Raw genomic sequence first — 72,089 nt, 5'->3', positions numbered from 1 at the left:
GACTTGACTAACCGAGTGTCAGGGACGTGGTCGCTGCCAACCACGTCGCTCGGTAGTAGGAATGCTTTGGACAGATCAAAGGTGAGCAGATGCTCTTTGTCAGCCTTGATCGAAGCCGTTGCCGGGATGTCCTGACCCCGGTGCTTCAGATGTGGACGCCAGGCTGGCACTGGGGCGGGGGCGTCCGTGGGGTGCTCGGTGGCGAGCTCGGTGACTAGCTCGGCGGACGGATCTGCCCGAGCTCTTTTCCCGGCCCGCCGCGCAGAAGGTTCTCGGCTGGATTGCCCGGCGGATTGAGTGGCCAGGGCGACCACGGCGCCACTGGATTGACCGGTGGTTGGCGACCGGGTTACCACGCTCGGCACCTCGGCAGATGTGGCGGTGAGTAGGTTCTTGATTCGACTTCTCTTGGCCATTTCTTGCTCGTCTGTTAACCGGATTAACGGGACGTCGGGAAGGGTTGGATCTGGCAGTGGCGAAGGAGCTCTGAGGAAGTCGGTTACTTTACTCCGGCGGGGAGCGGAATATCTATATGTAGGAATGTAGCCGAGTAGTTGGTTACAGTCACGATCCCGGTAGCGAAGCGCGGTCCTGATCGCCTCTACGTTGGGGAAATTGTAGTTGGCTTGCAAGGCTTGGATGGCTGCAAAAGAAACAAGAGAATGATTAAACTGCGGAAAACATAAGTGTGTAAACCGAGATTATTTGCGCAGCTTACATGTGCTCCCAAAATTTTTGCTAATCATCCAGCCCGGTGTCTCGGCTGTTTCATAGTTACCAGACACCCAGAAGAAATCATCATCATGAAGATCCTTGTCTGGTGTGCCGGTTACGATTTTCTCTCGGCCCGGTCGAATCTTCAGGTAATAGGCGAGACCGTCGCCGGTGTGACCAAGTGTGTATTGGCGTAGGATCTCGGCTAAACCTAGGCTTATGCCTAACCGGTTATTTAGCTCATGCACGCCATTTATTATCCTGTACGTGTTGGTGGACACTTGGGTTGGCGCTAGCCCGGTTCGGCGTAAGAGCTCGGTAATCAGCGGGTTAAGAGGGAAACGAAGGCCCCCTTCGACAATGGACAGCACGGTGAAGGGGCATTCCTCCCTACCCCAAGGCGTGGTTTCTTCGTCGGCCAGCTCGAGATGGACGTCGGCCGGGACGCCGTACTCCTCTCTGAAAGCGGCTAGCGCGGCCGGAGTGTCCACTAGGAAGCGGAATTTCCCCATTTGTGGCCGACTTACTATAGCCCGGATGATGGGTTGGGCACGGTGGTAATTGGCTGCAGCTCGGTCCTGAGAGGTTCAGGAATGGCAGTGGTCCCCTTGGACTCTGCAGGAAAAGGATGGCAAGTGTAAGTGAGCGCGGTTTCGCATTAGGAGCTAGACTTCAGCTCGGTCGGTAAGGGTGCCAAACCACCTCGGTTGACTAATTAAGGAGCTCGCTCGCCCAAGCAGACCTGATTTTAGCCCGGTTAAGCGACCAAGTAATTAGGTTATCTCGGTTTTTGCCGTGGTTATTACAAACATGTTGTTTGCCCGGTTTGGTTGGTTTTTTGGATCAAAAGAAGGCCCAGAGCCCGGTTGACCCCAGTTCTTCAGCGTTCTTTAGGAAGACGAAGAACACCAAGAACAGTGGGAGGTTTGTGACGTTTTCAATGGTCAATGCCCTAAAAGCTACGTTTTTGTGCCCTAATGTGTGTAAAATAAAAGAAAATAGCAACGTAAGAGGGATTGAGTATCTTACCTGTGAAGGGCTGAAGGTGTTCTTCCGAAACACGAAGGATGGCAGAATGGCAGAAGATTTGAGGACGAGAGTGTTGGGGCTCTGAGGTTGAATATCGAAGTGGCAGTAGGAATTGGAGTTTGGGGGAGGTCTCGTATGTATAAGCAAGGGGGAGTCCGCCCAAATTCAAATTCTGACAAAAACGGCGGGTTGGCTGCCCGATGCCCAATGGCAGGCCGCCACGTGTCCCCATTTATGGCTACGTCGGGGCTGAAGCGACGGGTTGAAAAGACGAAGAGCCAACCGAGCTACTTTCGACGAGAACAGGTCGGCCGAGGAATATAACCGGTCAAATCTATAGACAATGACGTCAACTAGCTCGGTCGAGGCTTGGCGTCTTGAAGACCGGAGAAATGTTATCTCGGTCGAAGTGAGTAATCCCTGTCACGCTTCCGCGGACGGAATTAAGGGGCAATTGAGAGGGTGAATTGTGATCTGGAGTTGGGCCGAGGTAACAGCCGAGCAAGTTGAGAGCCCAACGGTGCATAGGTGCGAGACGATCGACTTTTTGCCCAAAGTGGGCTGCCAGAATTTGGGCCGGGCAGAGTACGGGCTGAGTGTCACCCCGGACCAGACAGAAACTGCTCGGTAAGGCAGTGCTCGGTCGGACCAGGGTGCCCGGTCCGAAGATGGCCAAAGCCGGATTGACCGAGTGACCGGCGGCCAGGAAGGCATGGACAACCGAGGAAGTTGAGTGGCCGGTGCCCGGAAAGGCGTGGTCAGCCGAGGAGACTGTATGGTCGGCAGGAAGGCCGATCAAAGTAAGTATCCGGGCTAGGCTCGGCCGGGATGCCGCTTAGCCCGGTCCTCCGTTTGTTTATCCGGTTAGGCGCTTAAGGTATGAAGCATGGTACGACCGAGGTAGGGCAGCTCGGCTGCCGAGCTCCAGCTGTGCTGACAGGCAGTTGAGAGCAGGTGATGAATGGCATGGTTTATGCTGACAGATGGGATAGCAGAGCCACGTGTCAGGAGATGACAGGGAGTGGATATGGGGCTCAGAAGGTATATAAGCATGTCTGCGCCCCCCATACGCGACACTCGAACACTCTGTAAGGAATTTCTTACACTCAAACACCCTCTCCCTTCTCTCTATTCCCTCTAAGGTGTGTGCTAACTTGACCGTCGGAGGGTTTTTCCGGCCACACACCGCCGGGTAGCTCACCGTTATTTGCCCGCAGGTGATCGAATATCGACGGAGCTCGGAAGAAAGGAATACGGGCACGCCTGAATATTTGCTCCCCGTACAGTGCCGGAGCCCTCAAACCACAATTCTCTTAGTGGAATAGACATGTGCACATGCAGAACTATGTGTTTCGCAGAAAGAATACAAGTAATTGGGTGGGATGATATAAGTAAGGAATGATCTGCTATGAAAAGATCGTGATCCTAAATGTTGAATGCAACAAAACAAAGTACGATGCAATGAATGCAATGGATGCAGTGAATAAGGCGCAAGCCGAACCACGTCTTACCTAGAAAAGGCATGGACACAAAACAAACCACGTCTAACACAGAAAAGGTGCCGAAGCCCTCAGACCACAATTCTCTCAGTGGAATAGGCGCGTACACATTATCACAGAACCATGCTTCAATGAAGGAAATATATGAGCACATGCCAGACTAAGCTTAATATGGAAAGGATACAGGCGATAAAACAGATATGATGCAATAGATGCATGCGATAAATGCTATATGCAACACGATAGACGTAATAGATGATGAAATGCGATGTAGCTGGGAAGTGAAAGTACCTTACAGAGGCAATCGGCGATGACTCTGCTCATGCTGATAGGGATCTTCCTCTTCTACATCCTGCACTTTCGAACCACATGTACTACTTTCTCCCTGGCTATGGTCACAGCTTTCCCTATTCTCCAATAGGGTGACCGACTAGGTTGGTTTAGTATCCAGAATTAAGGCGCATGCACGCTACCTCAACCTATGGGGCTGCTATATAGATTTCAAGCCGAGGATACACCCCTGGGTATTTAAACCAGACTTCAGTCTCGGAAATAGCTAAGATCCCTCAGCATTTTTTGAAATAATGGCTAAGGTCCTAAAAATAAATTTTGAAACCTGTAACCCAAACAAAACCTTAATTAATGGCTACATAGGAATGCGAGCACTAGAAAAAGAGAAAATATTTACTAACGGTGGTGCTACATGTACCAATCAGTGTACTAACTAATGTATCAAAACTAGTTATGACATTATTATTGACCCACTCATTATACAAATTACAAATATCAAAAACATCTTAAATTAAGCCACGTCATCAATTGGTACACTAGTTAATACACTAATTAGTGCATATAACATTATTCATTTATTAATTGGCAAACATGCTATTTAAGAATGTTTTTGGGCTTAAATTAAAAATAAAAGGTAAGTTGTGTATAGGAAATGAAATGTATTAAATTCTGAATTATTGGTGATAATTTGGGGAACGAATTGTATTTTGTGTCTAATTGACATTAATTACAGTAATGTCTTAAATTCTTAAACAAAAAATGTATCTTCAAACAAAGTTTGTTTATTGGCTTTTTAGTTTTTTTTTTTGGTCATATCACCTCTTTATTTTTTTGTACGTTTTCTCAAAAAAAATTAAACTGCTTTTTAACCTACTTAAAATAGACCAAATAAATTACATTTCACATTCTTCCGAATACTCACAAGGCACTCATGTGAGTCCCATTTGATGTAGGTCAACACCCATATGAATATTGTGTAGAATATTTAATAATTTATTTTTAAATTTAAAATTGTTGTTATCCTTTTTTAGAGAGCAATGCTCATAAATTAAATGAAATTAATTATAAAATTAAATTATAATTGTCACACAAAACCACATAAAATAAGATATTTAACTTTTGCCTATAAAAAGCCTATGTCCCAACTAAAAATATCATTCAAAATTCAATCGATGGAAACTATTGGCTTAAGTCGTTTGGCTTTATTTTGCTTGGTTTTCCTAACTTTGTTAGTTAGTTATGAATGTAAGTGTGCTTGAGTTTCTTATAACATAAAAGCTTATGAAAGATTTTCAACCAAATTTACTATTATCATGAGTATTTATTTATTTTTCTTGTTACGTATTTACAGGAAGTAAAGATCGCATCATCAAAGGCATGTATCAACACACTGAGGGTGTTAGGATTACAAAGTTGAGAAACGATTTACGTAAAACCACAAAACTTGTTATAAGCTTTTAGTTATTTAATATCTAGATTTTTGATAGGTTTGATAAATGAGGAAGATGGGTTCAATTTAACACCATTTAGTAGCTTTATAAGAATAATGTTATAGACTTTAAAAGTTTTATACATATTTTTACCAAATATATGACATTGGCGTGGAATCCACATATCCAAATCTTTACCTGTGAAATTAAATTACCAAAGCCAGCAAGAGACTCGTCCGAGGACAAGATTGCTCGAATGACCATTAGCGAATCACCTTCAAGATGTACATGAGAGAGCCCCAACTCTCTAGTAAATTTTGCTACCATTACCACAGCTAACGCCTCCATGCTATCTACATCAATCAAACTATTCATCTAATAATTCCTGGAGTTGAATCTTCAATTCAGTTAACTCGGCAAGTGCAAATCTATAAGGTGCCATAGAAATCAATGTCATGCCAGGTACTAAATAAATAGAGAACTCGATCTCTCGGTGAGATGGTAAACTAGTAAGATCCTCTAGAAAAACAGCCGAGTATTTACAAACCACCATGGGCAACTCAACTTGGACCTTATCGCATTCAATACTCAAAAAGACCGCCCTTAAGACTTGGGTACCACTGCTTGATCATTCGATGGTGCAAGCTATGCTATGCAAAGGTTCGATTTCTTCGGCAAAGGGGGCTTCAAATCCCAATCTTACATCCCATTTTGGGCCAAAACTATTTTGACCAAAATGTTTTTTTTAGACCATAAAACCCTCTCTTTCAAAATATTTTTGAAAAAGTTTCTATGATGTTCCGAGGCTCGCATTTCGTTAAATGTTGTGCTTTTCGGTAAATCGAGCATGGACAAAGTGGGAATAAATGAAAGAGAGGTGAACACTTTTAAAAAAATCTTTAAAACATCTTATTTAGAGGTTTGGAGTTGAAGAACAAAGGAGAGGTGGGAAGAAACCAAGTTGGGGAAGAAGTTGGGCACGAATTATTAAGAGATAGTCGAGCAGCCCTCGCTGAATCAGGCCTATCCTTTTTTATACATGGATTTCAGCTATGAGACCACCACCGTTGGAAAGAAGACTTCCGGGGCTTCATTTTTCACTCAAACCTCTCCTAAAGTCGAGCCCAGATGTGGGAGATATGGCTGGTGAAGTTAGGCATCAATCCGGTTGGACCGAAACTGAGCAGTTTTCCCGAAAAGAGAGATATCTCTTAGAATACTTGGAATTTTTATGTGAGGATTACACCATTGGAAACAAGACTTCCGGTGGTTCAATTTAGGCACAAGAATGACCTGAAAAGGAGTCCCGATGAAGGAGACATGTCTATTTGAAGTAGTGTCAGAACTAGTTTTTGCTGTCGGCCACTGGGGGAGGGTGCCAGCCACAAATGGAGTTTTTCGGCCATAGGTCGGCCAGAAGTGACCCTTGTCGGCCACGAATGGTGGCCGGTCGGCCACAATTGTCAAGAAAGCTTAGAATTTGCAGATATTTTTGCTCCAGCTGTCTTCCAAATGCTCCAACTGTCTCTAAATCAGATATTTTGACTTAAAGCTCATATATTGCTACATATGGAGGCCATATCTCTCATATTGCACGGTTAGAAAATTTTGGGAGCCTCTCTCTGTAAAAATTCTCTCTCTACAATTCTCTCTCTCTAGATTTCTCTCTCTCTTGCCCTTTTGTGCATAGAAGTAGAGATATACTTCTCCTTTGCCTAGAGATGCTTGATCAAAGTTGCTTATCTTTGGTCTGAGATTCCTTGGGACCTTATTTGAGATTTAGAAGGTAATTTTAGCTCAGATTTGTGCCTAAAATTGTGTTGTGCTTCAAGAGGTATAACTCTCTCCCTTTAAGCTTGTTTTTCATACTTGCTTTGCCATCTTTTTCCACCATTTCAAGGCTGGTTTTGGCATGTAAATAGTTCTGTTTTTTAGTCCTAAAAGTGGTTGTTTGAGCCTTTGTGAGTTAGGGGTTTGTCCCTCTTTTTTTTTCTCTTTAGCTTGTTAAGCTTTTTGCACCATTTCTCATCACCTTCAAATCAAACTTTTTGGGCCTTTTTACCACTGAAACTCAGAGATTTTTTAGTGACAAAAACCTTGTTTTGATATCCAAAATAGGAGGGGTTGGCCTCCCCTCCTTGTGTCTTGTTTGCATGAGTAGATAGTTTAACATGTGAGCATGTTTTTCTACTATTTTATGACCTGATCTTAGCATGTTTTTGCTATTATTTTGACTTGCTTTAGCTTTGTTTTGAGTTGGTTTAGCCACTTGAGGCTTACTTTGTATGCTTGTAGTGCAATGGTGCTTAATAGTCTAGTTTGTACTATGTGTTAGCCTTTCATTCTAGCCTTTTTTAGCTTACTTCAAGCACGTTTTAGGACTCCTTCAAAACTTTTTTAGGACTATTTTGAAGTGTTTGTCCTTTGTGAGCTTTATATTGCATAGTTATAGTGCAAATGCCTTCACTAGCTGTAGACACCCCATTTTTGACCGTCCTCAAGACTTGGACGTCACCGTTTGAACACTCGGTGATTATCCATGTTTGTGTTTGTTTGGAGTTCCCGGAGGTCTCGGCTCGCGCGCCTTGCCTCAGGATCTCCGAACTTGACTGTTTAGTGTCTGGTTTTACACCAAACACTTGTGTTTTGCCTTTGAGAGGCAGGGTAGGGCTTGTAGAGCATCCCCACCCACCACCGGCAGTGGCTAGAGGCCACCGGCCGGTTTTTGCTGCCACCGGCAATGTTTATTGCCGGCCGGCACTATTTGTTGCCGGTCAGCACTTTTTAGTGCCGGCCGGCACTCCTTTTGGCCAAGATGGCATTTTTGGCCGGCCGATTACTGTGCATCTGCTTTTGCAGATATTTTAAGACAGCCGTCTTGCTTTTTCTCCCCTCCATACACGTGTATGGAGGGATCTCCCTCTTATGAAGCTTGTCTTGTAAGCTTTACAAGACAAGAAGTGCCATATAGAGAGAGGAGTGGTCTCTTGGCTTAAGGGTTAGAGACTTAGGATATTTTGAGAGCTTAAACAGCCATTGTTAAGCTCTGGTTTTAGGGTTTGAGTTAGATACACATCCTATATCTCTTTCCCTCTCTTTTGTGCTCTAGGTGTTTTGTGTCTTACTATTGCACACAAACACCTAGTGTTTCACCTTCCTCTTGGAACTGAGGTTCTAAGGGACTAGTTTTGAAGTTTTGGTGTTGGATTCAAGCTAAGGAAGGCCATTGGAGCACCATTTGTGAAGGGGTCATCAAGGGTAAGAAACTAACACCTTTATTCCCAATTTTTGCACCTTGTTTATACCTATCTTAAATTTGTTTTTGAGCTTAGTGTATAATACAAAAAAGTTCTGTTTTTTAGTCCTCTTGATTGTTTGTTAAGAGTGTTTTGTGGTTTGGGTAAGTTTGAACACCCTTAGGCCTTAAAAGGCCTCATTTTGTGCCCTTTTGTGCTAGCTCCGGGATTTTGGTGTTGGGGTCTCTTCACCACTGAAATCTTGAGGGATTTCAGTGGTGAAGATGATGCCTTGAAGTTCCAAGAAGGAGAGGGCCACCCCCTCTCCTTGTTGTCCTTGAAAAGGACATATTTTGGTCTCTAAAGAGAGCCTATGCTTGAGTGTGTGTTGAGCATGTTTAGATTGTTTTTCATGCTTATATATCCATAATATAACATGATTTTAAGTTGGTTTTGATACTCCATACATGCTTAGCATAGTTGCCTTGTAATGCCTTGTTATGCCTTAACATGTCTTAGGTTGTTAGCCTTTGTTGGAGCATGTTTTAGGCTTAGTCTTATGAAGATTTTGTGCATGTTTTTCCATGTTCTAGGTCTGTCCTAGGTTGTTTGGGTCGAATTTGGCATGCGTCATATAGCTCCTTTGTATTTAGGCTTGTTGGCCTTGAGCATATGAATGTATAGCATGGCATCTTTGCATTGTTTTGGTGATTTGAGGCCACCCTATAAGCTATTTCAGTCCCATTTTCATGCTTGCTTGATTGCCTTGCATGCCCCTTTGATGCTTTGGAAGCATGTGTTGCATGCTCCTTGTTTTGACCATTTGTGCATGCCTTTGTTTTTGAGCCATTTAGATGCCATCTAAGTGGTCTTTTGGGCCTTATGTTATGTGCTAAAACTCTGTTTTTAGTCATTTAGTCCATGCCATGTTTGGTCTTACTAAGTGTGGTTCAATGCCCCATTGGTTTGCTTTGAACACTTGGACTATTTGTTGCATGTTTGGCTTGATTTTGTTGCTTGGTTTGGCACCATCCTAACATGACTTCCAATGCTTATGTTGCATGCTAATTAGTCCATGATTCCTCCTTTCAAATGTGTTTGAGGGTTGTCCAATTTGTGCCTAAGTGTTGGCCTTTCAACATGTGTATGTGTGCATGTGTATTTGGTCCTTCATTATAGCATTATGGCTACTGTTTTAGGCCTATTTAGAGCTGCCTAATTCATGTTTAAGTCCATCTTTCCATCTATTTGCATTGCCATATGTATGCTTGTATGCTTGCATAAGCTTGTCCCCATGGCATGTTGCATCCTTAGCTTGTATGCTTAGGTTGCATTGCATCTTGCATGCATGCCTTGTTCCTTGACTTGATGATAGGAATTGGGCCTTGTTTGGTTTGATTGGTTTGCATTGCATTTGAAATCAAAGTTGCATACTTGGTTCTTTGGGCCATCATGCATGGAAATGCGTGATTGGTGGTCCGAGAATCGAGGCACATGCCCCTTTGAGTCATTATCATGATAAGGGACATGGTTGGTGCATATATGCCTTGAATTGTGCTGCCATGCTTTGCCTTGCCCTCTGTTGCTGTCATTTGCAGATTCTGCAGGAACACTCTGCCGACCGGCAGTGTAAGGTGCCGACCGGCAACAATTCCTCTGCCGACAGCTTCATTTCGTGCCGATGGCCACACACCACTGCCGGTGGTAATTCCACTCAGCCGGTGACACTCCCCAGTGTCCAGGGATGCAGTCCTGAGGTTTTGACAGCCTCTAGAGGAGTGAAGGAAGGAAAACAGAGGCAGCCTATGCATGGCGGCGCGTTCCCCGAGGCGATTTTCCTGTTTTTCTTAGTTTAAGTTATTTTTCTTAGTTGATTAGGCAATTTGTAACATTAATTAGCTTGCGTAGTTAATTAGTTTGTAATATTTATTTGGTCCCTCCGAGTCAGGGCAAATCTGTAATAAGTGTGCGTGAGTGTGTTACGATGGTAGATTAGGGCACGTTTAATTTAGCATACCTTATGCTATGCATGTGTGCATCTATTTGTATTGCATGCATTAGGCTCGGTACATCACGCTAACTGCATTTGTACTTCAATTCAAAAATTGAATATGTGATAGTTGATCGCATTTCATATGCCACGCTTAGATTAGCCGAGCCTATCTAATTGCATCCTGTATGTGTTGCATCAGGCAATCTAACATGAACTAGGACACGCATGTTTGCTAACTAATTTATGCTTTAGCATCCCACATGTGTGTGAGTGTTGCCATGACAGTATGCCTGCCATGCGGCTAAATGCTTATGTGTTAAACTGTTTGAATGCCTGTGGGTGAAGGTTGGATTGTTTGAGTTGAAAAAACTCATTGAAATCCGTGTTTTAGCCTACTTGCGAGTAGCAAAGTCCAAAGCATTTTCAAAACAAACGGATATGCAATGTTTCTTTCCAAATTAGGCAATCTAGTCTATACTTGTTTGCTGTGCGCATAACATAGTAATTCTAGGCTAATAAATGGAATAAGAACACATAACGTTTTCAAAATCGGATATCATGGTTAGTAGAGGCCGGTTTTTAAACCGAGCGAAAGGGGGTGCTCATAGCTGACCTCCCCCGATCGTACCCAAGCTCCCGAGCCAAGACAACTCTGGTGATGACGGACGTGTGGCCTTCGGCACCGAGTCAGGGTTTCCTAAATTTCCCCATTTTAAAAAATATTTAGGTGGCGACTCTGTATCTTGCAAAGCAGTCCATGTTTAGCACTACTTTTTCAAAAATCTGTTTCTCAAAACGATTTGCCAGATTTGGACTCTTTGGTTCAGATTAAGAACCGCGACAACGAAAATCGCGAGTCCGAACTGTAGTAGCAGCGAGGTCCCCTTCCGCGGGCGCGTCTACACTAGCTTAGTGTTTTAAGGCCTCTAACATGTTTTGCATGAGATGGTTGCATGTTGTAGCATTATTTAACATGTGATTTCAGTGCATATATCTCTGTTACACTCTCACTTATTTCACTATTTCATTGCTTTTGAGAGTTGTGTTTTGAGTCTTGCTTGTGAGCTAACAAATGAGCATGTTTTTCTTGCCTTTTATGCTTTAATCTCAGTACATTTTAGCCACTATTTTGGCATGTTTTAGCTATGTCCAGAGCTGGTTTGGTCATTTGAGCTTGATATTGCATGCCTCTAGTGTAGTGCTATTCACTAGTTTAGTGTTTATGGCTTTTGAACATGTCTTGCATGCATTGCTTGCATGGTTTAGTGTCTTCAGCATGACATTTCAGCACTAAAAGTCTGCAACCTCCCTCTATTCTTCACTTTTTTAATTTGCTTTGAAAGTGGTCTTAAGCCCCTTGTTGGCTTGAATGTGAAATTGAGGCTCTCATGCCTAATGGTTTTAACTCTCTTGAGGGTTCCTCCTAACCAATAGCATGAGACCTCTTTCATGCTCAAGGCACTTGTGGCTTAGGCCGTCATTCCAATTAGAGGACTTTCACATTGGACTTAATCGGTTAAAGGATTAATCGGTAATGTAAAATGTGTAAACAAAATAAGCAAAGTGAAACTTGACAAGATAAGCATTTGTGTTGCATTGCATGTGTTTGGATCGGATGTTAATCCAAACACAAGAAAAATGGGACGTTTCATACTCAAAGTGATGAAACGTGCCACTTTTCTTAGTCACCAACACCCTTGATCATGCATGATAGGGTGGAGGTCCTTCGAGTCTTATTTTCATTAAGCTTTGTACAAGCTTAGTTTTCTAGCCATCATGCAATGAAAATGCTTGGTTGATGGCTTGAGAGCTAAGAGCTACACTTCTTTGAGCTTGAGAAATGATAAGGAGTGTAGCAACACATACATTCCTCGAAAATGCTTTGTTTTGCCTCTGTTGCTCTCTGTTGCAGCAAAAGCAGAACTCCAGAAAATGGGGTGGCCGACCGACCACTTAAACTAGCCGACCGACCAATTGAGGTGGCCGACAACCACTTTTTGTAGCTGACCGGCCACCAGTGATGTTTTGTGAAAATGTGTTCTTGTGTTGGAGCAGAGGCAATCTGGAAGTTGGTGCAATTTTCCAAGTTCAAATGAGTGCAAACAGAGGCATCCGACGGTGAGGCAAGAGCATTTTCATGAGGAAGCAACTGAGTATGCATGCATCCCTCGTCCCTCGAGGCCGTTTAAATTGTTTTACTAGTTAGTTAGCGTAGCTAATTGTAGACACCCCATTTTTGACTGACCTTAAGACTCAGACGTCACCAACTGAGCGCTCGGTGATGTTGCATATTGTGCTCGTTTTGAGGTTGCAAAGTCTCGGCTGAGAGCCTTGCTTCCGGGCTTCGGAACCTTTTCATTCCTTGCCTCGGTTTGCAAACTAGGTCCTGTTTTCTCTATTGTCTCTTCCTGAAGGGAGGGAGAGGTCTCGTAGACCATCTCTCAGTGGCCGTAGGATACGTTTCGTGGTCGTAGGCCATTTTTCCCGTTTGGAGACCAGTTTTCGATTTTTAGAGCCGTCGGCCATGTGCCTCAGTTCGGGACTGCTTAACTACCTCCGTTTGCTCTGGTTTTCTGGCACACACCTTGTTTCCTCCCCTTAGAGGGACACTGTGGCTCGAGAGACCACCTTCGTGGTCGCACGCCACTTTTGATGCTTAATAGTCAGTTTTCGGGGCCCCCGGCTGTGCGTTTTGGCCCCCGAACCTTCGTTTCGCATTGGTGTGGGTTCATTTTTGGCATGGACCCTAGTTTCATTGTTAGGAAGGTGGTAGTAGGGTGGGAGACCACCTTTTCTTCTTGGAGACAACCTTTCCCCGGTTGGCTGATTTTTCTTGACAGGTAAGTGGTCTCTCTCACTTTTGAGCCACAATTTCTGGTCTCCCATACCACCATTGAGCTGCATTCACCTGGGAGACCACAAATATGGGTAGGCCGACTACCTTTTCAACTTGAACCTTTTGACCCCGAGTCGGCCGAGCAGGGCAAGTGGTCGGCTGACCACTTGAACTGGTCGGCCAGCCTTCTGCTTTTTTGTCTCTTTAAGTGCTATCCAGCTGTGCCAGCTGGGAGGCATTTTCCCTATCCTCCGAGGATTGACCCTCTTGTTTTGGCTTCTTAAAGAAGCTTGGTCCCTTTTGCTTAGCTTCTAAGAGAAGCTTGACCTTTTGTTGAGCTTCTTGAGGAAGCTTGACCCCTTTGGTCTAGCTTCCTCAAGAAGCTTGACCCTTTTGATTTAGCTTCCTTTAGAAGCTTGGCCTCTTTGCTCCAAGCTTCTTAGAGAAGCTATGGAACTCTTCTTCTATAAGAGGGAGCCTCTCCCTCATGAGCCAAGGTTGAGAAATTTTGGCTAAGGCATACACCTCTCTCTCTCTCTCAATATCATTCACTTTTGGTGTCCAAAACTCCTAGTTCTTGGCCCCATTGCACTACACCTCTAAGAACAACACCTCTGTGGTCAACCTAAGCACCTAGGAGCTCATTTTTAGAGGTTGAAGAGCTCTTATTTTCGTCCAGAAGCTGCTGGCCTTCTTCTTTACAAGGGTAAGCCTCTATTTCCCTCTTTGTAGCCTTATTTTGTTTCATAGTTTAGCTCTATTTGCAAGCATATTTTGGCTTTGTCATAAACTGAAAAAAATTCTTGTTTTGAGCTTCTAAATATGTTTGTTTAAGGCCATTTTTCTGTTGGGGTCATCTACCCCCTTGCATGCTTCATTTCCTCTTGTTTTGCGTTATGCATTAAAGCATTTGTGTTGGCCTTGGTTTGGCCTTTTAGCCACTGAAATCCAGCGAATTTTCAGTGGCTAACATGTGTTTTTGAGCCTCAAAATCAGAGAGGGGTGACCCTCTCACCCCTTGTTTTGTTTACTAGCTTTGTTGGCCTTACAAAGGTGCCCCTATTTGCATGTTTCAAAGCCATGTTTCAGGCCACTTTTTGTGAGTTTTGTGACCTGCATAGGCTTTGTCCAGAGCCCTTTTTGTCATGTTGAATGTCTATTATGCATGTGTAGAGTAATCCTCTTCAAGGCCTGCCAAAGGGGCCTTTACTTGCATGCTTCCTAGACTCATTTCAAGCCCTTTTTAGTGAGTTTTAGGACCCTCATAACCTCTATCCAGAGGTAGTTTTTCCATTTTGTGTGTCCATCATACATGGGTAGAACAACCCTCTCATTGGCCTTTCAAAGGAACACTTCATTCTAACATGTGTTGACTGAGTTTCAGTGGGTTTTTGGTCATATTTTGGCATGCCATGTTTCTGTTTTTGGCTGGTTTGGTGGCCCCTCATGTGCTTCATATACATGTAGTGTAAACCATGCTTACTAGCCTATGTTGCATGTTGTTTTGGCCCTTCATGTTAGCACTTTTTGGCCATGCCTTAAACTAATTTTGTGCATGTTTTGGACTACCTTAACTCTGTTTTTGGGTCTCATGATCGAATAATGCTTGTTTTGCATGCGTGTAGTTCAATATCCATGCCTAGCTTTGAGATTTGAGGTCTATTGCATGCATATACTGAGGTGCTTTCATGCTTTGGGGTCATTATACATCATATTTCAGAGCTTATATGAATGCCACATTCCCATGATTTCAACTCTTTAAACGTGTTTGAGAGTTGTGCATAAATGCCTCGTTTTCGGACTTTAGCACGAGCTTCGTTTCTTTGCATGTTGAGTCATCATTTTGGGCCATTTTCCTACTGTTTCAGACCTGCCTAGGGTCTGTTTGGGGCTAGTTTTTTCATTTATACATTGCTTTGTGTACCTCTAGTGTAACTTGCTTCACTAGTTTCGGTATTCGAGCCATCTTGCATGCATTGTGTGACATATTTGCATGATTCGGGTAAAGTGCAATTCATAAGACGGTTTAACTCAAAATTAACCTTCACTTGTGAACCACTTTTTGGCCTCCTGAAGAAAGGATAGAAATTCCAATGGGACAGCCGATGCCAAGCTACTTTTGAATAGATCAAGGAATACTTACAGAACCCACCCGCGTTGTCACCGCTAGAGCCGGGGAGACCGTTGATTTTGTATCTTTCAGTAACTGAGACTACAATGGGCTGCATGCTCGCGCAAGAATCAGAGGATAAAGTGGAGAGAGCCATCTACTACCTGAGCAAGAAGATGCTGGAGTATGAGACTCGCTACACACCGTTGGAAAAGGCTTTCTTTGCCTTGGTATGGGCTACCAGGAAGCTGCGGGCACTACTTGTTAGCTCACTCAGTAATATTTGTTTCACGACTGGATCCCATCAAATATCTTTTCGAGAAACCGGCACTTACGGGTAGGCTAGCTCGTTCGTTGCTGTTGCTTTTCGAATTTGATCTAAAATATGTGACGAGCAAGTCAGTCAAGGGAAGAGCGGTAGCGGAGTTCCTAGCCGATCATCCAGTGGAAGGAGGTGAAGTAGTTGAGTACTTATTCCTAGATGAGGCCATTCTTCATATCGATGTTGAATTTTGGACGATGTACTTTGATGGAGCGTCAAACCAATACGGGTATGGGATAGGAGTGTTGCTGATAGCACCTGACAACTTCCGTATCCCTCTAGCATTCAAACTCCGGTTCAAAGTCTCGAACAACGAAGCAGAATATGAGGCATGCATTGCCGGTCTAGAAGCAGCCCTGGAATTAGGGGCAAAACGGTTGGACGTCATCGGGGACTCAAACCTTATTGTATCTCAAGCGAAAAGAGATTGGAAAGTCAAAGAAGAAAAGATGATTATGTATCACCAGACCTTGGACATGTTAATTCCTCGGTTTGAGAAGTTAAACTTTGTTCATCTGTTAAGAGAGAAGAACAGGTTCGCAGATTCACTAGCAACTCTATCTTCCAAGATAGACATCCCGTTTGGAGTCCGGATGCGTCCAGTCATTATCGACCAGAAATTTGTGCCGGCTTACGAGTCGATTGCTGTTATAGATGAGGTTCAAGATGAGAACCCCTGGTATTACGATATTTGGAATTTCTTGGAGAAGGAAGCATATCCACCAGGGGTAAATGCCAAGGATAAAAGGGCAATCAGAAGAATGGCCGTTCAGTTCATCATCTGCGGAGGTAAATTGTATAAGAGAGGTCATCTGGGAATGCATAAGCTGTGCGTTGAAGCTGAAGAATCAAAACACCTGATGGAGACCATCCATGGAGGGGAATGCGGTGCGCATATGAACGGGGTAATGCTAGCGTGGAAGATCCTCAGACAAGGTTATTATTGGTCCACGATGGAGGAGGATTGTATCGGCTTTGTTCGGCGATGCCACAAGTGTCAGATCCATGCAAACCGCATGAACATTCCGCCGTCGAAGCTGTACAATATGACTTCGCCATGGCCATTTTAGTTTGGGAAATCGATGTGATCGGAGCTGTCACTCCGAAAGGGTCGAATTGGTATGAGTTCATCCTAGTCGCGATAGATTATTTCACGAAGTGGGTTGAGGCCCAATCTTATGCGGTGTTGAAGGCGTCGCACTTGCAAAGTTTATCAGAAACAACATCATCTGTCGTTATGGGGTCCCAAACGAGGTCATTTCAGATAATGGTTCCCACTTCAAGAAGGAAGTGATTGACTTGTTAGAGAAAGACAACGTGGCTTTTCATAAGTCATCCACATACTGGCCGCAAACCAATGGAGCGGTTGAGGCCGCCAACAAGAACATCAAGCACATACTGCAGAAGATGGTAGAAACCTACCGGGATTGGCTAGATAAGCTGTCGTTTGCTCTGTGAGGATACTGGACGTCAATTCGAACTTCTACTGGGCCGACTCCGTATTCATTAGTTTATGGGATGGAGGCCGTTCTACCTATCGAGATTGAGGTTCCATCTTTACGAGTGTTGGCTGAGTGTCAAATAGCCGAAGCAGATTGGCAACACAGCAGATTTGAAGAACTCATGCTCTTTAATGAGAGAAGACTGAAAGCACTGTACCATGTTAAAGGTTATCAGCGCAGAATTGCCAGGGCTTTCAACAAGAAAGTTAAGTCCAGGAATTTGAAAGAAGGAGATTTGGTGCTCAAGGACAACCGAACTCCCATCCATGACCCTAGGGGCAAGTTCAGACCCAATTGGACTGGCCCTTACATCATCAAGTCTATCTGGTCAGGTGGAGCTGTGGTTCTGATGGACCTAGATGGCCTAGAGTTCTCACATCCGATCAACATGGACAAGCTGAAGAAATATTACCCCTGAGAAGCTTGCTAGGCCGAAAACCCGAGAAGGCAACCTAGGCAAAACTCAGAGCACAAAAAATTTGAAATTATAAAAACTAAGCTCGCAAGGTTGAAAACCCACAAAAGGCGGCCTTGGCAAAAGTTAGAGTGTAAAAGAAGAGTGAAAATACTCGAGTGAACCCGAGCCTGAACTACGTAAGGCTTGATTCCCATCTTTGGGATATGTAGGCAACTTCATCCTGAAGTTCAGCCATAAACATTTTCCTCGATCAACTTAGTCCATTTGATCATCTCGGTCATCTTTGTCTATTTAGCATTCAAAAGTTCGGTTGTGATCTCTGGTACAGTACTACTCAGACTAGGGGCAACTTTCCAGTTGCAAGGATCCGAGGTTGTGCATCTCAGTGACAGATTTCAGGCGTGTCCAGTTCTGATCCATATCGAAAATGGTTTTGAAAAGTTTTAAAAAAAGTTGACTTTGTTCAAAGTTAATCTTTTTACAACTTAGACCATTTTTGGACCAAAGCGAAAAAATTTCAGTACCCACAACCTTCAATTTCATTGATTTCAATACAGAGTTCTCCTGCTCTTGCATACAAATTGAAGTTGCTTTTTATTACATTCATAAAGAAAACTTGAAAGTACTAATAAAGCAATAAATCTGGGGCATAGATAAGTCAGGTGTTCTTGCGCCCCCTCCCAGAGCTAGTCGAAGCCTCTGATGCCAAAATGGGCCCTTCCTGTGCCTCTTCATTGAGCCAATCCAAGCACCCATCAGACAAAGTGCTACTGAAAGTGGGAGCGGGGGCCAGGAGCTCTCTAGTCCTCCATGCTGTGGCATACCGGGCAAGCTGTGCGCCTCGGGCTGGGAAGACAGCAGGGTACTCTATCCCCTCTGGCAGACAAGTCTGATCATGTCTGAACTGGTGCCGGAACCGGAACGAAAAATAGAAGGCACAGTGTGTCATGCCAATCAATTGAATCCCAGGTTGACGGGTCATGTTGTAACTCATTGCCGGCAGATTGAGCCAAGGGCAGCACCAAGCAATGCGGTTTGCAGACAAACTGCACATCCAGCTGTACCACCACCCCTCATCCAGGGCATCGACCAGGCGTTGTCGAAAAAAGTAGCCGCGAGCTGAGTATGCTGGGCAAGACTCCACAATCTGTAACTTGTCCATCAACTACACCTGGGGAGGGATGAAAAATGAGAGAATAAAGAATAGAGAGATGTACGATGAGAGAAAAGTAAGAAAAGGGTTTTGTGAGAAAAACCGAGCCTGAGGGCCGAGTGATGTGAGCGATACATATGTGAGATTGGGTGGGAAACATTACCTGCAATAGTAGTGGGCTCCCCGCAAGCCTAGCCGTCTCCCGGTGATGAAAAGCGTCTAAGCCCATCAATGTCTCAGCCAATGTCATGGCAATGCAGCTCTTGCCCTCCTTCAAACCTTGGGCAACCTCAATCAACCGGACACTGAACCCACCGGAGCCTGGGGCAAGCAAGAAATGAGATAGCAAGCATAGGCAAAGCGCGTGTCGCCGATAGCCCTGCCAATGATGGTCGTCGTGGTCACCAGCATCAGAAAACCAGCGAACCAAGCTTGGGATGTCCAGCTCCCCATCGTGAATCAATGATCGAGCGTCATGCAAAGTGAGGCTGCACATTCGTCCTAGGGCTTGGACGTGGCCAAATCGGAGTTGAGGCAAGATTTCCTCATTGCGCTCGGATTCCATCAAAGCTTGGAAATCTTCGATAGTAGGACACATCTCTTGCCCGCTAAAGCTAAAAACGTGTGTTACCGGATTCCAAAACCTTGCCGCGGCATGGAGGAAAGGAAGATGCAGCGGAGTACGGCCTAGCGTGAATAGTGCATTCAAGCTAAATCCCCGGAAATTTAACTTTTCCGACCCATCCAGAGAAGCAATCCAAGCTGTGAGATTTTGGATGAGGAACGCCTCCATTTTGATACAAAAACTGAGATTAAATGAATGAACCACAAGGCTGGAACTTTTAAAGAGGATAAGGCACTGTTCGGGGGACACGTGTCGAAAAACTGGTGGTTGCTAAACCAGGTGGTCGGTCGACCCCCTTTTCTAGTAGGCCGACCACCCCTTGGTCTCCAATGAAAAAAGCTGGTTGGCCAGCTTCCTTAGGTGGTCGGCCATAGAGAGAAACAGGGCTTTGGTCTTGTCCTAGCTTCTAGAAGAGAGTTCCTAGCATTTCCATGCGTCGGGAGTGTTAAAGGTTTGAGTTTACCTCAGTTTCGGATACGTTCCGTCACCTAGATCGTCCGAAATGCATTTGTTTATTGAGTTGTTGTTAAGTCCTAGCTATCGAGTTGTTGTTTTTGCTTATTGAGTTGTTGTTTTGCTTACCGAGTTGTTTTGCTTATCGAGTCGTTAGGTTTTGTCGAGTTGTCGAGTTTTGTATATCGAGTTATTACTCTTTGTTTACTCAACGTTATTGTGTCTTGCTTATCGAGTTGTAAACTTGCTAAGGTTTTGTTGTTTCTTAGTAAGTTAAGTTGTTTAGTTTGTTGCGTCGGTTCACTACCTGACTTGGCAAGTTTCAATGCACAATTCCATTCAATCTCATTTTCGTGCAAAATGATGCGATGCGATGCTAAGAACATAAAATACAACATTTTTTTTTGAACAAAAGTTGTTTCATTCCATCATGCTTCCCTTTGTTACAGCATTTTACAACAAGGGTACAAGTTTTACAGAAAATAAAACTGCCTAATAATGTACAATGTGCTACAACTACTAGTAAAAAAGGCAAATAAAGCAGGGAACAGCTGCATCAATGCTATCAACTGCAGGAATAAGAGGCCCTCTTCGTCCTCTTCTGCGGAACAGCCTCTGCACCATCATCATCATCTGGATCGGAGCTGCCATCCTCGGAACCCTCCTCGACATCATCTCCATTACCGGAACCGGAACCAGAGTCACCCTCTCTGTCAGCGGATGTCTCTGACTGGGGATGCGCAGACTCATCCCCTCACTGGACTCCTCCACTATGACAGGCGCTCTGCGTCTGCCTCGGTTGCGAGTCGAACCCCCTCTCCCAGCTCTCCGAGAAGGCCTGGATAGCCCGACCTGTGGCCCAGTATGTAGCGGAGGCATCTGAAAAGAAAGAGCGCAATTTGAATACATCAGCCAAAGTATGTATATCAGATGCAGATGCAAGAAAACTACATAGAGTGGGTGTATGCAGATATAGTACATGAATGTGGTGTGTGTCAGATGTGCTCTACACATACAGTCAATCAATGCAATGAAATGTTCAAGTTCAGCATGTCATCAAAAGTATAATAAATGCAAGAAAACTAAAGAGTACCGGGACACCAACGATGGACAACTGCGTCTCTTTCCACAGGACCATGCCCTCGAGTGAGCCCACCAACCCGAGCAACCCCTCAGTATACTCGCTGGGAGGCTGCAGATGCAAGTGCAAGTCATCAGTAAATGAATGAATGTCCAAGTATCTGAGTGATAAATCAAAGCTGTAAAGCATACCGGTAGCGAGTCAGGGTCTCTGACATATCGGCGACCTGGCATAGGAGGCTCTATCGGAATTGGGTAGGAAGTCTCGTATCACCATCCTGTCAACTCAGTCGGGATATCTGGCCATCCGGTGTGATGATAAGTCGGGGGAATCAGGGGGACCAGTCCAGCCCCACCTCTCGATGTGCCGGCCCGGCTGGTCGAAGGAATATCTGCAGCCCAGGCCCGGCTCAATGATGGCATGCCAGCAGACGTCCTTGTGGGAGTACAGACACCTGTCAATGGAGGCATCAAGTATGTATGACGGTAAGTCACGTACTCCCCCTCCTCCAAATGTAGATGTACGTCAGTACCCAACATGGCGCTATCGACATCCTGGGGAGTGAGCCCCTCAGTAGATCGCATATCGTCCGGAGGTGCTGCGGGGACACTCTGCTCGGGGAAGCCCATAGTCTGGCGCATGAAGCGGTCCCCCAGAAACCAGGCCCTACCAACGGGCCCCTCAAATAGGATCCTGTACCGAGAAGTGGCCCATCCTCCAGCAAACTGAAATTGGGTATCTCCACCCAAGGGCGCCCAGGGCTGCCATGTGATCTGCAGATAACCAATGCATAAGCCGATTAGAAATCGTAAATGTGCAAGATGAATCAAAGATGAAAACATGAAGAACTGAGAGTTCTGAATTACCTCAGTCGTCCGCACTGTATCAAAAAACTGCCGCAGGTAGGGGAGAGTCTCCCAAGCTCTCGGTCGGTACTGGCCCTCAAATACGAGCGAGTAAGGAATCATGAGAGGCACCTCCATCTCAAGCTCCGGGGCTAGCATCAGAAAGTATGTGAAAATCCATAGCTGTGGAAAACAGGGCAATAGCCATCAGAACACAGAATGTTGAGTGCTGAATGTGAATACAGAATGTACAGAGAATGTAGAATGCTGAGAGCGGAATGCAAAGTACAGAATGTAAAGTGTGCCGTGTGTGCAGTGTACAGATAACGAAAAGCAGAAATGTAAATCAAGAGGGCAGAAAGTACCTCCCAGGCTCTCTAATAGCCGCCAACTATGTTCCCCCGTTCGCGGGAGGTCACACTCATGTAGCAGTAGAGGGTTGCCAAGCTGGCGCCACCCCAGTCATACTGGCTGACTTGTGATAGGTCTACCAAAGCACTCAGTAGATAAAGTCCAACGGTGTTCCCCCTATCGGAGAACAGAGTGGTCCTGAAAAGGAACATCAAAAATCCCCGAGTGTACTGTGCTATCTCCTCAGGAGTCTCGGGTACAGTCTTGCTGAACTGTGTGGAAAACCAAGTGTACTGGACTCGGCCTGAAGATCTGTCAACCGGTGGGCGAGTTCCCAACAGATAAATCCAGGCAGCCTCCCACTCACTCATATCCTCGTCATAGGGGATCGGCCAGCCTCCCGAGTCAAGGCTTGTCAGCACGGCAAAGTCGAACGGGGTCATCGTCATGTCCCTGTTAGCTGAGAAATGGAAGGAGTTGGTGGTGTCCCACCATCTCTCTACAAGGGTGCCCATCAGGGTCTTGCTCGCTGGATAACGTGATATCCCCGTGCAGAAGGGTCTGAACCCTACTTGGCCAACCAGATCGCGAACGGCCTCTAGGAGCTCTGCGTACCACTTCCTGGCGATGATCGATCCATATCCTCGTGTAATACGGGAAGATACCTGCATTCAGAATGAACACATGTAATCAATTTCAAAATAAAGTATATGAGCTGTGTGCAAATTAAATCAGATACAATGCCATGAGCTGCTTGTTGAATATGAAGTATATGGGCTGCGTGTTCAGAATTGAAGTGTGTGAGCTGCGTGTTCAACATAAAGTATATGAGCTGTGTGTTCAGAATTGAAGTGTGTGAGCTGCATGTTCAACATAAAGTATATGAGCTGTGTGTTCAGAATTGAAGTGTGTGAGCTGCGTGTTCAACATAAAGTATATGGGTTGTGTGTCCATCTCAAAGTTCGAGCTGTGTGTTCGACATCAAGTATTCGGGCTGCGTGTTCAGACTTCAAAGACAGTGAGCTGCGTGTTCAACTCTCAACCAGTGTGTGCTGTGTGTTCACCTCAAAATTTGGGCTACGTGTTCAGAAATTCAACAGTTTGGGCTGTGTGTTCAACTCTCAACCAGTGTGTGCTGTGTGTTCACCTCGAAATTCGGGTTGCGTGTTCAGACTTCAATGACAGTGAGCTGTGTGTTCAACTCTTAACCAGTGTGTGCTGTGTTCTCACCTCAAAATTTGGGCTGCGTGTTTAGAAATACAATAGTTTGGGATGCGTGTTCAACTCTCAACCAGTGTGTGCTGTGTGTTCACCTCAAAATTTGGGCTGCGTGTTCAGAAAGTCAAGTGTTTGAGCTGTGTGTTCAGGCTTCAAAAACAGTGGGCTGTGTGTTCATCATCAAAGTGTGAGATGTGTGTTCAACATCAAAGTTTAGGCTGCGTGTTCAAATTTCAAAACAGTGGGCTGTGTGTTCATCTCAAAGTTCAAGTTGTGTGTTCAACATCAAGTGTTTGAGCTGTGTGTTCAGACTTCAAAAACAGTGGGCTGCGTGTTCATAATCAACAAGTTTTGGCTGTGTGTTCAGATTTCAGAAAATAGTGAACTGTGTGTTCGCCATCAAATAGTGGGTTGTGTGTTCATCATCAAAGTGTGAGCTGTGTGTTCAGAAATTCGAGTGCTTGAGTTGTGTGTCAACTTAACAAAATACTGTGCTGTGAGCTGTGTGCTAGAATAAGCAGAAGTATGGTGTGTGAACGCGTTCAGAACGAGCAGATAAAAAATACATAGCAAAAGCATGAAATGCACGGAAAATGCCGAATACATTGCAGAAAATGTAAAAGTGAAGTATATACCTCTCGTTCCTGATAAGAGAGGTGGGACTCTGGCTCCCACAATAATAGATCTATAGGTGCTCGCTCATTAAAGTCGGTGAAGTGGTAGAAAACGGCCCGAAGAAGGATGTGCGCTGAAGGGTCATACCTCTCGGGAATAAATGGCCGAATCCTTGGAGGTAAAGACAAAATGTCTGGCTCACCCCCGGCACCTGGAGGACCTCCGCCCTGAGGAAAATGACCTGCCATTTCGAGAAATCTGCAAAAAGGAGCAAAAATGAGCCAAAATTAGAAAAAGTCAACAAAAGTCAACTCTCAAGAAATGAAAAAGTCAACAAAAGTCAACTCCTGACAAAATGTTCCAAATGTTGAGACAAACTTACCTCAAGTGGCGAAAATGGGGAAAGAAGCTCTGAAATCAAATTTTAATCGGTCCAAAGTGAAGAAAACTGAAAGATTTCGCGAAACAACTTTGCGTGGGGCGTTGGAAAATGCATATAGAGTGCAGATCAGAGGGAGAAAATGGTCTAGGAAGGAGGAGGAACTAATTTCGGACCTGAAGTTGTGAGCAAAAAGTGTTTGGCCAAGTATATTTAAAGAAACAAATACAAAAGTACCAAACTGCCCTTGTTTTTGGATAGGTGGTCGGCTGACCACCTTTTTCTGGTAGGCCGACCACCCCTTTCACTAAACCTGGTCAGTGGTCTCCAAACCTAGTCGGTGGCCCTCCCAAGGTGGTCTCCAATGCCTTTTTGAGCTTCCTGCAAATTTTGGTGGTGATCGGAGTCCCCGGCACTCGAGAAAGTACCAGGAAAGTGCACTTTTTAGCACGAAATTCCTTCGCGGGAACTTCAACTCCAACTTTCGATGCGTGTTTCATCGTTACTCGCCGAGAGCGAAGTGTATCCTTTTTGAATACATTGTGACCCTTCCGGGAGGTAAACCAAAGGTCGCGATTTGAGTTGTCCTCGTCGAAGCTTGCATTTCTTTGCTCAATGTTTTGTTTTAAACATGCTCGTAAAGTCGCACTTATCCAGCATTGTTCTGCATGCCACTCGCATTGTTATGAACATCGCTTACATTGTGGTGCACGTTTCACCGGTATTGTCATACCTCCATGCTTAACTTGCGTTGTCACGCGTGCTTCTCTCGTATTGTGTTGCACTTCCCCATCGGCACCATGTTTGTCTGCATTCAATGTAGTGTTGAACATGTGTTGCTAACTATATTGTGCTTGTTTAGTGTCTCTCTTTTGCAGGCACGATATTGTATGTACGGTTCATTTGAAGCTGGTGCGACCAGACGAACTGCGCAGGTATTGTATCTTCTCCATGGAAGACGTAGCAAGAATTGTGATTCTCTTACATTCTTACTGCATGAAATGTAGTTGTTGCTTTGCATTCTTGCTTAAAACGGTTGCATCTATTGTGAATATTGCTTCATTACAGTTTGCAGCTTTGCATGATCATGAGTTACGTTCGACTTCATATCATTTTGTATTTTGCCCCCCGCCTGCGGGCGCATCTCTTTTATCTTGCCTGTTTGTCTAAGTCTTCGCCTTGTCAAAAATGGGTCGTCTTTGGGCTTTGACATTCACTCCCGTCACTTATGACTTTCGAGTTCTGTCAAAGAGGGGCAACTGTAGACACCCCATTTTTTACCGACCTTAAGACTCAGACGTCACCAACTGAGCGCTCGGTGATGCTGCATATTGTGCTCATTCTGAGGTTGCAAAGTCTTGGCTGAGAGCCTTGCCTCCAGGCTTCGGAACCTTTTCGTGCCTTGCCTCGGTTTGTGAACCAGGTCCTATTTTCTTTGTTTTCTCTTCCTGAAGGCAGGGAGAGGTTTCGTAGACCATCTCTCAGTGGCCGTAGGCTACGTTTCGTGGTCGTAGGCCATTTCACCCATTTGGAGACCAGTTTCTGGTTTTTGGAGCTGTCGACCGTGTGCCTCTGTTCGGGACCGCTTAACTACCTCTGTTTGCTCCGATTTTTGGCACACACCTTGTTTCCTCTCCTTAGAGGGGCACTGTGGCCCAGTCGCACGCCACTTTCGATTCTTAGTAGTCAGTTTTCGGGGCCCCCGGCTGTGCGTTTTGGCTCCCGAACCTTCGTTTCGCCTCGATGTGGGTTCATTTTTGGCATGGACCCTAGTTTCATTGTTAGGAAGGTGGTAGTAGGGTGGGAGACCACCTTTCTTCTTGGAGACCACCTTTCCCCGGTCGGCCGGTTTTTCTTGACAGGTAAGTGGTCTCCCTCACTTTTGAGCCACAATTTCTGGTCTCCCATACCACCATTGAGTTGCATTCACCTGGGAGACCACCAATATGGGTAGGCCGACCACCTTTTCAACTTGAACCTTTTGACCCCTGGTCGGCCGACCACTTGAACTGGTCGGCCAGCCTTTTGCTTTTTTGTCTCTTTGAGTGCTATCTAGCTATGCCAGCAAGGAGGCATTTGCCCCATCCTCCGAGGATTGACCCTCTTGTTTTGACTTCTTAAAGAAGCTTGGTCCCTTTCGCATCGCTTCTAAGAGAAGCTTGACCTTTTGTTGAGTTTCTTAAGGAAGCTTGACCCCTTTGGTCTAACTTCCTCAAGAAGCTTGACCCTTTTGGTTTAGCTTCCTTTAGAAGCTTGGCCTCTTTGCTCCAAGCTTCTTAGAGAAGCTATGGAACTCCTCTTCTATAAGAGGGAGCCTCTCCCTCATGAGCCAAGGTTGAGAAATTTTGGCTAAGGCATACACCTCTCTCTCTCTATATCATTCTCTTTTGGTGTCCAAAACTCCTAGTTCTTGGCCCCATTGCACTACACCTCCAAGCACAACACCTCCATGGTCAACCTAAGCACCTAGGAGCTCATTTTCAAAGGTTGAAGAGTTCCTATTTTGGTCCAGAAGCTGCTGGCCTTCTTCTCTACAAGGGTAAGTCTCTATTTCTCTCTTTGTAGCCTTATTTTCCTTCACAGTTTAGCTCTATTTGCAAGCATATTTAGGCTTTGTCATAAACTGAAAGAAGTCTTCTTTTGAGCTTCTAAACATGTTTGTTTGAGGCCATTTATCTGTTGGGGGTCATCTACCCCCTTGCATGCTTCATTTCCTCTTGTTTTACGCTATGCATTAGAGCATTTGTGTTGGCCTTGGTTTGGCCTTTTAGCCACTGAAATCCAACGGATTTTCAGTGGCTAACATGTGTTTTTGAGCCTCAAAATCAGAGAGGGGTGACCCTCTCACCCCTTGTTTTGTTTACTAGCTTTGTTGGCCTTACAAAGGAGCCCATATTTGCATGTTTCAAAGCCATGTTTCAGGCCACTTTTTGTGAGTTTTGTGACCTTCATAGGCTCTGTCCAGAGCCCTTTTTGCCATGTTGAATGTCTATTATGCATGTCTAGAGTAATCCTCTTTAAGGCCTTCCAAAGGGGCCCTTACTTGCATGCTTCCTAGACTCATTTCAAGCCCTTTTCAGTGAGTTTTAGGGCCCTCATAACCTCTGTCCAGAGGTAGTTTTTCCATTTTGTGTGTCCATCATACATGGGTAGAACAACCCTCTCATTGGCCTTTCAAAGGAACACTTCATTCTAACATGTGTTGACTGAGTTTCAGTGGGTTTTTGGTCACATTTTGGCATGCTATGTTTCTGTTTTTGGCTGGTTTGGTGGCCCCTCATATGCTTCATATACATGTAGTGTAAACTATGCTTACTAGCCTATGTTGCATGTTGTTTTGGCCCTTCATGTTAGCATTTTTTTGCCATGCCTTAAACAGATTTTGTGCATGTTTTGGACTTCCTTAACTCTGTTTTTGGGTCTCATGGTCGAATGATGCTTGTTTTGCATGCTTGTAGTTCAATATCCATGCCTAGCTTTGAGATTTGAGGTCTATTGCATGCATATACTGAGGTGCTTTCATGCTTTGGGGTCATTATACATCATATTTCAGAGCTTATATGAATGCCACATTCCCATGATTTCAACTATTTAAACGTGTTTGAGAGTTGTGCATAAATGTCTCGTTTTCGGACCATTGCACGAGCTTCATTTCTTTGCATGTTGAGTCATCATTTTGGGCCATTTTCCTACTGTTTCAGACCTGCCTAGGGTCTGTTTGGGGCTAGTTTTTCCATTTATACATTGCTTTGTGTACCTCTAGTGTAACCCGCTTCACTAGTTTCGGTATTCGAGCCATCTTGCATGCATTGTGTGACATATTGGCATGATTCGGGACCATTGTTCATTATGTTTCAGAGCTGGAAAATGTGTGTTTGCATGCCATACTTCATCCTTTTCCATGCTTAGTTAGAGTTACATGTTGTGCCTTAGGATCGGTCCTTTGCATCCGTGCATGTTTGCATGTATTTCGGTTGTCTCATTTCCATCATATGGCCACTGATGTGAGTGTGGCTGAGGTCCACTCATATTGGTGTAAGTCCATCTTGCATTTGTATATGCCATTTAGTTCATGTGCGCATGATAGTCTTCGTAAGTGCATTGTGAATGCCATGTTATGTCACGTGCATTGTGTATGCCATTTTAGCCCATCGCATTGCGTATACTAGGTTGCATGTTAGTCGCACTGTGTATGCCATCTCATTGCTTTATGTTTGGAGTAGGGTTTAGTCCGAACACGGGAAATGAGGGACGTTTTGTACTCCAAGTGACGAAACGTGCCTCGATTCTCGGTTGCCGACACTCTTGACTGTCCATGATAGAGTTGTTGGCTTTACTTGCTTATATGTGCATTCGTTTCACATCGAGTCATGCAATTCGACTTCTCGGCCATCATGCATCGAGATACGTGATTGGTGGCACGAGGATCGAGGACTACACTCCCTTGAGCTTGTGCAAGGACGGGGAGAGTGGTCATGCACACATTTGTTGAAAATACATTGCCTTTTCTCTCTCTTGCCTTTGTTGCAGAAAAACCAGAAACCAGAGGTGGAAACTGGTTGGCCGACCAGATTTTCTGGCAGGCCGACCACCCTCTTTGGTCTCCACCACAAAGGTTGGTCGGCAGGTGGTCTCCCATGCTAATAACTGGTCGGTGGCCTTCCCAAGGTGGAGTTTCAGCCTTCTGGAGTTTTGTGCAAGTTTTTGAGATCAATTGCAAACAAAGGCGAGGCGAGGCGTCACGATGGAATTTCCCGACAAGGCAACCCGAGTATGCATGCATCCTTCATCATTCGGAACAGAGTTGAGGCAATCCATTGCACGTAGCATAGCATGCTAGTTTACTTTGTTTACCTAATTCATTTGTTAAGTAATTAGTATTGTGTAATAATTCGTTTTTATTTTGGTTGTGTAATATTCTTTCAAACCCTCCGAGAGAGGGCCAATTGTTGTAATAAGTGTGCGTGTGTGTGATGTATGTCTTCCAGCCCCACGTCTTTCTCCCTTTTATTTACCAGCTTGTGATGGTTAGTTTAGGGCATGTTTCAATTAGCATACTTATGATAGCATGTTTGCATTCATTCATCTGTCTTGCATGCACCGGGCTCGGCGTATCATACTAACTGCATTGTATTTCAATTCCGAGTTGAATACTTGTTAGTTGTAGCATTTCACATGCCATCTTTAGAATAGCCGAGCCTATTGTAGTTGCATTCCTGCATGTGTTGCATTAGGCATTTCAGCATAGTTAGGATCATGCATGGATTTCTAACATAGCTTTTGTTTTGGCTTGGAGTACTCGGTAAGTGTTTATGCTTTAGCATCCTTGCATGTGTGTGAGTGACTGCCATGATAGCATGCTTACCATGAGGCTATGTGCTTATGTGATATACCTGCCTGAATGCCTGTGGGTGAAGGTTGGATTATCTGAATTAGAATAATGCATTGACTGTGAGTTTTAAGTCCACTTGAGAGTGGCAAACCATCACGTTTTCTAAGCCCACCCGAGGCTGGCAAACCCACGTCTTAGCCTACTTGCGGGTAGCACCATCAAACCATTTTCAAAATAAACAAACATGAGATGTGTTGTTCCAATTCAGGCGATCCAGTCTATACTTGTATGTTGTGCTTATCACATAGTAAATCTAGGCTAATAATCGGAATAAGAATGCATAATGTTTTCAAAACTCGATATCATGGTTAGTAGAGGCCGATTTTTGATCGGGCGAGTGGGGGTGCTCACAAAGTGACCTTCCCCAATTGTACCCAAGTTCCCGAGCTGAGGCAACTTTGGTGATGATGGACACGTGGCCTTCGACATGAGTCAGGGTTTCCTAAATTCCCCCAAAATAAAATATTTAGGCGGCGACTCTGTATTTGGCAAAGCAATTCATATTTGGCACTTCTTTCTAAAAATCTGTTTTCCAAAATAATTTGCCAGATTTGGACTCTTTGATGATTCATCGGTCTTGCATTGCACTCTGCGAGATTAGATACAGGACCGTGACTTTTGACTCCGAACTGTAGTGAGCCCCATGAACAAAACGGGATTTCCCTCCCAGGACATTCGGGGACGTCTACACTAATCATTCAATTTGTTTTGTAATATTTTAATTAGCTTAGCATAGCTAGTTATTCAATTATGTTATAATAATTAATTAGATAAAATAGTTAATTAGTTTGTTTGTAATAATTAGCCTAGCTTAGAGTAGCTTAGTTTATTTATTCGGACCCCCCTTCGAGAAGGCGCAATGTTGTAATAAGCGTGCGTGCATGCGTGTGTGCATGTCTTCCAACCTCACGTCTTTCTCCCTTTTATTTACCCGCTTTCGATGGTGAGATTAGGGCACGTTTTGATTAGCATACCTTATGCTTGCATGTTTCATCATTCATTTGTATTGCATGCACCGGGCTCGGCGTATCATTCAAACTGCATCGTATTTCAATACTTCTTTGAATACATGTACCAAATTGTTGCATTCCTATGCGATCATAGATACCCGAGCCTATTTAGTTGCATTATTGCATGCGTTGCATTAGGCATTTTGTATAGTTAGGATCATACATATTTCTAACTAGCTTTTGTTTTGCCTTGGAGTACACTGTAAGTTTTACGCTTTAGCATACTTGCATGAGTGTGAGTGTTGCCATGATAGCATGCTTGCCATGAGGCTATTTTCTTAAATGATAAACTGCATGAATGCCTGTGGATGAAGTCTTCATTGTTTGAATTGGAACAATTCATCAAATGTGAGTTTTTACGAAGTGGAAAATCATCATGTTTTAAGCCTACTTGAGGGTGGCACTTTCAAACCATTTTCGAAAACAAATATGAGTTGTTTTGTTCCAATTCTTGCGATTTAGTCTATACTTGCTTGCACGCGCGTGATGTAGTAAAGTTAGCTAATAATCGGAATAAGAACACATGTGTTTATAAAATAACATGTCATGCTCAGTAGAGGCTGATCCTTTGATCGGGTGAGCGGGGGTGCTCATTCCATGACCTTCCCCACTTGTACCCAAGTTTCCGAGTCGAGGCAACTTTGGTGATGACGGACACGTAGCCTTTGGCACGAGTCAGGGTTTCCTAAATTTTTCAAAAATAAAATATTTAGGTGGTGACTCTGTAATCTGGCAAAACAGTCCAGTTTGGCATTATTTGATTTAAAACCTGATTTTCCAAAATGATTTGCCAGATTGGACTCTTTGGTGTTTATCTGTCTCACATTGCACTTTGTGAGATTAGATTTAGAACAGTGACAGGAGTCCAAACTGTAGGACCAATTTGAGCTCTTTGAAAGGGGGTGCGAAAAAGTCAAGTCTATAGTTTCTAGCGACTCTGTTGGGGATTTAGAGAACTTAACTCGAACTCATGATATGTTGTTTTATCTACATTTATGTGTTTTTATGCATTGCATTTGCATTGGTGTGCCTAAGTCACAGTGTTTGCCATCTGCTATTCCTGAATGGTTTGTCGGAAGCTTGCTTGGAAAAGCGTGCCAAAAGGCTGACCGGTTGCAAGCTCTGCTATGATGGGAACACAAACCTTGGATCTAGGTCACCGTTGTACCATTTGATCCTCCTTTCACTTCTCAGTGTTAGGTGTGAGAGGTATATTAGGTGGTCTTGCTGATGCACCCTTTTTGACCAATCGACCTAGTTGCATATCGGAAGCCATATGGACTATTCCAAGCTATGATAGGTTGCTCACCCGAATATAGGTTTGTTTGAAACCGTTTGCTTGTGTAGTGAACCCCTAGTTCCTGACAAAACTAGGATAGAGAAACCCTACCCCACCATAGGGGTGCTTTGGCTCTCTTTAATTGGTATGTGCTTTACAGTGAAACTGTACAGGGATGTGCATATCAGTTGTCAAAATGGTACCTATTTTGGGGCATAATTCAGTAGAGAGCACTGTCATTCAGCTGTGACCATATCTGTTCTAGTGAAACCAGGCTGAGATGTTATCTGCTTTCTCTTTTGCAAGGTAGTCCTGGAACCATACCTTCAGAAGACTCTGATATCCCCTGGGTACATTAGACTTGTGTTGATAGACTTTGTCAGGTTGGAGATTTAGTTCAAGGGCAACCAGTGTTTCCTTTGCTAGAGGGAAGCAAAGAAAGGCCAGTCAGGACTCACCGGTTTAACTAATCTGACAGTCACTAGTCACATCACCTTTGTTCAAACTCAGTAGACCCGTGATGACACAAAGTTTGGAAGAAGTTGTGGCCATGATAGCGACACTAAACCAGGGAATCGCCATGCAAGATGAGACCAATGTCGAAATGCAATGCCCATTTGGAGCACCTACCACACATCTAGTCTTGGGACCCCAACCGAACTTTGACCCACTTCCGCCAGCTGAAGATTCACAAGGTCCGGATCCCTGAGAAGGGTTGGCTCAAGCTCGAGTTTTCACACCTCTGGTGCAGCCTAATGAGAGGCTTTATTCCCTTGATATTAATGAGCTCGACCCGATCTCATTAAAAATTGCTAACCTTAAGAAGCAATTCAAAAAGGCACAAGGGCTTGACTCCATTCTCGACATTGAGGATGGATACACTGAGGCTGCCATACGACTCCCAGACATATTAAAAATGCCACACATTGACCGTTTCAATGGGTCTGGAGATCCTATGGTACATATCCAGCTTTTCTTGGACGTCCTAAAACCGATGGGTCTGACTAAGCTGCAAAAACTCTCTCTGTATGGAAGAACCCTGTCGGGCATAGCAGTCACTTGGTACGCCAAGTTGGAGGATAAAGTGAAGCATAACTGGGAAGAATTGGCTGAGGCATTTTTTGATCAGTATTCTTACAATACACAAGTTGAAATGACCATGCAAGAGCTTGAAGCAACCCCCCAGAACCCAACAGAGCCTTTTACGGAATTTGTTGCAAGGTGGAGAGCAAAGGCAGCATAGATGACAGATTGGCCTTCTGAGAGGGACCAAGTGCGGATAATGGTGCATAACCTTGAGCCTGATATGTTGCAAAAGTTGATAGTTGCTCCACTATTTACTTTCAAAAGTTTGCATGAACTGGGGACTCAAATCGAGAATACATTTAACAGAGAGATTATTCTCAGAACAAGTGAACCAATAAGGAGGGTGATTTCCGGGAGTACCCATGCTGGTAGTAGCACTATTCCCAAACCCACTGAAATTAACACCGTCGCCATTTCTAAAACTACCGACCTATTTGCCAATCCAAACCCACAAACAGTCGGCCCCACCCAAGCTCTGGACAGAACTTTTACCCCTTCTATATGAGCCTAACCAGTACATTAAAAGTCCTGATGGAAAGAGGGTATCTCAAACCCCTTGATCTTCAACCTCTGCCTGACCCACTCCCTGCCAGACATAACCCCACCAAATACTATGTGTATCATCAACGGCACAGTCATGGCACCGATCGTTGCTACCTCCTTCGTCATCAGGTTCAGAATCTCATCGACAATCAAACGATATCTCCACCCTAATGACCAAGTACCTCGTCCACATCTTAATCTAATCCATACATTGCCATCCACCTACAACCCCAGCATATACATCACCCCGGCCCATCTTTCCAAGCCTGAGGTGTTTATCCCAGAAAGCATGGACTTATGCATGATGGATGCATTTGAACCCCAATCATCTCGAACCCATGAACCCACTACTTCTGAGCTGATGAGAATGATTGAAGATCTTTAGAGAACTGTGGCCGATTTGGCCTTCGGGATATTGGCTCTGTCATCAACCACATCACAGGCCAGAAGTTTCAATCCAAAAGGCTCCTCAATCTTGGGGCAAGCTGCAATTGAAAATGGCCAACCTGAAGCCATCTCAGATCTGGGTGGTGGCATGTCGACAACAACTGGGCTCCACTCTGATATAGCAACCCGATTCTTTGACAAAGTGGAGGCAAATGGCAAGAACAAGGTAGGGGCAAACATTGGTCCCCATGAACATCTTTTGTGGCCTATTGAGGCTTTGAAGGCCAAAGGACTGAACAAACAACAAGTGCTGGCAGTTGTTGCAAAAACTGTGGAGGACACTTTTGTCGCTCAAGTTGAGGGCATTTTGAATCAAGGGGCAAGTTGGGAAAAGGGATGTCATACCAGAAACGCCCTTTTCAGCTCCAATCCTACACTCGGAAGAGATCAGCAAAGCCAGTCAGCACCCGCCAACCCTTTTGCTAGTACATCCAACACTCCACAAACCTCGAAGTACCAACCCCAAGGCCAGAGCGTCTTCACCCTACTTTATATGACCTTGTCCAAAGCACTTCAAATTCTTATAGGACATGGCCATCTTAAACCCTTTGAGCCTCGACCTCGACCTCTCCCGGATCCCCTTCCAGCCAAGCATGATGCTGCCAAATACTGTGCCTTCCATCAATAAACCGGTCATGACACTGACAGTTGTTTCCGTCTTCGCCATAAAATACAAGATTTGATTGATAAAGAGGTCATTGTCACACCAGGTCCTGCAAAGTCTATCGACATTGGATCAGTGAACTTGGGAGATAATGTGACTATGTGATCGGGAGATGAACCACCTGTTGATGGCACTCATTTTTACTCCAGATGTGGTGGATGGCACGCATTGTTTTTAGCAATGTGCAAATGTTGGTTATTTTACTTCCTGACTTGGGTATTGAGTCAATTTTGTTGTGTTGTATTGAGTCTGTCTTGTTGTATCAAGTCAATCCTGTTGTGTTAGAGTCGGGTGATTTCGGGGGTGTTACCTCGGATATTACTATCTTGTTTTGTGTTTGTCTTTTACACTCTTTCTTTTGCGTTTGTTTCTGTCATTGAGCCAGTTATGCCAGAAAATCTGAATGAAATAGCAAAGATTTTCACCTACTTTTCTGTGCCTTGAAATCATTGCATTGACCTAAGTTTTTCAAAACTTTTTCTAACACTGTGATGAAAACAAAGAGGGAGGAATTCCTTGGGATTTGTAAAAAATTGATCAATTGAGAGGAAGAGAGGCATGCTATGCCCTTAATGAATGAGATCATATTTGTTATTGTGAGTACTGAGAAGGATCCTGGCTTGATCCCGATTGGTTCTACATTGTCTTCAACGCGAGCAACTAGTCACTTTCTTAAAAGATTTCAAAAAAATGTTTTGCGTCGTCTTGCGAAGACATGTATGGAATTGATCTTGAGATTGTGCAGCATAGGATCACTCTCGGCCTCGAGGCTCGACCCCTTTTGCTTCCAAACATTGAACCTTGACTCAGAATGTTTAACAATCAATTACAACATAAGGCTTGTATAGCCAGATCAGAAGCAACCCTTGAACTAGTGGCAAAAAGGTCAGATCAAGATGGTTAGATGTCATCAAAGGAAGCTTGCAAACCTAGATCAGAAGTGGCCTTTCAACTAGGGGCAAAAATGTCATATGTGCTCGAAGACTCAAAAGATGGGTCATTCCACAAACCAATGAAGACTAGCAAGAAAGCCAAATTCTAGAACCTGGAAGAAGAAAATTTATTGCTAAAGGACAATCGAATTCCTATCCACAACACTAGGGGCAAATTCTGACCTGGTTAGATGGACTCCTACATCATCAGCGAACAATAGCCATTCTCATGGATTCAGATGGCTTCGAGATCTCAAAATCGATCAACATGAGCAACTTAAACTTTTTTATCCTTGAGAGGCTTGCTGGGCCAAAAACCCGAAAGGGCGACCCAGGCAAAAGTTAGAGCAAGAAAAAAAAGAAAAGAAAAGAAAAGAAGAAAAAGAACAAAAATGAAGAAAATGAAAAAAAGAAAAAGAAAAGAAAAAAAAGAAAAGAAAAAGAATGGAAAAACAGAGCTCGCAAGGTTGAAAACTCGAAACGGCGACTTTGGAAAAAGTTAGAGCACAAAAGGAGAGTGCTAACACCCGAGTGAACCTTAGCCCGGAACTACGTCAGGCCTGATTTCCATGTTTGGGATACGTAGGAAACTTTATCATGAAGTTCGGCCCCAATCATTTTCAGCTTGCTTGGCTCATCCATGTTGATTGGCTTATCTTTGTTCAAGCTCGGCTATCTTATCCATGTGCAAAGTGGCTCACTTCATGATCATCTTCGTTCAAACTCGGTTGTCCTACTCTGTTAGAAGATTCAGCTGCAAGACAATTCAAGTTCAGATCGGAGGTTGTGCATCTCAAGAGTAAATTCTATGTTGGTCGAGTAGTGGCCATTTGCAAAAACAGTTTTGAGGATTTTTAATGAAGTTGACTAATTTTCTCAAAAATTACTCAATTTTTCCAAAACTGGACCATTTCTTGGACCCAAAAAAGGAAAATTTTCAGTGCTCATAACCTGACTTGCATGATTTCAAATCAGGAAATTGAACAAGCATGTTAATCTAACTCTCATGTTGGTCAAAATTGTTTTAGTAGAAAGCCAAAACAAAAAAAATGGTCAAAATGATGAACTAGGGGCATAGTTGAGTCAAGTTAAATGTTTTTGCCCCATTGTCAACATACTTGCTAGAAAAGGCACCATACTCGCCAAAAAAGGGGCACTCCATACCCGCCAGAAAGGGCACAACTGAAGCTAACAACAAAGGGCCAAAAGCTCTCTCATCCTCCAAGCAGCGAGGTATCGAGCCAAGTGCGAAGCACGAACTGGAATGGAACAGGATATTCCACTTCCTCATTTGGACAGGTCTAATCAGATCCAAACTGGCCGAGCGTATTGTCAACCGATGTCAAGAATGAGAATGTAGTAGAATACTAGGGGTAGGAGCCCATGACTTCCTGCTTATCCATCAACCACCCAGCGGAGGGATAAAAAATAAGAGAGATTAAAGAATAGAGAGATGTGTGCTGAGAGAAAAAGTGAGAAAAGGCCTTTTTCAGAAAACTAGAGATTGAGTGCCAAAGTGATGTGAGAATCACAAACAAGAAAGGGTAGGAAACAATACCCGAAAAAATAGGCTCCTCGTCAACTGAGAGGTCTCCCACTGTTAGAACACATTCGAGTGATGTGTTCGTTGTTTTTGTTTGTCTTGATTCTTGTTTTGAGTCGTTTCAAGTGTTTCAATCATGATAACCGGGCTCGGTGCATCATTCAAACTGCATCGTATTTCAATACTTCTTTGAATACATGTACCAAATTGTTGCATTCCTATGCCATCGTACATAGTCGAGCCTATTTAGTTACATTATTGCATGCGTTGCATTAGGCATTTTGTATAGTTAGGATCATGCATATTTCTAAATAGCTTTTGTTTTGCCTTGGAGTAAACTGTAAGTTTTATGCTTTAGCGTACTTGCATGAGTGTGAGTGTTGCCATGATAGCATGCTTGCCATGAGGCTATTTTCTTAAATGATAAACTGCATGAATGCCTATGGATGAAGCCTTTATTGTTTGAATTGGAACAATTCATCAAATGTGAGTTTTTGCGAAGTGGCACATCATGTTTTAAGCCCACTTGAGGGTGGCACTTTCAAACCATTTTCGAACACAAATATGAGTTATTTTGTTCCAATTCTTGCAATTTAGTCTATACTTGTTTGCGCGCGCGTCATATAGTAAAGTTAGCTAATAATCAGAATAAGAACACATGTGTTTATAAAATAACATATCATGCTTAGTAGAGGCCGATCCTTTGATCCGGCGAGCGAGGCTGCTCATTCCATGACCTTTCCCCTCGTACCCAAGTTCCCGAGTCGAGGCAACTTTGGTAATGACGGACACGTGGCCTTTGGCACGAGTCAGGGTTTCCTAAATTTCTCAAAGATAAAATATTTAGGTGACGACTCTGTAATCTGGCAAAGTAGTCCAGTTTGGCATTATTTGATTTAAAATCTGATTTTCCAAAATGATTTTCCGGATTGGACTCTTTGGTGTTTATCAGTTTCATATTGCACTTTGTGAGATTAGATTCAGCACTGTGACAGGAGTCCGAACTGTAAGACCAGTTCGAGCTCTCCGAAAAGGGGTGCGAAGAAGTCGAGTTTACACCAGTGATAAGACTTTATCCTCCTGGTCTCCCAAGAAATAAAAGCAATCATCGCGCAAGGTACATACAGTAACCCTCTAACGGCAGTAGTCTATAACAGCCCGAGAGGATGACAACCAGGTCATACCCACTATAACGTCCAAACTAAACATATCAATCAACACAAATGTAAAAGGAAGTCGGCGACTGGCAACCTCTATGTCACAACCCCGACACCTTCAAAACAACCTCACCACCAATAGGTGATTCTACATAGATAGGAGATGTTAACTGAGCGAACTCTAACCCCAAAACCGATGCAAATGCAAACGAAATAAATGAATGGGATACACCCGTATCAATCAACACATTAGCAACTAAATTGTAAAACAAGAAAGTACCTCTCACTACCAAAGGTGCTGGTACAAGATCTGGCACAGTAACAACATACACATGCCCTGTAGGTCTCTGCTCAACTTGTTCACCCCTCGGAGCATAAGCCTGATACACTGATTGAGCTGAAGAGGCTCCCTGATTGGCCCTCGAGGCTTGTGCTGACTATGCAGGCTGGTGGCTTTGTGTTAGTCTCGAACCAGACGCACCGGGTGTGCCACCCAACTGAGGGCAAAATCTCTTCATGTGCCCTGCCTGCCCACACTAATAACAAGTGAGCGGCTGCGCTCTTCCTTGACTCTGGCTTTGAGAATGAGCTGAAGACGATGCAGACCGTTGCCCTCCTCTTCTCTATGAGCAAAATGGAGACTTGTGGCCTAACTGACCATATTTGAAATAAGTAATATCTCCCTGACCACCTCTCCCAAAACCTGAACTCGGCACTAGAAAGGTGGACCATGACTGAGCTCCCTGAGATTGCTGTGGAGCAAGACCCCCCTGCCCCTTACTAAACCCTGACTATCCTGACTCCTCATAGAGCCCCTCATCCTCTCCTCATCCATCTACAGTACAGTCTCCTGATGAGCCGTCGTCTCCACAAGGTGTCTGCAATCTCTAATCATCGACTTGACCACTTTGAACATGAGTCTGATCCTTAACCTTTACTCGAACTCTAAACTGCGGCAGTCCTCAGTCGCTACGAGTTTTGGTGCAAACCTCAATAAGCTGGTAAATGTGGCCTCAAACTCGGCCACCAGAGTGCTCAATTGCACAAGCTTAGAGAACTGGTCTCTCAACTTCTTCCTAATCGTGGGAGGTAGAAACTTGTCCTGGAAGGCACTGAGAAAAGCCTCCCAAGTAACCCCAATGCGCCCACGCGCATACTTTCACCACTAACTTGCATCTCCCTTCAACTAGAAAGATGCCAAGGTCACTCGCAACTAGTCGTCCTCGATGCCAAGCATCTCGAACATTTTCACTAGTTGCTCTATCCACTCATCTGTCTTCAGTGGCTCATTGGGATCACCCACAAACTTATCCAGATTTTACTGAAAAAACTCTTGCTTCATGAAAGACTGCCCTGCCTTAGCTACTTGGGCCTAGACTTGATTCTCAGCCTTGAGAATGTCCATAGATTCCCACAATGCTCCGGTCATTTGGCGGGCTATGGCACCCATGGCTTGTTGACCAACTGGTTCGGCCACATTGGCCTAACCAACCCCTTCTTCATGTGTTGGAATTTCTATAACGCCCCCAAAATAGTAACATAAACACATCTATAAACACATATAAATAATAGCATAAATCAGAGTCTTTGTCCTTTCATTACATGGGGTTAACAAATACAAAGAGTTTAATATAAATGGATGCCCTATTGGCTTACACCTTTCCAAGCCTTAACTTGGTTACAACAAAAGTGGGACTAGCCCTTATAATTAAAGCCCTAGGCTATACAAAATATAACAAAACAAGAAGCTCTTGCTTCTCAGAGATCCCTCAAATACTATTGCCTTGGTGGAGGCATGCCATCATTACCTGAAAATGTTATTCCCAAGTAAGGTGAGCCACAACCCAGTAGAAATCATCTAACACAATATATGAAATTTAGCAAAGGTATAAGTACAAGTGCATAGGCAATTCATGTGAAGAAACGTTTCACAACTATATATATACTCATGAGATAATAGTTTCAAGTCTTAATCCATTTCTTTACAATTCATATTCCGTTCACTTATCTGTTCTCCATTCATTAGTCAATTTCATTATTTCCCAATAACCGAATTGAGGCTACAACTCAATAAATTTCAAATCACACAACACATATGCATAAACACTTCAAACTTCTATTTCACAGAAATTTCGTCCGCGGGCAACTGTCAAACGGGACCCATGTAAACGTAGGCTATACAAGCACTCTAATTGCCATTTTACGGGTATTTTGTCTGCGGGCTAGGCACCTATGTAAAATTTCGGGACTTTCAGCCAGGGCACTTTGGCCAACTTAATCATAATGGAGTCCATCCCTTTCTCCTCCCAAACAACTATCCATACATATGCAATGTATTTAAACAGATAATCAAACCTGAAACACATTCCCTTTCTACTTCCAAACGAACATACATATACAATGTATATAAACACGGCCATATTCAATGACAACCATCAAAAGATTAGTTTCCATTCACCTAATCCACATGCAATTTCTACAACAGCCAAAGCTATCATCCACCAATAGCCCAATACAGTTATCTCTAAACATATATTAAATCTCAAACAGATAGTTTATTCAAAACTTCTAAAAGACTGAGTTAATACATAACCAATACCATCATTCATACCAATATTGTCTCAATTCCACATTTTCAAAGCCAATTCCAAATATTTGTACAAAATAATAATTTGATCCAATTAGGGCAATTTTTCTTCTTCTTCTTTTTTTTTTTTTTCTAATCATTAGCCAAGTGCCAAAGTCATCAAATTAGACACAACACAACATCATTTTCAAACCCCACAAGCATCTATGTCACCTACACCCAAAACCCCTCTTTCCATTTTATGCCCAAACCCCAAGTTTGTCTAAAACATCCCCAAATCACACCATTGCTACACAAGTGACAAATAACTAAACTAAATATCATATGAAGGTGTAGAAAGATCCTTACCTCAAAACAGAAGACGAGTCAAGAAAGAGTGAACCCCAAGAACGCCGAAACCCACTTCTATTCGGCTCAAAATAAAGATCTTGATGAGCTCTACCTTTTTCTCAAAGGCACTAGGGTGGAAATCCCAATGGATCTAGATGAAATCTAAGAGATAAGGTGAATTGTAGAAGCTCAAGAACAAGCTTTTTGGAATGTTTTAGAGAGAGAGAGAAAAGAAAAAGTGATTCAAAATGTCATCTTCTCGTACAGAAATACACGCAGTCTGCTCGAGCGTGGAAAACCCTGCTAGAGCATCAAACACAAGGTTTCGCTCGAGCGTGAAAAGTGGTGCTCGAGCGTGGAATGCGCAATTCCAGAAGTTTTGCAGACGAAGGTCCTCGCTCGAGCGTGAGACTCAACGCTTGAGCGTCCAATGCACTTTTCCAGTATTTTCAGAACTGCAAAATATACTGAGAGTTGACGAATCCCACTCGAACGCGAGAATGGCCGCTCGAGCGGAGGAGCAAAAGTTGTGAAGCTCGCTCAAGCGCAAGAATTCCTGCTTGAGTGGAGAAGCCAAAACCTGGGCAACAAAGGCTTGGAAAAACAAGCAACGAACCTGTCCCAAACACACAACTACAACTCGATAACCAAAATACAAGAGAAAACAAGGAAGAGATACGAATAACTATTCAAAACCATACCAACCAGAGTCCAAGTGCAATAGGTAACGGGTCAAAACCAAAATTGCTATAATTTCTTCGAGTAAAGGCACCTCATCTCTCCTAGGCCTACCACGCCTACCACCACCACGTCCACATCCTGACATCCTAATGAAGGTAACATAACAGTGCTATACAAATGTGCCGAAGCTAACTCACTCGCGTCCTAAAGCAGTAGACAATAGTAATTCACTCCACCTAAGCATATAGTCACGTAAACACGTACGAATTTTCTTCCTAGATAATGACCGTCTCGCGACATTGCTAGAGTTTCGGTTAGAAACAGCAGTGATCAAATGCTCTTCTAACAGGACGTCTAGAAACTCGTAGACCCAATCAATATCTTAGGAATTAAATCTCATACCCATATAATCACATAAGTATGTTATAATGTAAGCATACCGTACATACTAAAATCTCTATCTAGCGAGACAAACCCATTGTGATACTAACCACTTCCCACGTATCCAAAGTATTCAAACCTGGTACGCTCTGCTACTAAGTTGTAACGTCCCCAAAACAATTACAATAATCCAACTCCAAACACCAGTACAAAGTGATATAGATACAATAAAAAGGTTTCATTAATCAGAGTCAAAATACAAAAGGTAACACATGCGATATACATTCATAAATCGTTCTTCCTGAATCTACAGCATGTGTTGCAAGACGTAATAAAGAAAGAAAGCTATATAGATTTTCATATGCCCTAAAGGCTTACACATTTCCAAGACCGTGCTTGGTTATAAAAAAATGAGTCATAAGCACAATACAAGTAAAGCCCTAGGCTCAAAAAGTAAATACAAAATAAACAAAAATTTAGCCTTTAGCTCCACAGCCTTCCCAAGCTAAGTCATTAGCGAAGGCATATCACCAGTACCTGAAAATTGTTTTTCCCAAGTAGGGTGAGCCAAAGCTCAGTAGAAACAATCTAGCACAGTAAATGAATCTTAACAAAGATATAAATATAATATGTATATACAATTTCCATAATAAAATCATTCATACTTTTACAATATCATAGTATGCCAAGTTTCATATCTCAATCCATTTTATCTTAATTCATGTCATGGAAATTCATTTCACCTTAGTTTCATGAGTCAAGTCCATTGTTATCCAGGCAACCAAACTGAGGCTACAACTCATTGGTTCTCTAACCAATGCAATCATTGCACAAACACTCCAAATTTGCCATTTTACGAAAATTTTGTCCGCGGGAATCGGCACCCATGTAGTACATCCTCTTTCTCCTCCCAAACATCATACATATATAATATATTAAAACACAGTCATATTCAATGATAACCGATAAGAGATAAGTTTCACTTCACCTAATCCTCTTGCAATTTCTACAACAATCATAGTTATCCTCCACCGATAGCCCAAAACAGATATTTCTAAACAGATATACAATATCCAAAATAGATAAACTGTTCAAATTTCCATAGGCAAGAGATAACAAGCATCCAACTCCAACATTTATATGAACATCTAACCAATTTCACATTCCCATTACGAATTCCATTATTTATACAAAACAATTACTTGAAACATTTTAGGGCAAAACTCCATTCCCTTCCAAATCCAATCCATGTATCAAAATCAATAAATTTAACACAACAGATCCTTATATCTACACCCGCAACCATTTTCAATACCTTCATTTGAAAATCCTCCTTTTGATTTTAAGCCAAACCCCTAGTTTTGTTTAAAATCCTCCACATTTGAACATTATTTACACAATTAACGAATAACTAAGTTAAAAATCATAGGAGAGTGAAGAAAGTCCCTACCTCAAAGTTAGAAGACGAGCAAAGGAAGGAGAAATCTTCAAAGATGCCAAAACTGACTTTTGTTCGGATCAAAATGGAGCTTTTGAGATGCTCTACATTTTTCCCAAAGACACTAGGGTAGAAAAACCAATGGATCTAGGTGAAAATGTAGAAAGAATGTGAGTTTTAGAGAGAGAGACTCTAGATCTAGGGTTTTGAAAGGAAAATAGATGAAAAAATAATGCAGAGGAAGGCTATTGCGAACTGATATACGCACAGTCTGCTCGAGTGCAAGAAGTGACGCTCAAGCGCAGAATGCACACTCCTAGTAGTTTTGCAGACAACAGTCCAATGCATAAGCGCAGTAAGGGATGCTCGAGCGCAGAAAGAACTACTCAAGCGTAGAATACACTCTCCCAGTAGTTTTGCAGACCTACAAAAGTACTGAGAGTTTGAGCACAAGAAGTGTTGCTCGAGCGGAGGAGTAAAAAATCTGGGTAACAAAAGTTTGAAAACTAAGCAACCAACCTGTCCCAAATGCAACCACAACAACCTAATAGCCAAAATTTTAAGAAATACAAGGGAAGCAAGACATGATTAACAATATGACTCCATGAAACCCAAGTCCAGAATACAATTAGGGTCGAGTTAAAATTGGAATTGCTATAATATGGGATTCTTTAAACATTCCAAAACGGTGTGGGAATTTTCAAACATTTCAAAAGGAGTATAAAAACTACTTGGTAATTTTTGGACATGTGTATAATTTCAAACTGTAATACTCCAATGTAACACTCAAAAAAAAAAAAATCTTAGTTCAATACCCTAATGTAACACATAAAAATACTCCTTACTGTACTTTTCTCAAACATAACACTCCAATATAACACTCCAAAAAAGCTCATTAGCGGAACACTCTAATGTAACACACACAAAAGTTCCTTAGTGTATTTTTCTCAAATGTAACACTCTAATATAATACTCCAAAAAAACTCCTTAGTGTAACATTCTAATGTAACACACCAAAAAAAAATCAATAGTGCAACACTCTAATGTAACGCCAAAAAAAAAAAAAAAAAAAAAAATTCTTAGTATACTTTTCCTAAACTGTAACACTCTAATATAATTTTCTAAAAAAACTCCTTACTGTAACACTCTAATGTAACTCACAAAAACTCCTTTGTGCAACATTCTAATGTGACACACAAAAAAACTCCTTATTGTACTTTTTTCAAACATAACACTTCAATATAACACTCCAAAAAAATTCCTTAGTGTAACAATTTAATATAATACACACACAAAAAAAAAAAAAAAACTCTTGGGTATATTTTTCCCAAATGTAACGCTCTAATGTAACACAAAAAAAGAAATAAAAAATTCTTAGTGTACTTTTCCCAAACGTAACCAAAAAAAAAAATAAATAAATAACTTTTTAGTGTACTTTTCCTAAACATTACACTCCAATGTAACATTAAAAAAGAAAGAATGTGAGATTTTTCAAACCATTCCAAAAGGAGTACAAATATTCCTTCATAAGTTTTGGGTAAATGTATAATTTCAAACTACGAGTGTTATGTTTGGAAAAAGCACACTAAGAAGTTTTTTTTAGTATTTTTGTGTTATATTAGAGTATGTTACGTTAGAGTGTTATATTTAGGATTACACTGATTGAAGTGTTATGTTTGGGAAAAGTACACTAAGCAACATTTTTTTTTTTTTTGTGTGTTACATTGGAGCGTTACGTTTGGAAAAGTATACAAAAGAGTCTTTTTTTAGTGTTACGCTGTTATGTTTGGGAAAAGTACACCGATGAGTTTTTTAGTGTATTACATTGAAGTGTTACGTTATTGGAGTGTTACATTAAAGTGTTAGATTTTTGTTTGTAATGTGGGATTTGTTCTAAAATTAGGGAAAATCCAAAACTTCTATATGCAAATTGCCCAAATGTGTAATTTTACATTTTGAGAAACCCATTTTTATTCCTAAAAAATTAAACCCAAACATGTAACTGACTACCCTTTTATGTAATTTCTACTTTAATATGACCTTTGGGTTCATAAGAAGAAAAGAAAGACTAAACAGTTTACAAGATCAAATTTTGAGACTCATGTTAGTATTTTTTAAAACACAACATGTGGGGCTCTTTAAAATAAGCATGTTAACAGTTGTAAGTACCTTCATTTTTTTTTACTCCACTAATGGGTTACCTGCTCTAATAATTATTTTAACAAAATTTTTCCAGACTAATTTTATTTGGAGAGCCTAACTAACATTAATGTCTTAGATTCTAACAAAAATGCTATATATTCTAAATAAATTATCAAATATTCTATTAAATACTCACATAATAACTTCAATGCTACTATTCATTTTTCACTAGGTAAAGTATGAAAAATGTATACTCCCAATTTTATCTAACTAGTTTTTCATATATGTGCTCTAATGCTAATTCTTTATTTTACATATTTATCCCAAAAATTAATTTAAAAGTCTCTCCAAGTGTAGCTAGCTTGGGAGAATCTTGTTAAAATAGTTATTGCAATAAGTAGCTTATTGGAGAAAGTAAAAAAGATGAGATTAGTTATAAACTCTAACGATATTTAAAAAAATAAAAAAAAATAATAATTAAAGATCCAATGCATGCATATATATATATATATATAGCCTATCCAAGTCTATGAATATTACCAATCTTTAAAAAGAAAAAAATTCTTTACATATGGAATGCTAAATCCTTATTGTTAATATTCATGTTTTTAATGCAAGAAATGAGAATGGTGGTAGCAGCCAAGATGGAGACGGAGATGGAGATGGAGATGGGTTTTCAAAATCAAAATCAAGTGCTAATTATGTGTCCAAAAGAAGCAGGAAATTAAACATCCCATTTTGTGCCCCAAGAACTTGTGGGGTTGCTGTTTAACTAAATCTGCTCCAGTCAACAATTGTTGGCTTAAGGACTCAGTTTGTGAGGCCCAATGCTCTCATTAATTTAATCCATGCCGTTTCTTCTTTTCTTTTTTTTCATTTTTGATTACATCATAAAGAAAACTATAACAAAGGGAAATCCGTTCACTAGAGAGACCTATCATATATGCGACTAACAAGTTCCTAATTTCAGCTAGTGATTCATTCACCTCCAACATTTCTTCAACTTGCTCTACACCTAGTTTAGCCAAAGTGTCCGCACATAAGTGTCTTCTTTCCACATCTGTTGAATAGTGCATTCGCATCCTCTGAAAAGTGTTTTGGTATCTTCAACCAAATTTCTAAAGGGGCATTTGTAACAACCCTCACTTTGTCTTAATCATGCTCACGTGCATTTGCATGATCTTTGTCTTGCTTAAACTTGCATTTTTCGGACCTTGATTTGTTTTGTCTAAGTGTTGCTTGCATGCTTTGTTCCTTGCTTAGTTTGTGTTAAGTCAAGGTCACCTTTGAACTTCTTACACCTAGGACCATCTTGGAACCACTTTTGTTAACCTCCATCTTCACCCTGGGGTCCTGGCCAAGATGTCATCATCCAGGCCGAGATGTTATCACCTAGGCATCCGACATCCTTGATCCTTGCACCTAGTGATCTTGTTCCTGGACTGGTATGACCTAGACCGAGGTGTAGGCCGAGGTGTGGCACAGCTAGGCCAAATGTTATCCTTTCTAGCCGAGATCATTGAGACCTTACTTGCTGAAGCCTATGTCCTAACCCAAGATCATTACCTGCCGGAGTGCCCATGTCACCTTACTTGTTGTACACACTTTGTCATGCTCTTGTCTTATCAGTCAGTCACCTTTTTGAGGAGAGCCAACTAGCCGTTGCCACGTGTCCCAGCAGAGGGTTAAGTCAGCCGGAGAGAGAGAAAACATATCATTTTGTCATATCTTTGTTCTAAGAAGAGAGAGAATCTCTAGGAAGAAGAATAGGAGTTCTTGAGAGAGAAGTAGATTTCCAAGCTTAATCCTTAGAGTTTAAACCGTTTGATCTGTGTTTTGAGGTTAGATTCTTGATTTGCTCTTGTTGTTCTTTATGTTTATTTGATCACATTACATGATCTAGCATGATTCATGAGCCATGCATTGATTTAAAGTTTGTTTTAGAAAGAGAAAATGATATTCTTGTGTTCTTGGAGAAAAACCATGTTTTGATCAGAAAGCTTGTATCAAGATCCATGTTTTTGTGCTTGTTTTCATAAGATCTTCAAGTATAGGTACCCAGGTCCATGTCATCTCATGAAATCTCAGATTTTGAATAAAGAAGTTAAGATTTTAGCATTCATGTCCTTCATATTCAAGTTCTTCAAAAAGAAACCCCGAATTTCCAGACTCCATTTCCCTGAATGTGGTATTCGGGACCATACCTCGGCCAAGAGATGTGGGACCTCGGCCAAGACCTGGTTAGTACCCAGCATGTTTTCCCACGATGAAAAGACATTGATTTAACCCCTAGCATGTTTTTCTCTGACTTGACTTAGTTTTGAGGGAATGCCGAAATCATTTGCACACATGTAAAGCTTGTTTTAGGAATGCATTTCATATCCATCTTTGTGCATCTCTTCTTGTCTTCTTAAAATGCATTCAATGGGATTTATTATGTACTTGAAGGCCTTGGATCCTTGTTTGTAATCCCAACACCCGAAGAGCTATGTGAGTGGTATTTTTAATAAAGCTATATTACAAAGTTTAGATAAAGCTTAGCTTCGTTTTGAAAAAGTATTTGATCAAGCATGAATGATTATCCCTAGTTTTGTATCAAGTATTATCTTGTTTTGATGACATTCTTGGAAAGTCCTTAGTGCTAGGGGACTATAATGCAACTAGCGCGTTTGTCTTGGAAAGTCCTTAGTGCTAGGGGACTATAATGCAACTAGCACGTTTGTTTGAGATATCTCCTTTGTCTTGCCACCGATAGTTTACCGCGTGGGTTTGTCTAAAATGTCATCCCTTGTATTATATTGATGCTAGTAAGCATCCCTTGAAGCTTTGAAAGATTTGATTGATGAACATGGTTCATCTCTTGATTCTTTTTGTGCAAGCTATGATATGTATTGTTTTGATAAAGATCTCGGATATCATTCATTTTAAACCTTTATTTCTAATATCATTCACTGAGTATCCAAGCTCACCCTCTCCTTATATATATGTAGGTGACGAGCAAGAAGGCGGTGACGCCTAGATGTATTTTGCAAGATGTTTTTGGATTCATGTTTTTGCTAGCATTTTGAAGATTATACTTCTTGGCTTTGTATTGCATGTCTTTTGTATATGTCGGCTTGAGAAGCCTTTTGATCAAGATGTAATATGTGCTCCATTTTATTTTTTATTCAAGTTGTAAAACCGTGTTAAGATGTATGTCATTTCATTTGATCTATGCACAGCTCTTATGGACTACTTAGATTTAAATTTATTGCTCCGCACATGTAAGCCCCATATGTATACTCTGATTGTGTGTTTGACTTTGTAAGTTGGCCTTTGGTAATCTCGGATTACTGGCCATCACGGCACCATTCTACTAGGGGTGGAATGGGGTCATGACAGATTGGTATCAGAGCACCGGTTCCTTATAGTACGTTATTCACACACACTTGAGTCCTAAAGAGCATAGGATCTCCCTTAGAATGATCTTAGGATTGCATCATATTGCTTGCTACTTGACCAGATGTGCATCATCCCAGCATAATTATTTGTTACTTGCACACATGTCTATTTGTTCCTTTTGTTTTAAAGTCATATTCTACATACTCTTAGCATCATGAGAAGAGGTAGACCTCTAGTTGACCGAGATCATTCTGAGGACAGACTGGATAGATTAGAGAGGTTGGTCGAAGGTTTGGTCCCTGAGTTGAAGCAACCTAGGCCGTAAGACACTAGTACGACCTCTACTCAGGCCGAGCAGACAAACGGCCGAAATGCAGTGCCACCTCCACCTCCTCCAATGCCGCAAGTGCCTCCACAACCAGCTTTATATGGGGACGACACGATAACTTTGATCAAAAAGTTCAAAAAAATGAATCCACCGAGATTCCAAGGGGGTATAGAGTCGTTGAAAGTCGAAGCGTGGGTTCTAGAAATGGAGAAGTTATTCGAGATTTTTCCAAGCACCGACACTCAGAAGGTGTCGTTGGCAGCATTCACATTGGATGACGACGCTCGAAGATGGTGGATGATGATCCGAGAAGGTAATCCGGGTATGACTTGGGCCAGATTTTTTGAGTTATTTTATGACAAGCACTTTCCCCTTAGCGTTCGAGATCGCAAGACCACAGAGTTTCAGATGCTAACACAGGGCAGCAAAACAGTGGCTGAATACGATCGTGTTTTCACTGAGTTAGCAAGGTATGCACCCCACATGGTCAATAACGAATATAGAAAAGCCAGGAAATTTGAGAGTGGGCTTCGTGGACCCATACAAGATCGGGTGAATATGCTTAACATGCCGACTTACACCGGAGTATTGGACAAGGCCATCCTGGCAGAAGCCAACTTGAACAAATATCAGAGTGCAAGAGAGAGTCAGAGAAAGAGGCAGAACTATGAAAACCGCCGAACATTGTTTGATACCAAGAAGAGAGTGAATGTCGGCAATTCAAGTAACTCAAATCGGGAAAGTGACACTAGGCCGACATGTTCGAGTTACGGGAAGCCACATTCTGGAGTTTGTCATTGGGAGTCTGGAGCATGCTTTGAATGTAGTGAGATGGGCCATCGTGTCAAGGACTGTCCCAAGACAAAGGCTAATGATAGCAGGAAAGACGGGAGCACCTCAGGTTCTGCACAGAAGGGTAATGTCGCGAAAGGACAGATGAGGCAAGGCAGAGTTTTTGCATTGGTGCCAGAAGACACTTAAAGCGCCGAGACAGTAGTGTCAAGTACCCTTCGAATTTGCTCTCAAGATGTATACATATTGATTGATTCGGGTTCTACACATTCATTTGTATCTGCTAAATTTGCCAAGAAGTTAAATAAGGAACTAGAACCCTTTGTTATGTGTTATCTGTATCTACTTCATCTGGGAGAATATGACTGTTGCATCCATTTATAGGGCGTGTGTTGTTGTGATTGGGATATTGAATTATTAGTTGATTTAATGCCATTGAATTTGACTCATTTTGATGCTATATTGGGAATGGATTGGTTAGTAGTTAATCGTGCATCCATTGATTGTGTTTCCAAAAGTGTCACATTGAAACCCCCAAACCAAGCTGAGGTTACGTTTCAGGGTGAAGAAGTAGTATCCCCACCTTACTTGATCACGTCCATGAAGGCTTATAAGTTAATCCAAAAACGGTGTCAAGGTTACCTGTGTAGTGTACTACGTAATCCGAATGGAAACGTCGAAATGGCCGATATCCCAATTGTTAATGAATTCCCCGACGTCTTCCCAAATGACTTGCCTGGCCACTTACTCGATAAAGAAATAGAATTTGTTGTTGACGTCATGTCGGGAACCCAGCCTATCTCCAAAACACCCTATAGAATGGCCCCAGCCAAGCTTAAGGAGTTGAAGCTGCAATTACAAGAATTGTTGGATAAGGGTTTTATTAGGCCAAGCAGTTCACCTTGGGGAGCACCAGTTCTATTTGTGAAGAAAAAGGACGGTACACTTCGTCTTTGTATTGATCACCGAGAACTAAACAAGGTAACCATGAAGAATAAGTACCCATTATCGAGAATCGATGATTTACTTGATCAACTACAAGGAGCACGAGTCCTTTCAAAAATTGATCTCAGGTCGGGCTACCATCAGCTCAAGGTTAAAGTCGAGGATGTCGAGAAGACTACTTTTCGGACAAGACATGGCCACTACGAATTTTTGGTAATGCCTTTTGGAGTGACTAATGCTCCTGCAGCATTCATGGATTTGATGGATAGAGTCTTTAAGCCTCACCTAGATGAGTTTGTGGTTGTTTTCATCGACGATATATTGATCTATTCCAAGAGTGAAGTTGAGCATGAGAAACATTTGAGACTTGCCTTACAGATTTTGAGAGACAGAAAGTTGTATGCCAAGCTTAGCAAGTGTGAGTTTTGGCTTTCTAGCATCTCATTTTTGGGACAGGTGATTAATGAAAAAGGTATTTCGGTTGATCCTAGCAAAATTGAGGCCATTGTGAATTGGCCGACACCGACTAATGTGTCCGAGGTTGGTAGTTTTCTGGGTTTGGCAGGTTATTACAGAAAGTTTGTGAAGGATTTCTCAAAGATTGCAGTACCATTGACATAGTTGACTTGGAAGGGAGTGACATATGAATGGACCGAGGTTAGAGAATTAGTCTTCCAGGAGCTCAAGACAAGGTTAGTTACAGCACCAGTTCTTATACTACCATCAGGCAACGAGGAATTTCAGATTTATAGTGGTGCTTCACATAAGGGTTTGGGTTGTGTATTAATTCAAGGGGGTAAGGTTATAGCGTATGCATCTCGCCAGCTAAAGCCCCCATGAAAAGAATTATCCTACTCACGATTTAGAACTAGCAGCCGTAGTATTTGGCTTAAAAATTTGGCGTCATTACTTGTATGGAGCCTCTTGCCAAGTTTTCACATATCACAAGAGCCTAAAGTACTTGTTCACCTAGAAAGAACTGAATATGAGGCAAAGAAGATGGCTTGAGTTATTGAAAGACTACGATATGCAGATTCAGTACCATCCGAGTAAAGCAAACTCAGTGGCCGACGCGTGGAGCAGGAAGTTAGTTGGGAATTTGGCATGTTTAGCAACGATTTCAGTGGAGCCGACTATTATTGAGGAGGTAAAGACAAGACAGAGGGAGGATGACTTTTTCAAGAGGGTAATTGATGAGTTTGTCACCAAGCCGAGGTCAGGGTACACCATTAAGAATCTGGTACTTAAGTTCGCAGGAAGATTGTGCGTGGCCGACGTCCTAGAGTTGAAAAGGAGAATTTTGCAGGAATCCCATAGTTCCAGATTTTCCGTTCATCCAGGAAATACCAAGATGTACCGAGATGAGAAGCAAACTTTTTGGTGGCCAAATATTAAAAGAGAGAGTCGACTTCATATCCCAGTGTCTATATTGTCAACAAGTAAAAGCGGAGCATCAGAGGCCAGCAGGACTTCTTCAACTTTTATCAATTCTTGAGTGGAAAATGGGAACACATCTCCATGGATTTTGTGATTGGTTTGCCAAGGACACAAAAGGGTATGGATTTGATTTGGGTTATAGTTGACAGATTAACCAAGTCAGCACACTTCTTGCCTGTTAAGACTACGTTTAATGCCGATCGACTTGCTTTGTTGTATATGAATGAGATTGTTAAACTTCATGGAGTGCCGATGTCCATTGTGTCAAACCAAGATCCGAAGTTTGTCTCTAGATTTTGGCCGAGTCTACAAGGAGCTTTGGGAGCCGAGTTGAGGTTTAGCACCGTTTTTCATCCCCAGACCGATGGGCAAACAGAGAGAACAATTCAGACGCTTAAAGATATGCTTAGACTATGTGTATTGGACTTCAAGGGAAGTTGGGAAGTGCATTTGCCATTAGTAGAATTTGCTTACAACAATAGTTATCAAGCTAGCATTGGCATGGCGTCGTATGAAGCTCTGTATGGAAGGAAGTGCAGATCGCCAATATGTTGGACCGAAGTAGGAGATAAAGCTTTAATCGGTCCCAAACTGGTTCAAGTGACAACTGAGAAGATTAAACTTATCCGACAAAGAATTAGGACTGCTCAGAGTCGACAGAAGAGTTACGCCAACCAGAGGAGAAGAGAGTTAGAATTTGAAGTTGGGGATCTTGTATTCCTGAAGATTTCGCTGATGAAGGGAGTTTCAAGATTTGGGAAGAAAGGAAAATTAGCACCTCGTTATATTGGACCATTTGAAATCCTTGAAAGAGTTAACCTAGTTGCTTACAGACTTGCTTTGCCGCCAGAATTAAGTCAAGTCCACAATGTGTTTCACATTTCGATGTTGAGGAAGTATATTCGGGATCCATTGCATGTGATTGATCATTTCGGGATTGTGATTAATGAAGATTTGGGTTATGAAAAGATGTCGATACGGATTCTTGATAGGCAAGTGAAACAGTTGAGGAACGAGTAGATACTGATGGTGAAGGTTGAATGGACAGAGCATTATGGCATGGATGCTACATGGGAAATGGAAGAAGAAATGAAAATCCCACATCCGGAGTTGTTTGTGGGACGAGGTAACTCAAGTTTGGGGACCAAACTTCCTTAAGAGGGGTAGGATGTAACAACCCTCACTTTGTCTTAATCATGCTCGCGTGCATTTGCATGATCTTTGTCTTGCTTAAACTTGCATTTTCCGGACCTTCATTTGTTTTGTCTAAGTGTTGCTTGCATGCTTTGTTCCTTGCTTAGTTTGTGTTAAGCCGAGGTCACCTTTGAACTTCTTACACCTAGGACCATCTTGGAACCACTTTGGTTAACCTCCATCTTCACCCTGGCGTCCTGGCCGAGATGTCATCATCCAAGCCGTCCATCTTCACCCTGGCATCCTGGCCGAGATGTCATCATCCAAGCCGAGATGTTATCACCTAGGCATCCGACATCCTTGATCCTTGCACCTAATGATCTTGTTCCTGGACTGGTATGACCTAGACCGAGGCGTGGCACAGCTAGGCCAAGTGTTATCCTTCCTAGCTGAGATCATTGAGACCTTACTTGCCGAAGCCTATGTCCTAACCCGAGATCATTACCTGCCGGAGTGCCCATGTCACCTTACTTGTTGTACACACTTTGTCATGCTCTTGTCTTGTTAGTAAGTCACCTTTTTTAGAAGAGCCAACCAGCCGTTGCCACGTGTCCCAGTAGAGGGTTAAGTTAGCCGAAGAGAGAGAAAACATATCATTTTGTCATATCTTTGTTCTACGAAGAGAGAGAAGCTCTAGGAAGAAGAAGAGGAGTTCTTGAGAGAGAAGTAGATTTCCAAGCTTAATCCTTAGTGTTTAAACCGTTTGATCTGTTTTTTGAGGTTAGATTCTTGATTTGCTCTTGTTGTTCTTTATGTTTATTTGATCACATTGCATGATCTAGCATGATTCATGAGCCATGCATTGATTTAAAGTTTGTTTTAGAAAGAGAAAATGATGTTCTTGTGTTCTTGAAGAAAAACCATGTTTTGATCCGAAAGCTTGTATGAAGATCCATGTTTTTGTGTTTGTTTTCATAAGATCTTCATGTATGGGTACCCAGGTCCATGTTTTCGAACTCATCTCATGAAATCTCAGATTTTGAATAAAGAAGTTAAGATTTTAGCATTCATGTCCTTCATGTTCATGTTCTTCAAAACGAAACCCAGAATTTCCAGATTCCATTTCCCTGATTGTGGTCATCGGGACCATACCTCGGCCAAGAAATGTGGGACCTCGGCCAAGACCTGGTTAGTACCCAGCATGTTTTCCCGAGATGAAAAGACAGTGTTTTAACCCCTAGCATGTTTTGCTCTGACTTGACTTAGTTTTGAGGGAATGCCAAAATCATTTGCACTCATGTAAAGCTTGTTTTAGGAATGCATTTCATATCCATGTTTGAGCATCTCTTCTTGTGTTCTTGAAATGCATTCAATGGGATTTATTATGTACTTTTAGGCCTTGGATCCTTATTTGTAATCCCAACACCTGAAGAGCTATGTGAGTGGTATTTTTAATAAAGCTATGTTATAAAGTTTTGATAAAGCTTAGCTTCGTTTTGGAAAAGTATTTGATCAAGCATGAATGATTATCCCTAGTTTGTATCAAGTATTATCTTGTTTTAATGACATTCTTGGAAATTCCTTAGTGCTAGGGGACTATAATGCAACTAGCGTGTTTGTCTTGGAAAGTCCTTAGTGCTAGGGGACTATAATGCAACTAGCGTGTTTGTTTGAGATATCTCCTTTGTCTTGCCACCGACAGTTTACTGCGTGGGTTTGTCCGGAATGTCATCCCTTGTATTATATTGATGCTAGTAAGCATCCCTTGAAGCTTTGAAAGATTTGGTAGATGAACTTGGTTCATCTCTTGATTTTTTTTGTACAAGCTATGATATGTATTGTTTTGATAAAGATCTCGGATATCATTCATTTTAAACCTTTATTTCTAATATCATTCATTGAGTATCCAAGCTCACCCTCTCCTTATATATATGTAGGTGACGAGCAAGAAGGCGGTGATGCCTAGATATGTTTTGCAAGATGTTTTTGGATTCATGTTTTTGCTAGCATCTTGAAGATTATGCTTCTTGGCTTTCTATTGCATGTCTTTTGTATATGTCGGCTTGAGAAGCCTTTTGATCAATATGTAATATGTTCTCCATTTTATTTTGTATTCAAGTTGTAAAACCATGTTAAGATGTATGTCATTTCATTTGATCTATGCACGGCTCTTATGGACTACTTGGATGTAAATTTATTGCTTCCGCATATGTAAGCCCCATATGTATACACTGATTGTGTGTGTGACTTTGTAAGTTGGCCTTTGGTAATCTCGGATTACTAGCCATTACGGCACCATTCTATTAGGGGCGGAATGGGGTCGTGACAGCATTTGTCCCTTATTGGTTTGTCCATCAGCTGTACCACTTGGGCCGTATCAATTTCTATCATCACTTTGCTCAATCTCTTTTGAAGTATGACAGTGAGGACCTTATTATTAGTACCAATCATAACATTATAAGAGAAATCAAAATTTATTAATTTTATGCTCATTATAAGCCTTTGTGGTGAAAATCTATAAATGAGCTTCTTAATTAACACTAATAAAAACAAAATATGTTATTAGGAGATGTGGATATGAATCATCTTGTGGATATACTATCTAATAAAATTATTTGTCTCATTTTCTATCTTGTCCTTTTGTTGGCTAGATATTGTGTATAAGCGAATCTCAGCTTAACATGTGGCACGTAAAGGGTAATTTGGAAAGTTAATGCAAGCATCCAAGCAGCAGTAGACACGTGGCAGTTCATATTGGTAATAATAGATCTGCGCAGCATTGAAATAGCTAGAAGGCGTAAGATAACGTGGCTCAACGGTTACTTACAAATTCAAATTCATGAGGGAAGCCAAACTACAAGAATGGCGTAATGGAGGCTAACTGTGAGAGAACATGATCAGGGACCATGAGAGGACTTTTAAACAGCTGGAAGCCCACTTCGACTATTGCCATCTGAAACTATAAATATGAGAGAAGGCCCTAGAATGAAGGACCCAGACTCAAATTCAGAAACCAGTCATTTACTTCATATTTTTTCTTTCCAATTTTACATTTCCAGTTCTTTACATTTTCAGTACTTCAATTCATGTACTACACTTCATTTCCTAGGAGTAGTTTCAAGTAGTCCTGCTGTAAACCTTTTCAATGTTGGGTCATGTCATTGTAAGTTCCTACATACTTAATGAAAGTCAATTTCTGAATTGTTCTATACTTGTTATTGTTGGACCAATCTTCTGTGTACAATAAATAAATTGAAACCAAATCAAACAAATAACTTACAGGAATTATTTTGCCGAACCGAATGAATATTTAAAAGATCAAGTCAAGTTTGTGACACTCTGTCCTTAAGACAGATTTCGCCCCGCTATGGTGCTTATGGATAAATGGAATCTATCTCCCAGGATACAACGATCTTCACAAATTCTAGTAGCACTCCAAACAATTTGTACGGCGAACAAAACCTATGTTCTAAACTCTCTAAATTTTTTCCTAAAAATTAAATATGAAGAATAATGCAACCAAAGAACAAACCGGAACGAACCAAGAGAATTTCAGAGTTTTTTGGATGTTTTCCAAGATCCCAATCTAGTCGAAATGAATCTAAATTGATAGGCTTCATGACAGACCCGAACAGGTCAAAAATTTGAATGAACAGATGTAAATTCAAATTAGACAAGTAAAAACAGATAACTGCTGGACAGTTTCTATCTGTTGGAAAACTGCTGGCAGATTTGAATTTGTCTAGCAATTTTGAATCTGTCCAACAGTTAAAAAAAAACCTATCTAACAGTTGGGAATTTAGTGGAATTCGTAGGCACAATTTTTGGACAAAAAATTTGAATTCAAAGACATTTTGAAATTCAAATAATTTCCTGCAAGAATATGAAAAAAATTCAAATAAATTTTTTCTAAAAAATTAATGTTAGAACCGACCCGACCCACAACCCACACCCACGCCCGGCACGGCACAGCACAGCACGGCTCAGCTTGGACAATCAGACGTACAGTGGCGACGGCGCTCCCGCACGTGTGTGGTGGTTTGGGCTAAGGTTTACTTTGTCCATAACTCCTCCTTTCTACGAACTTGGGGTGCCCCTTGGGGCCCAACCCAAGTTAGTACACCAAGAGCTTATATACATACACAAGCTCTCTTAAAGTTTCAATGTGGGACAACCCATTTCAAGGAAACCCACATTTAATTCTTTAATTGTCCATTCCACGAACCCGAAAACGACGTCAAGTTCCCATTTATTCATAAATGGTTTTGACGAACCGTCTTCACCGTGTGACTTACCGTACGGCAAGGAACACGTCACTTCTTTGGACCCACCCCAAAAGACGTGTGGGCCCCCCTCTATTTTGGGCTCAAAGTTGGCCCAAAATAAGCCTATAAAAACCAAAATTTCCAACAATCCCCCACATGAATGGAATTTGACAGAGAGAAAATGCAATAACATGATCTAATTTCAAAGAGTACAGGAAATTGAAATATTCTACAAAGGATAGGTAACTTTTGGCTTTGAACCTTCCCTTGTGAGACACTATCGGATTTACTAGCTAACTAGTGAACATGATGTCTTGAACTGTTCAGCCATTTGTGTAAACCAAGACAATAGAACTCACACAATAGATCCCAGACACAGTTTACTTCTCACTATTGTGTTCATTTTGACCCTGAATAACCTGGTCTTTCATGAGTGCTCTAGAGATTTGTAGCCCTTCACAAATCTCATAGAACCAGCCTAGTTCACACTCACATAGGTGATTCTTATGAAGAGTATCCTGCCAAACTCCAATAGGTATTCCTAGATATAAGAATCATTAAAAGTATTTACTTAACTTAAAATGCTGCAGACATCACTATTTTATCATAGAAATGGGTAGGAGTTTGACTCCCCAGTGATCCTTCTGAGTCATACACAACTCGGTTGTTCCTTTAAACCTAGATCTTGGGATCTCCAGTCAACTAGGTTGGGTTGCCGTTGTGGTAACTCTTATTTAATAGGCTTAAGTCCCATTTCCCTTGATGAATTTTCAACTAACTCTCTTGCTAACCCTTTGGTTAGTGGATCCGCTATGTTGTCTTTAGACTTTACATATTCAATGGAAATAATTCCATTAGAGAGTAGTTGTCTCACGGTGTTATGTCGACGACGAATGTGTCGCGACTTACCATTATACATATGACTTTGTGCTCTACCAATTGCTAAATTAACTATCGCAATGTATGCATATAGCAGGCACAGGTTTTGGCCACATTGGAATATCTTTAAGGAAGTGGCGAAGCCATTCTGCTTCTTCCCTAACTTTGTCTAAAGTTATAAATTCTGATTCCATAGTAGACCTAGCAATGCATGTCTGTTTGGAAGATTTCCAAGATATAGCCGCACCACCAAAAGTAAAGGCATATCCACTGGTGGATTTTGAGTCTCTAGTATCCGATATCCAGTTTGTATCATAGTACCCTTCAAGTACTGTTGGATATCTAGTATAATGTAACCCAATGTTACGAGTAAATCGGAGATACCTTCGAACCCTTATAATTGCTTTCTAGTGTTCTACTCCTGGATTACTCGTATATCTACTTAATTTACTTATTGCATAAGCTATATCTGGCCCAGTGTAGTTCATCAAGTACATTAAGCTTCCAATAATTTGGGCATACTCTAATTGAGAAAGACTTTCTTGTACATTCTTAGAAAGAAATAAATTAACGTCCACATGTGTTCTAGCAAGATGATCATCATCTTTGTTAAATTTGTCAAGTATTTTCTCAATATAATGTGATTGTGACAAAGTATATCCTTTTGATGTTTTGATAATTTTCACACCAAGAATTACATCAGCAAGTCCCATGTCCTTCATGTCAAAATGTTTATTCAACATTTTCTTGGTAGTTTTAATCATGTCATTATTACTACCCATGATGAGCATATCAACCACATAAAAACATACTATAACATAACATTTGTTTGTGTTTTTAATATAAACACATTTGTTACATTCATTAATTTTGAATCCATTTGACATCATTGCTTTGTCAAATTTCTCATGCCATTGCTTTGGTGCCTGTTTTAAACCATATAATGATTTAATTAATTTACACACTTTCTTTTCTTTTCCTAGAACATAAAATCCTTCTGGTTGTTCCATATATATTTCTTCATCTAACTCATAATTTAAGAAAGCGGTTTTCACATCTATTTGATGAATTTCTAGATTGTATAAAGATTCAATGGCAATTAGTATTCTAATAGATGTTATTCTAGTAACCGGTGAGTATGTGTCAAAGTAACCAAGACCTTCTTTTTTGTCTAAAACTTTTGACCACAAGTCTTGTCTTGTATTTGTCAATTGATCCATCCGCTTTCATTTTTCTTTTGAAAATCCACTTGTACCCAAGAGGTTTACAACTTGGTGGCAGATCCACCAATTTCCAAGTATGATTTTGCAGGATGGATTCAACTTCACTATTCACAGCTTCTTTCCATAAAGGAACCTCAGGACTGGACATAGCTTCTTTAAAAGTTAAGGGCTAATTTTCTAACAAAAATGTTAGAAAATTTGGACCAAAAAAATTTGATGTTCTAGCACGTTTACTACGCCTAAGTTCCTCTTCCTCATTTTGATCTATCTCTTGCTCTTGTTCTTGATCTTGTTCTTGATCATGACTTGTAATAGCATCATAAGATCTTTTATTAGTACAAGTCTCTTGTCCAGTTTTATTTGGAAACACATGTTCGAAGAAAGACACATTCCGAGATTCAATAATAGTATTTACACGCATTTCGAAATGTTCTGACTTATGAATCAAAAACCGATGTGCACTACTATTCTTGGCATAACCATTGAAAATGCAATCAATTGTTTTAGGACCTATCTTAGTCTTTTTAGAACTAGGAATACCCACTTTAGCCAAACACCTCTACACTTTTAAGTATTTGTAGGATGGTACTCTCCCATGCCACATTTCATAAGGTGTTTGATTCACTTTCTTTCGGGGTACTTTATTTAAAATACAATTAGTAGAAAGTATTTCTTTCCCCCACTAGTTAATCCAGAACTTATTAACATGGCATTCATCATTTCTTTTAAAGTCCTATTTTTCCTTTCAACAATTTTATTTTGCTGAGGTGAGTAAGGAGCAGCGGTTTGATGAATTATTTCATCTTCTTTACAAAATTCACCAAAAGGTGATTCATATTCACCACCTCTATCACTTCTAAGTTTCTTAATTTTCTTACCATGTTGATTTTCAACTTCATTCTTGTATTGAATGAAAGTTTCCAAAGTTTCATTATTGGTTCGAATTAAATAAACATAACTATATCTAGTATAGTCATCTATGAAAGTGAAAAAATATTTTTTCCCACTTCTAGCTTGAATTAATTTAAAATCACAAATGTCACTATGAATTAATTCAAGTGGTTTCGTACTTCTTTCAATTAAATAAAAAGGAGTTTTGGATAATTTTGCCTCAACACAAATTTCACATTTATGATTTGAGTCAATGTCAAATTTAGGTAAACATTCCATATTAATTAATCTACGCAAAGATCCATAATTAACATGTCCAAGTCTACGATGCCATAAATTTGAAGACTCAAGCAAGTAAGAAGAAGATGTATTTTTATTAATAACAGAGGGTACACCAGTCATTACATTCATTTTGAAAAGGCCATCAGACATGTAACATTTTCCTACATACATTCTGTTTTTGGTAAGTACAAACTTGTCACTTTCAAAAACTAGCCTAAACCCATTTTTACTCAATAAAGATCCAGAAACAAGGTTCTTGAGAATGTCCGATACATGCAGCACATTGTTAAGAGTGAGTTCCTTTCCAGATGTCATCTTCAGAATAATCTTTCCTTGTCCTTCAACTTTAGAAGTTGAGGAGTTGCCCATAAAATGTTGTTCACCGTTGTCCACTACAGAATAAGATATGAACATCTTTTTGTCGGCATAGATATGGCGAGTAGCACCAGTGTCCACCCATCATTCTTTAAGATTTTTGACAAGATTTTTCTTGGAAACAACTGCAGAAAGATTTATGTCATCTACACCATTGGAAATTTTGTCCACTTTGGTCATATTGGCTTGAGCAGGCTTCTTGTTTGTTCTTCTTTTGCTTTTGCCTTTGCTACGGCAATCTTTGGCCCAATGTCCCTCTTTATCACAGATATAACATTTGCTTTTAAACTTGTACTTTTTAGTTCCTCCCCCCCCCCCCCCTTTAGAGCCTTGTGATGAACTTTCTCCAGAAAACTTCCGTTTCTTTGCTTTTGGAGCATGTTCCACCACATTTACCTTAGACTCTATTGGATGCTTATAGACACCCCATTTTTGACCGTCCTCAAGACTTGGACGTCACCATTTGAACACTCGGTGATTATCCATATTTGTGTTCGTCTTGAGTTCCTGGAAGCCTTGGCAGCCCGCCTTGTCACAGGACCTCTCGACTCGACTGTTTTGTGCTTGGTTTGACACCAAACACTTGTGTTTTGCCTTTGAAAGGCAGGGTAGGGCTTGTAGACCATCCCCACCCATCACCGGCTGTGGCTTGAGGCCATCGGCTGTGTTTTGTTGCCACCGGCCAAATGTTTGGCCGGTCGGCTATCTTTTTTTGGTCAATGGCAATTTTGAGCAGCCGACTACTGTTCATCTGTTTTTGCAGATATTTTAACACAGCTGTCTTGCATTTGGTGTGTGGAGGGATCTCTCTCTTTAGAAGCTTGTCTTGTAAGCTTTACAAGACAAAAAGCTCTATAAGAGGAGCTCTCCTCTCTTGGCTTGAGGGTTAGACATTTTTAGACAGCCATTTTAGGGTTTGAGTTCTAGGGTTAGGATTTATATATATTCTATCTCTATACCTCTCTCTCATTTGGCCTTTGTGTGTGTATAAGTGTGTTTGTGTCTTACTATTGCACACAAATACATAGTCTTACACTTTTTCTTAGTTCTTGAAGGGCCAAAGGTTTTTTCTTGAAGCTTGGGAGCTGTTTTGAGCTCAAAGAAGCTGCTGGAGCTTCATTTGTGAAGAGGGTCTTCAAGGGTAAGAAGTTTGTCCCTTTATTCCCCATTTTTGCATACTATTTTTGCCTATCTTAGAATTGTTTTTGAGCTTAGTGTATAATATAAAAAAGTTTTGTTTTTAGGCCCTCTAAATAGTTTGTTTAGAGTGTTTTGTGGTTTGGAGGTGTTTGACCCCTCTTAAGCCTTGAGAGGCTCCATTTTGTGCCATTTTGAGTGAGCTCCGGGACTTTGGTGTTTGGGCCTCCTCACCACTGAAATCTTGAGGGATTTCAGTGGTAAGGATGGTTCTTTGAAGTCCCAAGAAGGAGAGGGTCACCCCCTCTCCTTGTTGTCCTTGAAAAGGGCCATTTTTGCCTCTTTAATGAGCACCTAGCTAAGCCTCATGTTGACCATGCCTTGGCTATTGTTTATGCTTATTTTGCCATGAAATAGCATTGTTGTATGTTGATTTTGGTACACCACGCATGCTTAGCATACCTACCTTGTAATGCCATGTTTAGGCCTTAACATGCCTTAGGATATAAACCATTGTTCAAGCATGTTTTAGGTCTATCTTTGTGAAGCTTTTGTGCTTATTTTGCCATGCTAGAGGTCTGTCCTTAGTCATTTTGGTCGGCCATGACGTGTTTGGTATAGCCCCTTTGCATTTTGGCTTGTTGGCCTTGAGTATGTGAGTGTATAGCATGCGTTACTTGCTTTATTTTAATGGTTTGGCACCATTTATAGCATCATTTCAGTCCCCTTAGCATGCTTGTATGCTTGCCTTGGATGCCTCTTTGATGCCTTATGAGCTTGTGTGGTATGCTCCTTGAAAGTGCATTTGTGCATGCTTTTGAATTCAAGCCATTTAGATGACATCTAAGTGGTCTTTTGAGCTTTGTTTGTTTTCCATTTAGATGCCATCTAGCATGTTGCATGAATAGATCACATCTTGCATGCTCTAAGTAGTTTGCATAGTTGTGGCATGCTTGTTTTCCTTGTTGCTTAGGTTGTGTACCTAATGTGCATTGCATGTTTGCATGCTCCCTTTTATACCATGTTGCATGTTAGTTAACATGCTTAGGTTGCATCGAACATGCATGCCTTGTCCCTTGATTTAGTGATAGGGATTGGGCCCCTTTGGTTTGATGGTTTGCATTGCACTTGACATCAAATGTGCACACTTGGTCCCTTGGGCCATCACGCATGGAAATGCGCGATTGATGGTCCGAGAACCAAGGAGCATGTCCCTTTGAGTCACTAACATGATAAGGGACATGATTGGTGCATACATTGCTTGAATTGCATTGCCATGCTATGTCTTGCCCTCTGCTGCTGTCAATTGCAGATTCTGCAGGAACTTTCTGCCGACCGGCAGTGTCCAGTGCCGACCGGCAATCCTTCCTGGGCCGATAGCTTCACCAACAGTCGATGATCACATACCACTGCCGGTGGCCATTCTACTCAACCGGTGGTGTCTCCCAATGTCCAGGGAAGCAATTCTGAGACTTTGGCAGTCTTCAAAGAGGCAAAGCAGGGAAAACAGAAGCAACCTATGCATGGCAGCGCACTTCCGGGCAAGACCCGAGCACGCGTGCATCGAACCCTCTTCCCGAGGCCCCTTTTATTGCTTTTCTTATGCTTAGTTAATTTGTTAATTAATTAGGTGATTTGTAATAATTAATTAGCTTGCGAGTTAGTTAATTTGTATTATTCTTTCGGTCCCTCCGAGCGAGGGCGAATTTGTAATAAGTGTGGGTGAGTGTGTGCATGTCTTCCAACCCCCATTTCTTTCTCCCTTTTACTTACCTGCTTTGATGATTAGTAATAGGTCATGTTTAAATTAGCATACCTTATGCTATGCATGCGTGCATCTATGCATTTGTCTCGCACGCACCGGGCTCGGTACATCATGCTAACTGCATTTGTACTTCAATTCCAAATTGAATACGTGCATCAATTTATTGCATTTCACATGCCATGTTTAGGTTAGCCGAGCCTACTCTAATTGCATCCTGTATGTGTTGCATTAGTCAATTTGACATGAACTAGGACCATGCATGTTGGCTAACTAGTTTATTGTTTTGGCACGGAGTACGATGTAAGTATTTTCATGCTTTAGCATATCGCATGTGTGTGAATGCTAACATGACGGCATGCTTACTATGCGGCTAGATGCTTATGTGATAAACTGTTTGGATGCCTGTGGGTGAAGGTTGGATTGTCTTAGTTGGAATGACTCATTGAAATCCGTGTTTTAGCCTACTTGCGAGTAGCAAATTCCAAAACATTTTTCCAAAACAATCGGATATGCAATGCTTATTTCCAAATTAGGCAATCTAGTCTATACTTGTTTGATGTGCGCATAACATAGTAACTCTAGGCTAATAACCGGAATAAGAACACCTAACGTTTTCAAAAACGGATATCATGGTTAGTAGAGGCCGGTCTTCGGACCGGGTGAGAGGGGGTGCTCATAGCTGACCTTCCCCGATCATACCCAAGTTCCCGAGCCGAGGCAACTTTGGTGATGACGGACACGTGGCCTCTGGCACCTAGTCAGGGTTTCCTAAATTCCCCAAAATAAAATATTTAGGTGGCGACTCTGTATCTGGCAAAGCAGTCCATGTTTGGCACTTCTTTTCAAAAATCTGTTTCTCAAAACGATTTGCCGGATTTGGACTCTTTGGTTCAGATTAAGAACTGTGATAAACAAAATCGAGTCCGAACTGTAGCGAGGGCCCCTCGCGGGCGCGTGCTACAGTTTCTGGCGACTCTGCTGGGGATTTTAGAGAGCTTGACTCGAACTCATGATATCCTGTTTTGATCTCATTTATGTGTCTCTTTGCATTGCATGTGCATTGGTGCGCCTAGGACACCGTGTTTGCTATCTGCCATTCCTGAACGGTTTGCCAGAGGCTTGTCTTGTCAAGGCATGACCATAAAGCTAGTTATGGGCTCTGACAGTATGGGAACACAAACCCCGGTTTTACCGGGGCACCCTTTTCGACCATTCGACCTAGTGCATATCGAAATCCATAGTGACCATTCCAAGCTAGGACAGGTTGCTTACCCGATGTTAGGTTATTTGAAAACTGTTGCGTGCATAGTGAAACCCTAGCTCTTGACAAAATAGGACAGGGGAACCCTACCCCAACATAGGGGTGTTTTGGCTCTCTTTACTTGCTATGTGCTTTTAGAGTGTATCTCTACAGGAACGTACATGACAGTTTGCAAGATTGAGTATTAGACCTGAGGGCATCAGTATCAGTTTATGAGAATCAGTTATCTGTGGGTATCAGGTTCAGTTTTGGGAACAGTGATTCTGGGGAACAGTGATCAGCAATAGAGTGCAGTTGTTCGGCTACACCTGTGGTTGATCTGTTTGGGCTGAAATACTGTTTGTTTTTCCTTTCAGTTCAGAGTATCCAGAGAATTGGTACAGAATAGCTAGTGTTCCCCTTTGATTGAGGCAGGACTTTTGACGACACAGAATTCAGAAGAGATTGTGGTTATGACAGCTACGCTAGATTAAGGGATCACCCCGCGGGATGAAACCAATGTTGATGTATCGCATCCGCCTAGGTCGCCTGTCGCACACCCAGTCTGGGCCCCCCAGTTTTATCAGGCTCGTGAGCCCACCACATTTGAATTGATAGGGATGATAGGTGATCTCCAGAGATCCGTGGCCGATCTGGCCTATGGAATGTCGACTTCGCCACCAACGGCACTGTATGCCGGGAATTTCATGCCACAAGAGCCCCCGCTACTGGGGCGGATTGTGATAGAGCTTAGCCAGCCAGAGGTGGCTTCCAGCTACAGCCACGACATGTCAGCAACAACCGGGCTTCACTCTGAAGTAGTAATCCAAACCCTTGACCAGGCTGAGGCCAGAGATAAGAACAAAATGAAGGCAGATGCCGATCCCATTGAACAACTGCTGCGGGCAATCGAGGCTTTGAAAGCCGAGGGGATGAACAAGCAACAGATATCCGTAGTTGTGGTAAAAACTGTGGAGGATGCTTTCCCCACTCCACCTGAGGGTAGCTCAAGCCAGTCAGAAAATCGGGATAGGCCCCGTCATGCCAGAACAGTTCCTCCTATTTGCAACCCTGCACCGGGAAAGGATCAGAAAGCCAAGGTGGCGCCTGCCGACCCTTTCGCTTGTGCGTCTAGTAAGAACGCTCAGACTTCAAAATACCTGCCCCGAGGGCGCAAGGTCTTTCATGCTCTCTACATGCCTCTGTCTAAGGCACTTCAGATCCTTGCCGAGAGGGGACACCTTAAACCCTTGGAGCCTCGGCCTCTCCCAAAGAATCTCCCTGCTACGCATGATGCTGCTCAGTACTGCGCGTACCACCAGCAGACAGGCCATGCTACCGACAAGTATTTCCGCCTCCGTCATGAAGTGCAAGATTTGATTGACAACGAGGTTATCCTCCCGCCCACCTCAGCCAAGTCCGTTACCACCCAGCTATTGGATTTTGAGGACACAGATACTGCAAGTATGTAATCAGAAAGTGAACCACCTGCGGGCGGCATTCGGTATATTTTGAATGTGGCGTCTGGCACGCATTTTTGAGCATCTGTGAACGCTAGCTTTGTAAATTCTGGCTTGGGTATCGAGTCAGTCTTTTGTTTTGAGTCTGTCTCTTTGTCTTGAGTCAGTCTTTTTGCTTAAGGGTCTGTCTTGTTGTAGCGAGTCAGTCCCCTTTGTATAGAATACCAGGTGATTCCGGGGTTGTTGCCTCGAACACCGTTTTGTCTTGTAATTGCCCGTTTTTGTTTTTGAGTCTATTTCTGCCGAGGGGCCCGTTATACCAACAAATCTGAATGAAACAGCTATGGCTATCTCATTTTCATGCTTGCTTTCAGTGTAACTTAGTTGTGCCAGAGGATTTGAATGGGCTGACAGTACATCTCGCCTACTCTCCTGCGCGCCAAACTCATTGCATTAGCTTAAGTTTTTCAAAAACCCCTTTTGAACACTGCGGTGATAAAAACGAAAAGGAAGGAATTCCTCGGGTTTTGCAAAATTTTGATCATTTTGAGAGAAAGAGAAGCATACTAAGCCCTTAATGAATGAAATCATGCTTGTCAGCGTGAGTACTGGAAAGAACCCTGGCTTGATTCAGATTGGTTCCACACTATCTTCGGCACGAGCGATTTGTCGCTTTCTTAAAAACTTTCAAAAACAAATGTTTTACGGGGCCCTGTGAAGACCTATGTGGAACCACTCTTAAGATTGTGCAGCCTAGGATCGCTCTTAGCCTCAAGATTCAACCCGTCTGTTTCGAACCTTGAACCCGTTCAGAAAGTTCAACGGTCAAACGTCATGCAAGGTCTGTATGGCCAGATTAGAAGCAGCCCTCGAACAAGAGGCACCAAAGCCGAATAAAAAAGATTAGATCTCACCAGAAGAAGCTCGTGGAGCAACCATGATGGATTCTCCTACAAATCATTGCAACAGCCGTTCTCCTAGATACAGAGAGGCTTCAACTTCAAAAACCATTTGGCATGGACTTGTCACACTTTTACCCTTTGAGAGGCTCGCTGGGCCAAAAACCCAGAAGGGCGACCCAGGCAAAAGTCAGAGCAAAAGAAAAATACAAAAAAGCAAAAAATACAAAAAAAAGAAAAGAAAAAAAAAATGCGAAAAAGAAAAGAAAAAGAAATGAACAAAAATTAAAATGAAAAGAAGCTCGCAAGGTCGAAAACCCGCATCGGGCACCTTGGCAAAAGTTAGAGCCTGAAAAGTGAAGCTTAAAATACCCGAGTGTACCTTAACCGGAACTACGTAAGGCTTGATTCCCATGTTTGGGATACGTAAGCAACTTCATTCTGAAGTCCAGCCCCCAACGCTTTCATAGCGTCTCGGTCCATACAATGGTTCCGATTTCATCCCAAAGTCCAGTCGCCAACACCTTCAAAGTGACTGTGTCCATATATTAGTTTTGACCATCTTCGTCTTCTCTATATCCGAGAAAGTTCGGTCATGATCATCACTAGTGAGGACTGTTTACAATATGCTGCGGCATCATCCAGACAAGGGGCAACTTTCCGTTGCCGTGAGCCGCCGTTCAAACCAGGGGCAACTTTCCGTTGCCATGCAGCGTCCTTCAAGCCAGGGGCAATTTTCCATTGCCTCCGATCCGAGGTTGCGTATCTCAAAGAGTAAGTTCCATGCTCGTTGAGCATTGACTGTTTGCAATATAGTTTTTGAGAATTTTTACTGAGATTGACTATTTTCTCGAAAATTATTTCATTTTCCAAAACTGGACCATTTTCTTGGACCCAAAAAGGAAAATTTTCAATGCTTACAGCCTGACTTGCATGGTTTTCAAATAAAAAATCGAACAAGTACGTTAATCCGACTCTCATCTTGATCAAAACTGTTTTAGTAGAACCAAAACAAAAATGGTCAAAATGATGAACTAGGGGCACAGTTGAGTCAGGCATTCTGTCTTTCCCCCGTCGTCAACATACTTGCCAGGAGGGCACTCTACCCACCAGAAGAAATAGCTGTGAGCCAACGGCGTCGGGTATGAACCCGTAACTTCCTATTCATTCATTAATCACCTTGGGGAGGGACGAAAAATGAGAGAATAAAGAATAGAGAGGTGTAAGTTGAGAGCCAAAGGGTTTTGAGAGAAAAACCGAGCTTGAGTGCCAGAGTGACGTGAGAATCACAAATGAGAAAAGGGTGGGAAACAATACCCAGAGAAACTGGCTCCTCGTGATCTGAGGTCCCCCGTCTTCATTAACGCGTCTGTATGTCGTGTCTTTTGTTTTGTTTACCTCAACCTTTGTTTTAGGTCTCTTCCGAGCGTGTCTCGTTGTGTTTAGGTCGTGTACCCTTTTGTTTGAGTCCTCCCCGCTGTGTTCAGTTGTAGGCTCGATACCCCGGTTGAAAACCCTTATTTAATTTCAAAAATCGTTTATGCTCAGAGTGCTGTGCCATCCTCTACATCTGTGCGAAGCAAAAGAACAAAAAATTGGGGCATCTGAGCGTGTTTCAACTCCAGCTGGTTTCACCTCCGTAGTCCGTCTTGTCAGATTGGGCTGTTTGTTCAGAATTTGCTCTGCGCAAAATGAACCAAATGCTGTGTGACGAGCTGTATGCAGATCAATCCCCAGTGGAGTAAGGGTTGTGTGTCCAGAATCAGGCAATGGGTTGCTTGGGTTATTTTTGCTGTTGGCTGTTTAGTTATCTGATTATTACAGTGCAAGTGTTCAATTTTCAGACAACCAATCAATTTCATTTACATTGAGGTGTAATATGGTGTGATGCGATGCAAAGTATGAAGTGTAAAGATATACGGATGTAAACACTTTTTCAGATAAAAAGCCTATTTCATTTCATCATCTTTTCAAATACACAAGTTTTGGAAACGAAAATCTGCTTGCGGCAGTACAAAGTATCCTAACTACCAACAAAAGAGAAAAGTACAAGAAAGAAGAAAAATAACAAAAATCTGTATCCATGTCAAGCAGCTTCGAGGGCTATCGATCTGTCCTAGTCCTCTTCCTGGACGAAGGTCCAGGAGCATCATCAGCATTGTCATCAGAGCCCGAGCCAGTGCCGCCTCCAGTCTCCTCCTCCGATGACTCCCCCTCTGACCCTACCTCCGCCTCCGCCTCCGACTCCTCGTCATCATCATCAGGGACTGAAGCCTGCGAACTACTCCCGACATGAGCACGCCTCGCCTTGGTGCGGGGGAAGACTCTGCCCTCCTCATCTCTCCCTCGGGCGGGAACGGAAGGTCCAGCTGGAGCACCTCCTACGACGGGAATCTGGAAGGGAGGCTGAAAAAGTACATAAAAGGCAAATGCATCAGTATACTGTGGACAGTTTATCAGTGCAGAATGCGGTGTATGAGTACAGTGTGTGAATGCCGTAAGCAGTTTATCAGTGCGGAATGCAGTACACAGTGTGTGAATGTCGTGGGCAGTTTATTAGTGCAGAGTGCAGTGTATAAATGTAGTGTATGCAGTATATGAATGCTGTGGGCAGTTTATCAGAAGTGGCGTAGTGCATCAGATTATGCGAAGCAATGTATGAATGGTTTGAGACAGTGGTCAGAAGAACATACCAGAATGCTGTAGAGGGCCAGAAGGTCAAAGGTCCGCTGTAGCATCCCCATCATAGAGGCATTCAACTCCACAGACTGCCGGGTGTACTTAGAGGACGCCTGCAAAAGTACAAGATATATCAGTATTCTGCGGAATATCAAATAAACTGAAATGAAATGCCAATGCAAGATGCAAAATGAAGTAATACGTACCGAAGGTAAGTCGGGGATACCTGCTAACTCATGACCAGCCGGGGTAGGAGCAAAGGGGATCTGGTAGGTCGCCCCATCCTGCCCTCTGTATGTCAGTAAAGTGGGCAGAACAGGCCAACCGGTCCCCCGTCCTCCCTGAACTCCACCCCTACCACGAACTCGAGCCCTCCGCGAAGCTCCTGCTCCAGCTCCCGCTCCTGCCCCAGCTACTGGCGCCACGGGCCTGGCTCCCTCCGCTCGACGGCCGCCGCTCAGAGATCGCATAATATACGTCCGCACGTACTCTCTGTAGTCGCCGACGCCTCTGAAGCGGGTCGCCTCCCAGCCGATAGTATAATTGGCCATCTGCTCGGTAGTGAGTCTCTCGGTCTCCCTCATGTCCTCAGGAGGGTGAACCGGGACTATCTGCTCAGGTAACCCTAGGGTCTGGCGTAGGAAACGCTCACCCAGGTACCAAGCCTGACAGACCGGGCCCTCCAGTAAGATCCGGAAACGCGAGGTCTCCTCAGCGCAGGCAAATCGGTCCCGAATCATCGCCGGCAACAGAGCCCAAGGCTGCCAAGTGATCTGAAAATGACATACAGTTTGTTATCTATCATTATTGAAATATGCAGTGAAAAGCAAAGCTTAGATAAATTCTGAAATAAGACATACCTCGGCAGGGGTGATAGTGTCGAAGTAGCGGCGAAAGAAGCTAAATGTCTCTCATGGCCTCCGCACGCATCTCCCGTCGAAGCGTCGCGAGAACGGGACGACGAGGGGGGTCTCCGCGTCTGGTACAGGTGCAAGCCTGGGAAAGCAGGCATAGACCCATAACTACAGAGAAAACATCAATATGACTATCAGATAAAGCAAAATACAGAATAAAGCAGAAATGGCAGAGCCGTGTGTTGTGCAGTGTATTGTATACAGTGTACAGTGTGAGCAATGTACAGTCAGTGTAAAGCAGAGTGTATGTGTGTGCCGTGTGTATAGTATACTATTAGTGAAAAGCAGACTACAGTGTGTGCAATGCAGAATACAGTACAGAGTAAAGAAGATAGAAAAGTAGAAATGAAA

The sequence above is a fragment of the Camellia sinensis genome, chromosome 10, assembly GCF_055761805.1.
Source record: "Camellia sinensis isolate YWXY chromosome 10, ASM5576180v1, whole genome shotgun sequence".
Lineage (NCBI taxonomy): Eukaryota > Viridiplantae > Streptophyta > Magnoliopsida > Ericales > Theaceae > Camellia > Camellia sinensis.
Note: the sequence above shows the minus strand (reverse complement) of the source record.